The sequence below is a fragment of the Centropristis striata genome, chromosome 20, assembly GCF_030273125.1.
Source record: "Centropristis striata isolate RG_2023a ecotype Rhode Island chromosome 20, C.striata_1.0, whole genome shotgun sequence".
Lineage (NCBI taxonomy): Eukaryota > Metazoa > Chordata > Actinopteri > Perciformes > Serranidae > Centropristis > Centropristis striata.
In genome coordinates this window covers 29,982,308-30,054,396 of record NC_081536.1, presented here as the reverse complement: position 1 = coordinate 30,054,396, position 72,089 = coordinate 29,982,308, and the positions used below count along the sequence as shown (strand labels likewise).

The 72,089-nt window shown below is 37.1% G+C and overlaps 3 protein-coding genes and 1 pseudogene across 3 annotated transcripts; 1 reads left to right on the top strand and 3 right to left on the bottom strand.

The window, feature by feature from the left end:
* Positions 1-4,718: 4,718 nt before the first annotated feature.
* On the bottom strand, positions 4,719-10,456 carry LOC131993959 (protein NLRC3-like). Its single transcript, XM_059360036.1, has 9 exons — positions 10,368-10,456; positions 9,656-9,760; positions 9,253-9,331; positions 8,889-9,099; positions 7,075-8,854; positions 6,817-6,990; positions 6,490-6,663; positions 6,266-6,312; positions 4,719-5,260 (listed from the first exon to the last, which is right to left on the bottom strand). The coding sequence occupies exons 1-9, from the start codon at positions 10,454-10,456 to the stop codon at positions 4,719-4,721; spliced, it is 3,201 nt and encodes a 1,066-aa protein (XP_059216019.1).
* A 17,363-nt stretch (positions 10,457-27,819) lies between these two features.
* On the bottom strand, positions 27,820-33,838 carry LOC131993958 (protein NLRC3-like). Its single transcript, XM_059360034.1, has 9 exons — positions 33,774-33,838; positions 33,119-33,223; positions 32,547-32,622; positions 32,180-32,384; positions 30,166-31,942; positions 29,908-30,081; positions 29,561-29,734; positions 29,395-29,441; positions 27,820-28,488 (listed from the first exon to the last, which is right to left on the bottom strand). Exons 1-9 carry the CDS (start codon positions 33,836-33,838, stop codon positions 27,923-27,925), a joined length of 3,189 nt encoding a protein of 1,062 aa, XP_059216017.1. The 3' UTR covers positions 27,820-27,922.
* Positions 33,839-40,037: 6,199 nt separating this feature from the next.
* On the top strand, positions 40,038-58,582 carry LOC131993957 (prolyl 4-hydroxylase subunit alpha-1-like; annotated as a pseudogene).
* A 3,836-nt stretch (positions 58,583-62,418) lies between these two features.
* On the bottom strand, positions 62,419-68,721 carry LOC131993956 (major histocompatibility complex class I-related gene protein-like). The gene is made up of 7 exons (XM_059360033.1): positions 68,541-68,721; positions 66,876-67,142; positions 65,860-66,138; positions 63,785-64,114; positions 63,509-63,613; positions 62,758-62,775; positions 62,419-62,620 (listed from the first exon to the last, which is right to left on the bottom strand). Exons 1-7 carry the CDS (start codon positions 68,719-68,721, stop codon positions 62,580-62,582), a joined length of 1,221 nt encoding a protein of 406 aa, XP_059216016.1. The 3' UTR covers positions 62,419-62,579.
* Between the last annotated feature and the right edge of the window lie 3,368 nt (positions 68,722-72,089).

Genomic DNA, 72,089 nt, shown 5'->3' with positions numbered 1-72,089 from the left:
TAGAGGCGATAGATGCCAGTGATTCCTTAGTACTGTAACTGAGTTTGAATAGGAGTTAATTATCAACTTGGAATTAAATTTCATACATCTAAAATTAACATTTCCACTTCCACTTCCTCCACCAATCAAATGAATAATGTTGCCTTGGAATTCAAACTAGTGAAAAAGCAATTTTTGATTCTAAAATTATTATTACCATGACTGAATAACGTTAAAGGAGCTTGTTCAGGTATGATTTCCCATGAAAAGCAATGCAATGGAATTCCCATGTCACATTTAGTAGGATATCATATGAATTGCACAGGAAGACTTCACAATTATCAATAAAACCATTTTTAATCTACAAATTAAAAGTGAAATCAGAGACAATAGAATAAAAACAAGTTCTACTTACGGGGTTGAGGGTGATTGGCTGAAATTAAAAAGGAGGAAAAAATAAATAAAAAATTCAACTGAGGTTCACCAGAGAGAAATTATTCAATTCCGGAGACATTTTCAGTAAAAAAATAAAGATTTAAAAAAATGTATAACATTTTCTAGACAGATTTTGACAAGTTCAAGATTTTTGTATGTAATGACTCAAACAATGAAATGATTACTATTAGTTTTATATGGAATGACTATTCAGCATTCACTAGTTAATTTTGACTGACATGACATAAGCAAATGATAATCTTATAAAACAGCAGAGAGTTGTATGAGAGTGATTGATGACTGTCCGAAAGCATTTGTAATTTGCTTTTGGACGTTACTTACCAGAAAAATCTAACAGCCAACTCCTGTCTGTTAGAACAACCAAACACTGAACAAGATAATTTTAAATGACCAAAATGTTCAAATAATGGATAAAGTGTCATGGATACACATTGTTTTGCTTCCCTTCTATCCTGAAACAATGATGTTCTAACATGAACATGTGCAGACCTGATGACTCAGTGTAAAATGACACTCTTGACTCTTTTATTGAGCGATTTACTGTCACTTTCTATAAGTCAAAGGCCTTTTTCACAGCACATATCTGACTTGTCCCAGCAGGAAAAGCAAAAGTTGAACTGATAACATCAACGGCTGTGTTGTGTTCAAGTGTCCCAACAAGGATCTTGTTTCAAACCATTAATGAAGTCATTAGTTATAACTGTAAAGCCTCTGCCTGCTCAGACAGCAGCACCATAGTTTATCTGTTGTCTCACTCTGAAACATGTTCAGGTTCATCTGCATCACTTTACCATCTGAAGGAGCACTAAAGATATTAAGTATTTAAATAAAAAGAGAGAGAGAAAAGACAGACAGTGTTAACTGTTTACAGTCCTGATGTTGTGTGTGTCTGATTATCATCCTGGAGGAATTTCTCTCCTCCATCAGGTTGATTGAATGAGTGAAAGAGAAGCCTGTTAGCTGACTGTCTCTGAGCTGCAGCACTGACTGCTGTGACTGCTGCTCACTGCTGCTCTCCTCCAGCAGGAGGCGCTGCAGGACAAACAAACAGCTGCTTTCTGAAGGTTTTCATGGCAACAAGAAAAAGCAGAAGCAGTGCTGAAGCTGCTGTAACATGTAAACACATTGTTGTTGAGCGTGTGTGTTTGTTGAAGAGTGTTTGAGTGTAAAAAGACTGGGTCCTGCTGTATTACTCAGGCTGCACTACAGCGTCTATTACAGTGGTTTATTCTGCATGATACGCCAGTAGGCTATACACTCTATATACTCAATCGATTTTTTTCCATATATCCACTTAATTCGCGAGCATAAGTAACAACATCATTATGTGACAGTTTTCACATGTTGATTAATTCATTAAATCAACCCAGTCTGTGTTCACATGATTTTTAGACCTCTGAGGCTTCCGTTGATGAAAACAGCAACAGATACATTTCGCGGGCATTCTCGGCACAAAGGAGAAAATCAGCGAGTGAATTACAACGAGATGAAACATAAACAACGCCAGACACTTTTTCAGTGTTTTCCGAAGCTGCCACTGAACCCACAGACGCTTCAGGTGACACTGCAGCTTCAGCAGAAGAGGTCGGAGAAAAAAACAAACAGCCAGATGAAGATGAAGCTTCTCAGAAGGAGCCCGACGGACCAGAACGCCAACCGGCAAGTGAAATTAGCATAGCAGGTGATTGTTGGTCTATTTAAATATATTGTACCGTTCCTCAGTACATTCACTACCATCAGCTGGTTTCACGGTGCTTTATTGGTGAACTATCAGGCTACTGTGGGCCGTAGCCAACACCAAAACAAGCTAACGAACTTCTGTCTTTGTCATGAACTGACCAACTTTTAGCTCTCAGGACATCCCCAGGTCCCGCCCACCTCCAAACAACCCGTTGTCATGGGAACGACAATGACTGACAGGCTTCTCAGCCCCTTAGTGTATGTCGCGTTCATGAACATCAGGGAAATCACAGAACTATGAACGGTTGTGTGTCCAACCAATCACAGAGCCAGCTTTCCTAACTGATATGTCCAGTCTCATTGCATCCTTGTGTCTGATGTTGCATCCTAACATGTTGATAACACACCCAGTCTGTCAGAATGCTCTCAAGATGTAAACTGGAGGCTATGCATTAGTGAATGTGATTCAGATTCAGATGTTTTTTATTCTTGAACTAAAACACATCTGAATCTGAATCACATTCACTATTGCATAGCCTACACAGTATACATCTTGTTGAGAGCGAGCAGAGTTGAAGTCTGACACTGATGGAAAGTGTAACATCTGCATCAGTTTGTAAAAGACAGCTACAGTCCTCTCTGATGTCTCCTGCTTCATAGCCTATTTCTCTTTATTATGGAAACAGTTTATTCTTCAAAGCTCTCAGTGACAAAACATTTTCACATTTTATAGAAGTTAGACCTGTTGTTCAGTAAATAAGACACTATTTGAAACATATTTCACTGGATTTATACGAAAATATGGTTAAATCTCGACCTGAAAAGTAACTAAAGCTGCCATCTAATATGTAATAAAGTAAAAGTACAATATTTGCCTTTAAAATGTAATGGAGTAGAAGTATAAAGTTTAATGTGTGGATATACTCAAGTACACTACAAGTACCATAAAAGTCTAGTTAAATACAGTACTTGTACTTCCACACAAGTAAAAGAACTGCAGTCAAAACTTACTGAAGCAAAATTATCAGTATTTATTGTCAGTTGCATGTTACAAAGTAAAGAACAAACATTTATTATAAGATGACTGAATTTACATACATAAACAATACAATATCTAGAAAAGTTGAAAAACTAAAATGAAAGTTGTGTCTGCTAACGGGTTGGAATACATTTATAAAAGACATTAAAAAAAATAAAAGACAAAGTAATTTTAATGTTTTTGTCAATTTACAAAATGAGTTTTAGGATTCCATTGATATCAAAATACTAATTAATATTTTGCTGGTATATCAATTAAGTTACTTATAGAAGTTTCATTATTTGTAAAATTCAGTGGTGGAAACAGTATTCAGATCTCTTACTAAAATAAAAGTACCAATACCACACTGTGAAATTACTCCACTACAGGTCATGTTATATCTCGACCTGAAAAGTAACTAAAGCTGTCAGCTAAATGTAGTGGAGTAAAAAGTAAAATATCTCAAAATGTTACTTAAGGACATTACATGAGTAAACATACTTAGTTACATTCTACCACTGTATATATAGTTAAAAAAAAAGTCAAATTTCAAAATATCAAAATTCAAATGGAAACTTTTTTTTTCTTCCTTTTTCTGCAAACTCGAGAAAAACTTGATCTTATAGGGTTGGGATGTATTCACAGATGTTCAAAGTATTTTTCATCACAGCCACCAGAGTGTTTTATTATTTCATTACAGTACGTCCCCCAGAGGTTTAAACATGGCTGAACAGTGGAAACGGCACTTCATTGCTAATATGAAGTTCATGTTCTTAATTGTTAAAGTTAAATCCGTGTTGACTGGGGAGTTGTTTGTGACGTGGCTAAACTAACGTGTGGCGAGACCGAGAACATGGGATAGCGCTTGTCTGGTCTGCTAACAGCAGGTTGTTCTGCTTGTTTCTGTCATTTTAACACCACTTTGTTGTTCATAATGTGTTGTTCTTCATGGGAAAATGAGTTGTATGCCTGGGACGCATGGACAGAGAGTTTACTGCCTCCTTTGCATATGTTAATGCATTAATGACGCAGGATGCATACCGAGAAAAATCTCTGCATGAGAGTCTGGAACATCGACAAGGTCTCATATGAACCTGCAGACACTCAGAGCCTCCTCACAGAAAGAAACTCAGAGGCTAATGCACATATCATACTTCATGCTTCATGCATGGGCTTACTTTAGTGTCTTTATTATGCACCCAAACAGAACGGATTTGATAGCAAAACCCTCAACACCGAAATTAAAATGTTTAGTTAAAAGTAAAATACATTTATGATCACGATGTATTAATATTTTCATTCGGATACAAATTAGTTTGCAAATCCAAAACTTTGGTTTGTTTTGGAGTCCAAAAGTTTAAACAAAAAGCACAAATTTTAGATTTACAAATTAAACTTTTAGATTTGATCACACTGCGATCACAGATAGATAGTTTAGCTCTTAAAATCTGTTTCATGATTCAAGTGTGGAACGTTTTGCAATCAAACCTATAATCATCATAATAATGATAAAGACGCAAAAGTAACCCCATGTTAGTGTATTCTGGCAGCTGATCTTCTGAGTTTCTGTCCACAGGAGAGACTCTCAGACCTGCAGAGGACACAGAGACACTGAGGAATCATGTGTACCGAACCCAAACCCAGGATAAAGAGGTTCAGTGAATGTGGTGTTGAAGGTGTGGAGGTGGGTCAATGTGTCAGAGGAGACTCTGTAGAAGGACAGAGTGCCAGCAGGACAGTCCACATACACTGCTACTCTACCAGAGGAGGAGGAGGAGGAGGAGGAGGAGAGGAATGTTTTTTCATCGTGGTAGACAATGTAGCCATCATCATAGCACCTCAGACTCCAGGACTGATCATTCCATCCAAACCAACAGTCATAACTGTTTCCTTTCCTCCCTATTCCTCTGTAACTCACTGATATATGAACGTTTCCTCTCCACTCGACCTCCCAGTAACAGCGACCAGTCAGACCAGTTCTACACAGCAGCTGAGGCCAGCAGTCAAATCTGTCTGGATGATCAGGATATGACTGATACTCTCTCACATGTGACACCTTCCTGTTGTTGTCAGACAGTTTGAGGTATCTGTTTACTGTGTTTGTGTCCAGTTCCAGTTCACAGACATCTGAAGGAGAGAACAAGACACAAAACAGCTGCAGGTTATCATCTGCTGATTTATTAACAACTTTATTGAAAGGAAATCATTCAAACTTTCACAGTTTAACAGTAAATTAACATGAGAGTTAACATGTCAGTAATATTGTGTTCTACCTCATGTGAACTCGAGGATGACAGCTGATGGAGACCCACATCAAAACACGTACTGAATAAAATCTCACTAATAAAAGTGACACATCATCTTCCACTGCAGCACAAAGCAGCTCTGAACCATCTGCTTTATTAAACTGTTATTAGCACATTCAGCACAAAACTCAGACCTTTGACCATCAAATGTCAAACGGTCCACTACTACAGAAAACCTTCACCACAGTCTGGATTTTTAAATTAATATTACAGGGCTGTGGGTCCATTTCAATGACCAGGGGCAAGATGCAAAAAACTCAACACACAAATATGCAAACACATTGTTTTCTTGTTCATATGTGTCGTACATCTGGTCCCAGTCAGGGAGGAATTGGAAGGTAAATCCACCTAAACTCACTTCATTCACCTTTTAACATATTTTCACATAATAATGTCCTGTTTTGTTTGTAACTTGTAGGTTTTTGAACACTGATTTGTTAAAAACATCCAGAGAAGAAACGTGAAGTGAAACTTTTATCTTTCAAACTTGTGAAGTTTACAAACCACCTGAAGGCAACAAAACTATTGTATAAAATCAGTGATAGTCAAGAGAAGAAGCAACAAAGTAAGCTCTCTGTTGGCTCCACTCTTAATGGAATGTATTTATTTTAGTTTTGTTGGATCACTGTGTTCACTTTCTTTCTGTTTGTGAGTTTAAAATGGATTGATTGAATTCTAACATCTTTCTAACCACACTGACTCAAAACAGAAGCTAAATCCTGATTGAAACTTTGGAGAAATTCATCCTCCTTCAGTCAAGAAAATGTCTAAATGTGCTGTAAAATGTGCAGCTGAGTTCTGATGAATTAAGATGAAAAACACCCACATTTCCTCACACCAGGTCTCAGTCTATGCAGTCCACCATAGTCCACCCTGCAGGAAGAGACACAGTCACAATCAATTTCATATCACTATCAAACATGAACCAGAGACTCAGTTAGAGGCAGAGACACAGTGAGAGCTGCTGTCTGTCCACCTGTCCCTCCATACCTGAGAGTGTCCACCTGTCTGTCTGTCCATATCTGAGTGAGTCCACCTGTCTGTCCATACCTGAGAGTCTCCAGTCTCCAGCGTGGATCTTTCAGTCCAGCAGACAGAAGCTTCTCTCCTGAGTCTCCTGGATGATTGTTGCTCAGGTCCAGCTCTCTCAGATGGGAGGGGTTGGAGCTCAGAGCTGATGCCAGAGAAGCACAGCCGTCCTCTGAGATCATACAGTATGACAGACTGAACACACACACACACACACACACACACACACACACACACACACACGCTAGATGTTCACATTTGTACCTTTATAAAATTTTGCTTTAGATGCTCAAAAGCAAACAGCTGTACACATAGTGGGTTTACTCCTAAAAATAGTTTAATTCTGACCTGAGAGTTTCCAGTCTGCAGTGTGGACTCTTCAGTCCAGAAGAAAAACGCTTCACTCCTGAATCCTGCAGCTCGTTGTTACTCAGGTCCAGGTGTCTCAGACTAGAGGACTGGGAGCTGAGGACTGAGGACAGAACTTCACAGCTTCTCTCTGTGAGGTTACAGCCACTCAGACTGGAGAGGAATCAGCAAAACATGAGAGAACAAATACAAACAATGGAAACTATATTTAATCTGGATAATGATGTGAGCACCTACAGAGCTTTGTTGGAGGCTTTGACCACTGGCAGCAGCCTCAGAAGAGCCTCCTCTGAAGCAGAGTATTTCTTCAGGTCAAACACGTCCAGATCTGTTTCTGATGACAGTAAGATGAAGACCAGAGCCGACCACTGAGCAGGAGACAGTTTATCTGTGGAGAAACGTCCTGATCTCAGGGACTGTTGGATCTCCTCCACTAGAGAACGATCATTCAGTTCATTCAGACAGTGGAACAGGTTGATGCTTCTCTCTGGAGACAGATCCTCACTGATCTTCTTCTTGATGTATTGGACTGTTTCCTGATTGGTCTCTGAGGTACTTCCTGTCTGTGTCAGCAGACCTCTGAGGAGAGTCTGATTGGTCTGCAGAGAAAGACCCAGGAGGAAGCGGAGGAACAAGTCCAGGTGTCCATTTGGACTCTGTAAGGCCTTGTCCACAGCACTCTGGTAGAGACGTGTTGGTTCAGGTTTGTTCCTCTGTCTGGTTGTTCGCTGGGCGGTTGGTTCTTCCATCAGATTGACTCCAGACTTGATGAAGGTCAGATGGACATGAAGAGCAGCTAGAAACTCCTGAACACTCAGATGGACGAAGCAGAACACCCTGTGCTGGTACAGTCTTTTCTCCTCTCTAAAGTTCTGTGTGAACACTCCTGAGCACACTGAGGCTGCTTTGATATCGATGCCACACTCTCTCAGGTCTGAGTCATAGAAGACCAGGTTTCCTTCCTGCAGATGATCAAAAGCCAGTTTTCCCAGAGACTCAATCATCTTCCTGCTCTCTGGACTCCAGTGTGGATCTGTCTCAGCTCCTCCATCATACTTCATGTTCTTCACTTTGGACTGAACCACCAGGAAGTGGATGTACATCTCAGTCAGGGTCTTGGGCAGCTCTCCTCCCTCTCTGGTTTTCAACAGATCCAGAACTGTAGCAGAGATCCAGCAGAAGACTGGGATGTGGCACATGATGTGGAGGCTTCGGGATGTTTTGATGTGGGAGATGATTCTGCCGGCCTGCTCCTCATCTCTGAATCTCTTCTTGAAGTACTCCTCTTTCTGTTGGTCAGTGAACCCTCTGACCTCTGTCACCATGTCAACACAGTCAGCAGGGATCTGATTGGCTGCTGCAGGTCTTGTGGTTATCCAGAGGCGAGCAGAGGGCAGCAGTTTCCCCCTGATGAGGTTTGTCAGCAGCACATCCACTGAGGTGGACTCTGTGACATCAGTCAGGATCTCATTGTTATGGAAGTCCAGAGGAAGTCGACACTCGTCCAGACCGTCTAAGATGAACACAACGTGGAGCTTCTCAAACTTAAAGATTCCTGCTTCTTTGGTTTCAGTGAAGAAGTGATGAACAAGTTCCATTAAGCTGAGCTTTTTGTCTTTTAGCATATTCAGCTCTCTGAAAGTGAATGGAAATGTGAACATTATGTCCTTGTTGGTTTTGTCTTCAGCCCAGTCCAGAGTGAACTTCTGTGTTAAGACTGTTTTCCCAATGCCAGCCACTCCCTTTGTCAGCACTGTTTTAATTGGTTCATCTCTTCCAGGTGAGGCTTTAAAGATGTCTTCTTGTCTGATTGTTGTTTCTGGTCTGTCTAGTTTCCTGCATGCTGTTTCAATCTGTCTGACCTCATGTTCATCATTGACCTCTGCAGTCCCTCCCTCTGTGATGTAGAGCTCTGTGTAGATCTGATTCAGAGAGATTGGGTTTCCTGCTTTAGAGATCCCCTCAAACACACGCTGGAACTTCTTCTTCAGGTTAGACTTAAGTTTACGTTGGCACACTACAGCACGAGTTCCTGAATGAAATCCACTTACTGCTCTGCAGACGGTCAGCCAGCTCCTCCTGCTTCATTCTTTTCAGAAAGTGAAGTGTGATGTTCAGAAACTCCTTGTTGCTTCTCGTCCTCTGCTCCTCATCCTCACCCTCCCACTGGTCCTCTAAGCATTCTGGGTCATCTGAACTCAGAACCTTCTGGATCTTCTTCAGCTCGTTCTTCACAAAAGTGATGATGTTCTCCTCCAGCAGCTGGAACAGAATATTATATGAATGAAACAATCAAACTAAAATCACAGAAGCAAACATCAGCTCCATGTTGGACAGACTAACAGTCCACTGGTCTAAACAGTGCAGTATGGAGATGATTGTGAACAGAATAGATGTAAAAGTAGCTGTACAGACCACAAATATGGAGTCCAGGTGTGTTTGATGCTGCTGGGCAGAGTGACCACCGGGAACCTCTGAGCTCTCCTGGTTCACTCTGTGGAAGAATCATGAACAATCAGCTCACATTATGTCTGTCCACACAGAGACACACACAACGTAAAGATCCATGAGGAGATGTTTGGAGGTGAACAGTCAGTCAGATGCCTCTCTGCAGTGACTAAGGTTTACTCGTCCTGCTGATCCCACTGAGAATCAAGAACCTCAGTCTGCAGCTTTTTGTAGCTTTCAGCTCACTGTTTTCTTCACCAGTCAGTTTGGTTTAGTCCCAACAGCTCTCACCAACCCCCCATATAACTCTCCCTCCCTCGCTGTACACTGCTGAAGTGCCCTGTTTTCATTATCAGTTTGAAGTCCTCACCTTTGATCAACAGAGTGGCGTCCATATTTGAACAATATAGGATGATTCATAGACCGGTCACTCTTCATGGATGCACAGCTGGGTTCAGGTTCTTCCAGCTTCCTCCTGATAGAAAATAAGATGCATTCTGCACTGAACCCACAACAAACATCATGCTTAGCTTGATTCATGATCAATATTCTATTTAGAAATGTTTCAGTCTTTATTTTAACACTTTTGGTGGGCTGTCTGAAGTTTTTGTCGACTACTTCCTCTTAGAGGTTGTAGTGGGCTCAGTTTTGAAGCTACTCATCCTGCTGATCCCACTGAGAATCAACAGCTCAGTCTGCAGCTTTTTGTAGCTTTCAGCTTACTGTAACTCACTGTACACAAAGTGTCCGTCGCTTTTTTGTAAACAAACTGACATGGCTTACTGTACACATACTGCTGCAGCACATACATACTATACAGTGTCACTGTGCAACACCGCCGCTGCTCTGTTACACTCCACTACCTTCTCCTCCCACTTTGTTCTGCAATGTAAATGGAAGCCAATATTCGTGGAAATTTGTATGAATGTCCTAATACAAGAAGCTTTTCATAGTACTATAGGGTGAATTTTACGGAAACGCAGTCTGAAAGGAGCTGGTGAGTGTGAATAATGATGGTGTGATTGGATTGCTGAGCTCTGACATGGAGAAGAGTCCTGGACAGTTAGAGATCCTCATCTTACCTCTTAGCTTTGGTCTGGCCGTCATGTTCCTCACACAGAGTGGTTTCAGAGGGAGGGTCTCCCTCCTCTCTCTCCTCACACTGATCCATAGCAGAGTCCACACCTTCAGCGAGAGATTCACTCTGTCACTTCAACAACACAACAGGTGAAGACACATGAACCTGTCTGCATCAAAGAAGCTCAGGTGAAACAGGTGACCAGTTCTTCTTTTCTGTTCAACTCTCTGATATTTAGAATCTTGAACACAAACTCAACATTAAAGTGTGAGTTCATTCTTCAAGACTGAAGCAGCAGCGACTGTTTCCTTTCTGATTTCTTGTCTACTTTACATTTTATTTATTCATACTGTAACTGGTGCAGAGTATTTGAGTTCCAAATATCAAATATTATTGTTAATAACATTATTGTGGGTCATAAGAACACAACTATAGCCTGGGTATACCCAGACTGCCTTGCGCGCTCGAATTTAATTTCGAACCTCCAGACGGTCTGGCAACCAAGCCAGTTTCGTAGCCCTGTTTTAGGGATCCAATCACAGACCGGGGAGGGACGGTGAGACGATGACGCGTACTACTCGGCACTTGGAAGCTTTCCGGATCCAACATGGCTGTTGCAGACGCGAAACTCTCTATAGCTGCAGATGGTGTTTTAAATAGTTTAGAGCGAAAGTTGAAAGGCGAAAGGTCTCTCGGCGGCTCCGCTGAGATCACCGGCATTATGGTAGCGGGGCTATTAGCGTCGCTAGCGGCTATTAGCTATTAGCAGCTAATAGCTATTAGCGTCGCTAGCGGCTAATAGCCCCGCTACCGCGGACAGCCGAGCTGCCGAGAGGCCCGCAGCAGCTTGTTTATTGCCCATAAAATCAGTGGATGTGTGTGGCAGAATGACATGAAGGGGAATAAAGCGTGAAAATAAATAATCTTGCAGGAAGCGAGAAGTGGAGAAGCAAAGCGGCAAACAACACTCTCTCACAGACACACACACAACAAACATCCATCTCTGTTGCTCTACTACGTCATCTGGTATAACTGATCTGATTGGCTAAGAGCTACCTACAGACGCTTTGATAGACATTCTAAGCGCCCAATAAACGGCTCTGGAGGATCGTAAACCACACCTCCTCTACGGAGAAATAAACGGCAGGTGTCCAGACCTAATCTCCAATGAGATTTGGTCTGGTGTTAGCCAGGCTAGCACAACTAGGTTACAGGTAGCTCAACCTGCTTCAACCAGATAAGAAGCTGCTAACTAGATTATATCTCATTACATCATAACAAGCTAAAATATGGCTGAATAGCCTACAACTAGCTTAAAAATAACTCAACTAGATTATAACTAGCTTAAAACGGCTGAACTAGCATACAACTGTCTTACAACTAACTTAACTAGAATATAACTAGCTAAAAACTGGCTGAACCAATATTTCAACTACATAATAACTAGCTAAAAACCGACTGAACTAGCCTACAACTAGCTACAACTCACTCATGTATATTATAATTAGCTAAAAAAAAATGTCTAAACTAGCCTACAACTAGCTCAACTAGATTATAACTAGCGAAAAACTGGCTCAACTAGATTACATGATCTTTCGTGGAAAAAATACGTAAAAAGAACTGTTGTTTTGTAGTCAGTACAATATTATGGTTTATTCTAATTAACTGAACATTCATTATTATTTTTATTTAATTAAACTTTATTACAGTTTAATGTAAATATTGTTAATAACCAGACATAATCATGATTAACTGAACATTGTTATTACTAATAACAGAATATTATTATTGTTCATAACTGAACATTATTGTTGTTAACAAATTAACCTTATAATTTAAATAATTTAACGTGAAATTAAATTAACAAAATTGTTGAGAATGATGAGTTATTATTTTATACTGAACTTTAAATTATTTTATGCTGAAGTAAATGTTAATTTTTTTTTAAACAAACATTATTATGAATGGCTGAGCATTATTATTTGTAATAACTGAACCTTAGTAGTAATAACTGAATATTATTACTGTTGAAAACCTAATGATATTGTTATTTACCTAGGTTGCCAATTATTGTTAACAATAGCATATTATTATTGTAAATGGCTCAACATTATCAATCTTAATTTTTGAAATCCTGCAGATTTTTCAATTTGCTGGCTTGAAACCCTATTAAACAATCAAACAATCAAAATAGTAATTTTGACCCAAATTTAACGTGTAATATATTTTATATTTTGAAATATGTATCCTAAAACATTTCATACACTTTTGTTTTTTATTGATAATTAAATATATTTTACTTGAAATGACGTACACACGACAACCATAATTTTACATGTTGTCTATTTATCAGATAATAAAATTATATTTCCATTATAATTTTACTTTAGATTTACTGTTATTACTGAAACATTTTATTTATAGGTCTTATAGGTAGATGGCATCATATTACTCCTGCGTAATTAGTCTGCATGCTGAAACACCTCAATTTGTTCTCTGATCAATAAAGTTTTATTAAATGTCATAAAGAGAGAATTTACTGCAGCACTTTGAACTGATAAACTGATAAATTATTAATCTTTCATCTTAAATACATGAATTAACAAATTACAACAAAAAATAACCTGCCCAACATCAACTGTTGTGTTAAGAGCACCACCCAAGTACAACATTTTATTACAGTTTCAAAGTTTGTTGTACTTTGAGTATTTCCACCTTGTGTTCCTCTACTTTTACTGCACTACATTTATCTGACTGTTACAGTTACTAGTTTCCAACAAACTCACACAAACAACTAGCACAACTGATTTATTACAACCTAAAACTAGCACAAAAAACTGAGAAATAGCTTAAAAGTCCCTTACAACTAACTAAAACAACTTACAACTAACTCAACTAGCTTCACTAGCTGACTGTGTGTTGCATCAGTACATTTGCTTGATTGTTTTCTTTAGTAAACAAATGCTGAAATGGAGTTGACGTTTAGAATTAGCTTACAACAGACAGAACTAGCTTACAGCTAGCTTGACTATTTTACAACTATTGTAAACTAACTTACACCTAGCTTAATTTACCACAAGCTTAACTAACTCACATGTAGCATACAAGTGCACAACTACTTTAAACAAGCGCGCCTAAAACTAACTAAATTAACTTGGAAGTAGCTTAAAACTACCTTACAACTAACTCAACTAGCTTAAAATTAGCCCAATTAACCTCCAACTAGGTCAATTATAATTAGTTTAACAAGGTTAATAGCGTATTATTGTTTTTTGAATCAGGGCTGTTTATTAGCATTGTACCTGCAGGATAGTACTTAACCAAACTGGACCTACAACATTACTATTAATGTAAATAATAGGCAGAAAAAACGGCACTTGTTGAAAGTTGCAGTAATAAAAAAAGTCACATGTTTTTATGTTACATTTACTGCAAGTAAGACACTTTTTTTTTTTACAGCCAGGTTAGAAGAAAAGTCAGCAATTTTATGAGACTATCAAGCAATATGGAATATAAAAACAATGCAAAATCAGGAATAACATGATTGTAGTATGTTCTTAATTTCAAGAAAAATAAATTAAATTATCTTTAAAATACTGTTTGTGAAATGTATCAAAAGGAAACATATTTCAAAATGGAAAATATATGGCACATTATATTTGGGTTGTTATTATTTAAATGCTTTTATTAATTAGCTTTCAAGCAAGCAACTCGAAAATCAGTAAGTTTAGAAAAATAAAATGAACAATGTCGAGCCATTAACGATAATGTTCTATCATTAACAATAATGCTAACTGGAGATTAACAACAATAACGTTCAGTTAGCAATATTTATCAATAATAATTGTTGGGTTTTATTCTGCCTCAAACCTGAGCACCACCTATGTGGGTCACACGGTTAAACGTGTGTCAAAATGGCTATCGGAAGTTATTAATAATTACCAACATTTATTATTAATAATATAAAATAATATGACTTGATTTATTCAAAGTCACCTCTGGAGGGAGCACCAATCTGTAAAACAGATAAAAGACAAACCAATCCAACTAAATCACTATCATGCATGAGATCTTTCTACTATAATTACATTTTCCTCTAGATAAACTATTGTATTGATGTATTATAGTAGATGGTATCATATTAGTCTTCCTTCCGTCTTTGTGCTGCTGCAACACCTGAATTTGTTCTTTGGGGATCAATAAAGTTTTATTTAATGTCATGAAGGGAATATTTACTGCGGCACTTTGAACTGCATGGACCTCATAAACTGATAAATGATTCATTTTATAATATAAATTAATAAATAGCGAAATAACACGTAGCCTACATGAAGCATTTCAGTAGTTTCACAGTTTCTTGTACTTTGAGTATTTCCATCTTGTGTTCCTTTCTCCTTTTACTGCACTACATTTATCTGACTGTTACAGTTTCTCTACAGATGAAGATTTTACAGACAAAACAAAGAGTTTATTAAAACTGATGTTGTTGAAGTTCAAGCTACTGTATATAAAGTCACAAACAAGCATCTACTTTGGTAAGTTTTGATAAGTGTTTAAACTTTGAAACACTGTTGAACAGAAATCATTGTGCTTCTGTTGTTGGAGCAGCTGGTGATCCTGAACATGGAGGCTAACTGTTAGCACAGAGCTGAGCTCTTCTTATTACAAACTGCAGCTTTACACACACAAACACCTGAATTTCTGATTTTCACAGTTTGATTAAACTAACATGAGATCAGAGATCAGCTGAGAATCATTCAACAAGTGTCACTTACCAAAAGTTTAACACGGAGGAAGCATCTGCATCACAACGAGGGACAGAGTGAAGGAACCAGAGAGACTTTGACTTTTAATCTCCCTTATCAAAACATGTCTATGGAGCCAGTTACAGCACTTTATGACACACTAATAAAAAAAGAGACCAACCTAACACATATAAAACATCACATTAAAAATCATTTTCACAGGTAGTGAACCAGTTTAGTCCCCTATAACTACAAACAGCTCCATCGACACAAATCTTCTGAAACATATCAAGGTCGTTCACAAAAACATACATTCCGTTTCTGTACTTCCTTCTGTTTTTGTGCTGCTGCAACACCTGAATTTGTTCTTTGGAGATCAATGAAATGTATTTAATGTAATAAAGGGATGATTTATTGCAGGACTGCTGGATCAGACTGCAGCACTTTGAACTCCATGGACCTCATAAACTGATAAATTATTAATCTTTCATCTTAAATACATGAATTAACAAATTACAATAAAAAATAACCAGTCCAACATCAACTGTTGTGTTAAGAGCACATCCAAGTACAACATTTTATTAAAGTTTCAAAGTTTGTTGTACTTTGAGTATTTCCATCTTGTGTTTCTTTCTACTTTTACTGCACTACATTTATCTGACTGTTACAGTTACTAGTTTCCAACAAACTCACACATAAACAACTAGCACAACTGGTTTATTACAACCTAAAACTAGCACAAAAAACTGAGAAATAGCTTAAAAGTCCCTTACAACTAACTAAAATAACTTACAACTAACTCAGCTAGCTTCACTAGCTGACTGTCTGTTCCATCAGTACATTTGCTTGATTGTTTTCTTTGGTAAACAAATGCTGAAAAGGAGTTAACGTTTACAATTAGCTTACAACCAACTCAACTAGTTAACTGTTTTACAACTATCGTAAACTAACTTACACTTAGCTTAATTTACTACAAGCTTAACTAACTCACATGTAGCATGCAACTGCACAACTACTTTAAACAAGCATAAAACTAATTAAATTAACTTGGAAGTAGCTTAAAACTACCTTACAACTAACTCAACTAGCTTAAAATTAGCCCAATTACCTTCCAACGAGCTCAATTTGCTTATAATTAGCTTAACTGGCGTACTACTATATTATTGTTTTTTGAATCAGGGTTGTTATCATCATTGTACCTGCAGGATAGTACTTAACCAAACTGGACCTACAACATTACTATTAATGTAAAAATAAAAATAGGCAGAAAAAACGGCACTGAAAGTTGCAGTAATAAACTAAGAGTCATGTTTCTATGTTACATTTACTGCAAGTAGGACACTTTTTTACAGCCAGTTTAGAAGAAAAGTCAGCAATTTGATGAGACTATCAAACAATATGGAATATAAAAACAATGCAAAATCAGGAATAACATGATTGTAGTATGTTCTCGATCATTTCAAGAAAAATAAATGAAATTATCTTTAAAATACTGTTTGTGAAATGTATTAAAGGAAACATATTTCAAAGTGGAAAATATATTGCACATTATATTTGGGTCGTTATTATTTAAATGCTTTTATTAATTAGCTTTCAAATAATCACCTCAAAAATCAGTAAGTTTAGAAAAATAAAATGAATAATGTCGAGCCATTAACGATAATGTCCTATTATTAACAATAATGCTAACTGGTGATTAACAACAATAACGTTCAGTTAGCAATAATAACCATGTTTTAACAAGAATTGTTGGCTTTTATTCTGCCTCAAACCTGAGCACCACTTATGTGGATCTCACAGTTAAACATGTGTCAAAATGGCTATCAGAAGTTATTAATAATTACCAACATTTATTATTAATATTATAAAATCATATGACTTGATTTCCTCAAAGTCACCACTTGATGGAGCACCAATCTGTAAAACAGATTTTGACAAGCCACACGGAAATGGCATTATAGTGTTTGAGGTCTTATAAAAAAAATAAACTTTAAGGAGTAAGTTGTTTGTTTGGCAAATGTTTTTTTTTTTTTATACAGTAGCCTGCTTTGTTTTTTCCATCTCAACTTAATTTGATTTTACACTAATGGATTTAACATGATAATGGATTAATTGGTTGTTGAAAGGAGTCAAAAGTAATTAGAATCTACTTTAAACTGCCTTTGTTTTCTTTTCAACCTTCAAGATAAAAGACATGAGTAAATCTAATATTCTACTTACTTTCCTGAATTTGAATTCTGCAAACGGTCTACATCCATGTACATAAAGTTGGACTAATTTTGTTTTCAGACACAATCCTCTGTTAATTGTGGTTTCAATTTTATTGTGATATGTTTTGAAGAGATTGATTAATAAAGTTTTGAGAAGATCTACACTTTATCTGCCAATAATAAATCACATTGTCACAATCATTTCATGGAAAGAGGTAAAAAATATTTTATTCCAACTTTATGGGCAGCCGTGTAGTTGTTAAACATTAACTTTATAGCTTTATAACAGACACTGTCTTCACTATCCCGCCTACTCTGAGATCAAAGGTCGTCTCAGGCGAGTTTGTGGTGAGATAGCAATTGTCATCGAAAAAATGAAAAACTAAATTAAAGAATTCCTCATTTCAAATCTTGTGCACCTCTAGGATAATTCCAGGATAATTGATTAATAAGATTTTTTGTCAAATAGATAAAAAAGGCCTTTTGACAACAAATAAATTATTCACATTTTCCAAGTTCATAATATAAATACAATCACATAAGTGTGGCCGAAAACATTTTATATTTCTGAGACAAAAAAAGTTCATGTCCAGCTGTATGTGAAAACCTTTACTGTTTATAAAAAATGAAATCATATTCAGGAATAATCAAGTTTGAAGCTGAGTTTGCTTTAAAAAAACATGATATCTTAACAATCGTGTCATAAATTGGTGACATGTTAACTTCAACTGTTATGCCAGGCAGCAGCTCTAGTGTTGATCTTGATAAAAAGTTAATGTTTTACCGATGGTGGTAAATGTTGCTGCAGTGATGTGTGCAATGGGTGCCTTGTTCATGTTTATTTCGGACTTCAGACTCTCTTATCCATATATAAAATAATAAAAGGCATCAATAAATGTCTTATCAGTCAACAACAGACACTGTTGGCTAACTTTGCAGCATTGGGACTGATCTTTCTAGAATTCACCAAACCTTTAAAACAATGTATTTAAACATTTCATTGCATATCATGACTTACCGGAGGTGGCTGATGCTGTTATCTGGAACTGAACAGTCGTTCTCCCATTATGGAGCACTGGAAGTTTAGTTCAAGGAAGAATATTCACTGAGTAGTCAACATTCACCTGGGGATTAGTAACAAATACTTTTTACTCATAAATCCAAGAATGTTCTTACACATTTGTTAGTGTGGATTTATATATTTCAGTTGTGTCTACTCACCAGGAGAGATCCTCTTTGCTTCCATCCATGAAATTATTCTCTCCGTACTGATGCTAAACTCACCTGAGACAACCTTTACAGTCAGAGTGGGCGGGACAGTGAAGACAAATGAAATCTGTTCAAAAGCTAAGTTAATGTTTAACAACTATTATGGTTATGAACCAGGACTTGGAGAGCTTTACAAGTAGCGATACACCACTCCTGAACACCCCCTAACCCAAAAATAACACTAAGCAACAATTAAAGGACAGGGTAAACATTTTCCCAAGCTCTTCTTGATACAGTGCTCACATTCATCCATTGAGAGATTTGTCTCTTCAACTCATTCTTCTTCTTCATAGTGGATGTGATGTAATATCTGCTTAAATCCAAGTACGCTGTCAGATCCACAATCTGCAATGATGCAAAATAAAGTGGGTTTCTCTTTTTAGTACTACTACACAAAACAGCATCATAGAAAAACTATTGACTGCTTTCATAACAAACAGAAGTCATCTTCATGAGATGTGATGAGTAATGAAAAAAAAGTTTCATGTTACTGCTGCATTATATAAAATTACTATCTCTTGCCTTTTAGCTCAATAAGGGCACTTGTGTGTTTTTCTCATTCACTTTTATAATTTCAGAAACATTACATTAATATATTAACATATTCTGGAATTTTTTCTCTCCATTCGAATAAATGGGGAATGTGACAAAAATTAAACGCCTCCAGCATTCCCACCAATGACATGATGAGATACAGTAAAATAAGTAAAGAGGATTAGGTGTATACAGTACATACTACAGTACTTATTATGTGTCAAGACAAAAATAGAATATAAACACTGTCATCCAATAGCACCTATGAATCAATTAGAAAGGTTACTGTATTCCTCTCTTGGCTTAACGGCACATTTCCCAACAAAAATGCATAAAATAATAATCAACAGTAGAATAAAGCCTTTTCAAAAGATGTTCCCTACTAACTCCATTAAACAAGTCAACAAACACTTAAATATACAGATTATAACTAAACTAAACTAGCTTCTACTTTGTACTCCTACATTTTGTCTTCATTGCCACAGGTTAGATTTACTAGCAAAGATGGGTGAGCTTGCATTACATAGATGGATGTATTAATATTTTAGATACGTATGTTCACATTTTACATGTTAATTAGGGTATTATTCTTAAATCTTATGACAGAAATCTTCCTTTAATATAACTGCATCAACTGGCTCACAGATTTGACAAAAAAGGGGAGAACACACAGCAGAGTTGAGATCAAACATGAAACTATTTAAAAGTACAAAAGTATAAAAGAAAATGTCTTTGAACAATCCCAGTACATGTTGGCTGACTGCATCTGCAAGAAAACTGTAAAGTGCATCTGTGGCCACCAGGTGGCGCCAAAACACCGAAGAGTTCACTTAATCAGGAGGTGAAAGGTCAGACAGCAGAGGTCCTGAATTGTAAACCTGCATCCTTTATCAGCCTCGCAAGCTGTAAAACTCTTCATAGTTCTTTTGATTTTGTTCCCTAAGTTGGGGATATATAGGATAAGAGAAATGATAAAATCAACAGCAGCACAACAAAGAAATATGTCCATTATCTTCTCTTATAATTGTACTCGTCTTGGAGCTTTCTGTGGCTCACTTTTTCCTCCTCCAGACTGATTATTCTGCTTATTTTTTGTTCCCAGGAGTGAATTTCGCCGACACAAAAAATACATTTTCCGTGCAACACAAATTGATCTCGTTGAGTGTCCATGTAAAGTTAATACTTCATCTCCTCTCTGCAGGTAAGATTATAAGTAAGTTTATACTGCAAAGTGAGAAAGAATGACAGTAAAGTGTTTATCCTTCATGTCAGCTCGCTCTGAGCAGTCTCAATGAATTTACCATAAATATCACAATACGGGCGCACTACATATGGGCGACTGGTTTGACTATGGAGAAGCGAATGAAGGCAGGAACCAATCAGGAGGAGGATCAGTGTCCAATATGTACCTACCCTTTCCATTTTGATTAATTGCAGGTGTGTTATGTGAATTGCTGGTGTGGTTTGCACTTCAGGGCCACCGTAAATTACAGAGCTGAGCTTTGTCCGTTGTGCTTCTTCCTCATAGAGAGAGGGCATCTTTGATCTGATCTGAGATGATTTGGGCGGAGGGTGCAGAAGCAACGGAAACCTCCGTGTCTGAGCAGTGAAACAAACCAGGAAGAGCCTTCAGCTGCATTGTACCGACATTCCTAACAGGGGGCGCTGACGGCGGCTGCAGAAAAATTTGGGTCCTTTCATTTCAATATAAAAATAAGAAAACTTCTCACTTCATTTATTACCTCAGAATTTTTTTTAGGACAACACTTTGGTCTCAATCACTAGTGAAAAATCTTTTTCAAGACAATTTGATGTCAATAGTGTAAATAATGGCCCCATTGAGAATAAAATGGAAGATAAAGAATTGTTTGATTTGGGGCGTGGCTACCTTTGATTGACAGGTCACTAACAAGGCGAGCCGTCATCAGGAGAGAAGAAAAGCAATGCGTATCTACGGCAACGTGTCAATAAAGTAAAAAAACAAACAAACGTTTACCCTCTCACTGTATTTTCATTTAATGACAGTTGTTTTGTTTTTTCACATTTTGTTCATTAAAAATGTCTTGTTCATAGACACTCCAAGGAATCGCAATTATATACAGTCTATAGTTGCTGTTAATTTTTCTTAGGTACGTTTTCTCAGTCGCTTTGGTGCATTTCTCACATCACTATTAACATTTGCACAACAGTTAATGCATTTCTCAAAACAATTAGTACAAACTGCAAAACCTAGTTGATAACCTGCAAAAGCGTGTCACTTGCTCAAAATGGATCATAGCTCATTCCTCAAAAGCAGTATTCATGTCAATGAAAGTTTCAGTGTCATCAAGATGAAAAGTCCTGACACCATGTTTATGAACAAGAGAGTCAAATGTCTCTGTCATGTTTTCATTATGACAGTTTACTCTGTAAATGTTTTCCAATGCAAAAAAGTCAGATCTTGGTGACGCTACCTGAAAATGCTCTAGACAGACTATATACTATTTGCACAGCCATATAAAAACTACAGTAAAGTTACAAATTACTGTATTTAGTGAGGTAACTGAGTACAACACACTGAATATGTATGTTTCACATTTTTTGTTGCATATGCTCTTTTTAGTTCTAATGTGTTTGCAGCATTGTGCAAAAGAAAAAAAAACACCCTTATTTAGAACAAACATAAAGTCCCTTTGGGTAGAGCTGTGACAGTGTCACAGTGTTGTAGAAATGGTCCAAACTATGTCCTGATTGGTTCATATATGTTGTAAAGTGTTTATGGGTTTATGGATTCAGCTCTGAGTGATTAAGTGGCTTATCATTGGTTCAACTAAAGCTTCACACAGCCCTTCTCATCAGTGGAAGCTGAGGTTCACCTGAGAGAAATTATTTAATTCCGGAGACATTTTCAGTAAAAAAATAAAGATTTAAAAAAAATGTATAACATTTTCTAGACAGATTTTGACAACTAGTTCAACATTTTGGTATGTAACGACTCAAACAATGAAATGATTACTATTAGTTGTATATGGAATGACTATTCAGCATTCACTAGTGTAGTTAAGTTTGACTGACATGACATAAGCAATGATAATGTTATAAAACAGCAGAGAGCTGTATGAGAGTGATTGATGACTGTCCCAAAGCATTTGTAATTTGCTTTTGGACGTTACATACCAGAAAAATCTGACAGCCAACTCCTGTCTGTTAGTACAACCAAACACTGAACAAGATAATTTTAAATGACCAAAATGTTCAAATAAACACACGATGAAAAGGTCAAAGTTCTGAGACGAAACACAAACAAACAAATTCAAGGTTATTTAGATGAACCCAGTGTCATGGATACACATTGTTTTGCTTCCCTTCTATCCTGAAACAATGATGTTCTAACATGAACATGTGCAGACCTGATGACTCAGTGTAAAATGACACTCTTGACTCTTTTATTGAGTGATTTACTGTCACTTTCTATAAGTCAAAGGCCTTTTTCACAGCACATAACGTACTTGTCTCAGCAGGAAAAGCAAAAGTTGAACTGATAACATTAACAGCTATGTTGTGTTCAAGTGTCCCAACAAGGATCTTGTTACAAACCATTAATGAAGTCATTAGTTATAACTGTAAAACCTCTGCCTGGTCAGACAGCAGCACCATAGTTTATCTGTTGTCTCACTCTGAAACATGTTCAGGTTCATCTGCATCACTTTACCATCTGAAGGAGCACTAAAGATATTAAATATTTAAATAAAGAGAGAGAGAGAGAGAAAAGACAGACAGTGTTAACTGTTTACAGTCCTGATGTTGTGTGTGTCTGATTATCATCCTGGAGGAATTTCTCTCCTCCATCAGGTTGATTGAATGAGTGAAAGAGAAGCCTGTTAGCTGACTGTCTCTGAGCTGCAGCACTGACTGCTGTGACTGCTGCTCACTGCTGCTCTCCTCCAGCAGGAGGCGCTGCAGGACAAACAAACAGCTGCTTTCTGAAGGTTTTCATGGCAACAAGAAAAAGGAGAAGCAGTGCTGAAGCTGCTGTAACATGTAAACACATTGTTGTTGAGCGTGTGTTTGTTGAAGAGTGTTTGAGTGTAAAAAGACTGGGTCCCGCTGTATTACTCAGGCTGCACTACAGCGTCTATTCCAGTGGTTTATTCTACATGATACGCCAGTAGGCTATACACTCTATATACTCACTAGATCCCCCCTGATGCTGCATCCTAACATGTTGATAACACACCCAGTCTGTCAGAATGCTCTCAAGATGTATACTGGAGGATATGCATTAGTGAATGTGATTCAGATTCAGATGTTTTTTATTCTTGAACTAAAATACATCTTGTTGAGAGCGAGCAGAGTTGAAGTCTGACACTGATGGAAAACTGTAACATCTGCATCAGTTTGTAAAATACAGCTACAGTCCTCTCTGATGTAGCCTGCTTCATATTTCTCTTTATTATGGAATCAGTTTATTAGTAAGCCTCCATTCCACCAATAATTTAAAGTACTAATACCACACAATTACTCCACTATAAGTAAAAGAACTGCAGTCAAAACTTACTGAAGCAAAAGTATCAGTATTTATTGTCAGTTCCATGTTACAAAGTAAAGAACTAACATTTATTATAAGATGACCGAATTTACATACATACATAAACAATACAATATCTAGAAAAAATAAAAAAAATAAAATAAAATAAAAGTTGGGTCTGCTAAGTGGTTGGAATAAATTTGAAAAGACAAAGTAATCTTAAAGTTTTTTGTCAATTTACAATTATTGAGCTTTAGGATTCCAGTGATATTTTAATACATTTTTAGATCAGTATTTTGAAGGAAGGCAATTTTTTTAGGCAAATAATTTTATGGATTTAATATTTTGCTGGTATATTAACTAAGTTACTTATAGAAGTTTCATTATTTGTGAAATTCAGTGGTGGAAACATTATTCAGATCTCTTACTTAAGTGAAAGTACTAATACCACACTGTGAAATTACTCCACTACAGGTCATGTTACATCTCGCCCTGAAAAGTAACTAAAGCTGTCAGCTAAATGTAGTGGAGTAAAAAGTAAAATCTTTGCCTCAAAATGTAGTGAGGTAGAAGTATAAAGTTACATAAAATAGAAATATTCAAGAACAAGTACCTTAAATTTGTACATTAAACGAGTAAATATGTTTAGTTATATTCCACCACTGCATGTATAGTAAAACATAAAAAGAAAGCTACCAAAATTCAAATGGAACCTTTTTTTTTTTTTCACTTTTTCTACATACTCGAGAAAAACATGATCTTGTGGGGATCGGGATGTATGCACAGACGTCCAAAGTATTTTTTATCACAGCTACCAGAGTGTGTTTTATTATTTCATTACAGTGCGTCCCCTAGAGGTTTAAACATGGCTGAACAGTGGAAACGGCACTTAATTGCTACTATGAAGTTCATGTTCTTAATTGTTGAAATTAAATGTTGACTGGTGAGTTGTTGGTGACGTGGCTAAACTAACATGTGGCGAGACCAAGAACACAGGATAGCGCTTGTCTGGTCTGCTGACAGCAGGTTTTTCTGCCTGTTTCTGTCATTTTAACACCACTTTGTTGTTCATAATGTGTCGTTCTTCATGGGAAAATGAGGCATATCCCTGGGACGCATGGACAGACAGTTTACTGTGTGGATGCAAAATCTCTGCATGAGAGTCTGGAACATCTACAATGTCTCATCTGAACCTGCAGACACTCAGAGCCTCCTCACAGAAAGAAACTCAGAGACTAATGCACATATCATACTTCATGCTTCAGGCTTACTTTAGTGTCTTTATTATGCAGCCAAACAGAACGACTTTGATTGCAACACTCTCAACACCGAAATTGAAATGTACTTGTATTTGTGTTTACGATGTATTAATATTTTCATTCAAAATCAAATTAGTTTGCAAATCCAAAAGTTTGGTATGTTTTGGAGTCCAAAAGTTTAAACCAAAAGCACAAACTTTAGATTTACAAACACAAATTTTAGATTTGCTCACACTTTGATCACAGATAGATAGTTTAGCTCTTAAAATCTTTTTCATGATTTAAGTGCGGAACGTTTGGCAATCAAACGTATAATCATTATAATAATGATAATAATAAAGACACAAAAAGTTTTTTTTTATCTTGGTAAGAACCAAATAATTTGCAGTGCACTCTGCTCTGGCCAGTTCATCACTGCTTGCTGCTTTTAATTTATCAATTTTGTCTTTTTTTGGTCATTTTGTGACCAAAAGAAGATGTGAAAAGACCAAAAAAAGACACAAAAAGGACAAAAAAGCCCCCAAAAAACACAAAAAACAAGCCTATAGCTATTGCTCTACCTATCTGCTTGTTGTTGTTTATTTATGAAAGCCCATGGTTAAAATTATTCTTGAGTATGCAGGAACATAACCACAACTCTGAGGTTTATGACAAACCAAACCGTTTGAAAATGGGTTTAAAATGAATCAATCTGCGGTTATTTAATGCTACATGAACCTGCGTGAGCCATCTAGTGTTTATATATATATATATCGATGGGTAAACTTTCACTTTATCTTCAACATTTAGTCTGTTATGTGTTGTTTAATTTAGCATTTGTGTTACTAAAAGTGTAAGATTACTTTTTTAGTGGTATTTGCACTCCCACTCTGTTAATTAAAGAGTTTGTGTGAGCGTAGAAAAAGCACAGTAAAAAGTGTAAAAAATATTAGTTTTTCTCTTTCTCTCTCTCTCTCTCTCTCTCTCTCAGGTAGCTGATGTACTTCCCCAGAATAATTTTTAAATGCTCGAAAGACATCCAAACAAACATCAACTTGCTGTGGCCCGCCACGTTTTCTGAGGTTGAGCAATGAAACGCATTTACCTCGGAAATCGGAATTTCCAACTCAGATTTTTCCCGGAGTCATTTAGAACCCAGATGTATCATCGACTGTATGTAATACTCTTTATATAAACAAATACTGCATGTATAACTCTTTATATAGAGTCTCTCTATATATGTTATATATGCAGTCTGAGAGATGTATACAGATATTTTAGACAGTTTAGAAGTGAGACAGTTCACTGGCATTGATCCCTGGTTTGGTTTTACACATCTGCATCACTTTTTGGTTTCATATATGAATATACCAGCTACTATTTTGTGTTAAAGTTTAAGTCCGTCCCATTTTCTGCAAAAATGTCCTTGACCTCTGAAGATGCTGTTGTATTTCCCATTCAAGTCAGTTCAACATGCACAAATGAACATAATTCATCTGTGGCTTGAATGTGGATCCCAACAAAAGTAAAGAACAAACATTTACTATAAGATGACATAATTTACATACATGAACAATACAATTACTGGATTGTTATTTTTGATGCATTTCTGTAGCATTTTATTGTCCAGGTAGGGCTGATTTTAAATACTTAATATACTTTTATCAGGTTTCATTTATAAAAAAAAATGTCTAATAACTTTAAAATTATCATGTTTTTATGTAAAATTTCGACATGAAATGTAACTAAAGCTGTCAGCTAAATGTAGTGGAGTAAAAAGTACAATATTTGGAAAATATATAATATCAGTATAAAGTTGCATGTCTGGACATACTCAAGTCAATACAAGTACCACAAAAGTGCAGTTAAGTACAGTACTTGAGTTAGTGTACTTAGTAAGCCTCCATTCCACCAATAATTTAAAGTACTAATACCACACAATTATTCCACTACAAAGAAAAGTACTGCAGTCAAAAGTTACTGAAGCAAAAGTATCAGTATTTATTGTCAGTTGCATGTTACAAAGTAAAGAATAAACATTTATTATAAGATGACTCAATTTACATACATAAACAATACAATATCAAGAAAAAAATAAAAAATAAAATAAAAGTTGGGTCTGATAAGGGGTTGGAATAAATTTGAAAAGACAAAGTCATCTTAATGTTTTTGTCAATTTACAACTATTGAGCTTTAGGATTTGAGTGATATTTAAATGCATTTTTTTAGATCAGTATTTGAAAGGAGGCAAATAATTTTATGGATTTAATATTTTGCTGGTGTATTAACTAAGTTACTAATAGAACTTTCATTATTTGTGAAATTCAGCGGTGGAAACGGTATTCAGATCGCTTACTTAAGTAAAAGTACTAATACCACACTGTGAAATTACTCCACTACAGGTCATGTTATATCTCAATGTGAAAAGCAACTAAAGCTGTCAGCTAAATGTAATGGAGTAAAAAGTACAGTATATGCCTCAAAATGCAGTGAAGTAGAAGTATAAAGTTATATTCCACCACTGCATGTATCGTAAAACATAAAGAGAAAGCTACCAAAATTCGAATGGAAACTTTTTTTTTTTCACTTTTACTGCATAAAAACTTGATCTTGTGGAGATCGGGATGTATGTGCAGACTTTCAAAGTTTTTTTTTTTATCACAACAGAACAGCTTTGATTGCAAAACTCTCAACACCGAATTGAAAATGTTTAATTCGAAGTAAAATACGTTTGTCATTATGATGTATTAATGTCATTCAAAAACAAATAATTTTGCAAATCCAAAAGTTTAGTTTGCTTTGGAGTCCAAAAGTTTAAACAAGCACAAATTTTAGATTTACAAACAAAAATTTTAGATTTGCTCACACTTCCATCACAGATAGTTTAGCTCTCAAAATCTGTTCCATGATTTAAGTGTTGAACGTTTTGCAGTCAAACCTTTAATAATAATAATAATAATAATAATAATAATAATAATAATAAAGACACAAAATTAACCCCATATTAATGTGTTCTGGCAGCTGATCTTTTGAGTTTCTGTCCACAGGAGAGACTCTCAGACCTGCAGAGGACACAGAGACACTGAGGAACCAGATATCCAGAACCCAAACCCAGGATAAAGAGGTTCAGTGAATGTGGTGTTGAAGGTGTGGAGGTGGATCAGTGTGTCAGAGGAGACTCTGTAGAAGGACAGAGTGCCAGCAGGACAGTCCACATACACTGCTACTCTACCAGAGGAGGAGGAGGAGGAGGAGGAGGAGGAGGAGGAGGAGGAGGAGGAGATGACTGTTCTACTGCTATTGTGGTAGACAATGTAACCATCATCAGAGCAGCTCAGACTCCAGGACTGATCATTCCATCCAAAACAACAGTCATAACTGTTTCCTCTCCTCCTGATTCCTCTGTAACTCACTGATAGATAAACGCTTCCTCTCCACTTGATCTCCCAGTAACAGCGACCAGTCAGACCAGTTCCACACAGCAGCTGAGACCAGAAGTCAAATCTGTCTGGATGATCAGGATATGACTGATCCTCTCTCACACATGTCACCTTCCTGTTGTTGTCAGACAGTTTGAGTCTTCTGTTTACTGTGTTTGTGTCCAGTTCCAGTTCACAGACATCTGATGGAGAGAACAAGACACAAAACAGCTGCAGGTTATCATCTGCTGATTTATTAACAACTTTACTGACAGTTACTAAAAGAAAATCATTCAAACTCTCACATTTTAACAGTAAATTAACATGAGAGTAAACATGTCAGTAATATTGTGTTTTTCCTCGTGTGAACTCGAGGATGACAGCTGATGGAGATCCACATCGATAAACACATGTACTGAATAAAGTCTCACTAATAACAGTGACACATCATCGTCCACTGCAGCACAAAGCAGCTCTGAACCATCTGCTTTATTAAACTGTTATTGGCAGATTCAGCACAAAGTTCAGACCTTTGACCATCAAATGTCAAACTGTCCACTGCTACAGAAAACTCTCACCACAGTCTGGATTTTTAAATGAATATCAGAGGGATGTGGGTCCATTTCATTGACCAGGGGCCAGAAGCAAAAAAACTCAACATACAAATATGCAAAGACATTATTTTCTTGTACATATGTGTCGTACTTCTGGTCCCAGTCAGGGAGAACTGGAAGTTAAATCCACCTAAATTCACTTCATTCAACTTCTCAACATCTTTTCACATTTATTATGCTGTTTTGTTTATGACTTGTAGGTTTTTGAACACTGATTTATTAAAAACATCCAGAGAAGAAACATGAAGGAACACAACAACTTTTATCTGTCAAACTTGTGAAGTTTACGAGCAACACCTGAAGGCAGCAAAACGCTTGTATAAAATCAGTGAGAGTCAAAAGAAGAAGAAGCAAAGTCAGCTTTCTGTTGGCTCCACTCTTAATGAAATGTATTTATTTTAGTTTTGTTGTCATCCAACTTCAGTCAAGAAAAAGTCTAAATGTGCTGTAACATGTGCAGCTGAGTTCTGATGATTGAAGCTGAAAAACACTCACACTTCCTCAGACCAGGTCTCAACCACTGCAGTCCACCATGGTCCATCCTGCAGGAAGAGACACAGTCACAATCAACTTCATATCACCATTAAACATCAACCAGAGACACTCGGTTAGAGACAGAGACACAGTGAGACCTGCTGTCTAAAAACAGTTTAATTCTGACCTGAGAGTTTCCAGTCTGCAGTTTGGACTCTTCAGTCCAGCAGAAAGACGCTTCACTCCTGAATCCTGCAGGTCGTTGTTACTCAGGTCCAGGTGTCTCAGACTAGAGGACTGGGAGCTGAGGACTGAGGACAGAGCTTCACAGCCTTCCTCTGAGATCACACAGCCTGACAGACTACACACAAACAGACACACACACACACACACACACACACACACACACACACACACACACACACACACGCTAGATGTTTACACTTGTACCCTTGTAAAACTTTTCTATAGATGCTCATAAGAAAACAGCTGTACAAATAGTGGGTTTACTTCTAAAAACAGTTTAATTCTGACCTGAGAGTTTCCAGTCTGCAGTGTGGACTCTTCAGTCCAGCAGAAAAACTCTTCATTCCTGAATCCTGCAGCTTGTTGTTACTCAGGTCCAGGTGTCTCAGACTAGAGGACTGGGAGCTGAGGACTGAGGACAGAGCTTCACAGCTTCTCTCTGAGAGGTTACAGCCACTCAGCCTGGAGAGGAATCAGCAAAACATGAGAGAACAAATATGAACAATGGAAACTACATTTAATCTGGATAGTGATGTGAGCACCTACAGAGCTTTGTTGGAGGCTTTGACCACTGGCAGCAGCCTCAGAAGAGCCTCCTCTGAAGCAGAGTATTTCTTCAGGTCAAACACTTCCAGATCTGTTTCTGATGACAGTAAGATGAAGACCAGAGCCGACCACTGAGCAGGAGACAGTTCATCTGTGGAGAGACTTCCTGATCTCAGGGACTGTTGGATCTCCTCCACTAGAGAGCGATCATTCAGTTCATTCAGACAGTGGAACAGGTTGATGCTTCTCTCTGGAGACAGATCCTCACTGAACTTCTTCTTGATGTATTGGGCTGTTTTCTGATTGGTCTCTGAGCTACTTCCTGTCTGTGTCAGCAGACCTCTGAGGAGAGTCTGATTGGTCTCCAGAGAAAGACCCAGGAGGAAGCGGAGGAACAAGTCCAGGTGTCCATTTGGACTCTGTAAGGCCTTGTCCACAGCACTCTGGTAGAGATGTGTTGGCTCAGGTTTGGAGGTTGATTGTTCTTCTTCCATCAGATTGACTCCAGACTTGATGAAGGTCAGATGGACATGAAGAGCAGCCAGAAACTCCTGAACACTCAGATGGACGAAGCAGAACACCTTGTCCTGGTACAGTCCTCTCTCCTCTCTAAAGACCTGTGTGAACACTCCTGAGTACACTGAGGCTGCTCTGATATCGATGCCACACTCTGTCAGATCTGAGTCATAGAAGATCAGGTTTCCTTTCTGCAGCTGATCAAAAGCCAGTTTTCCCAGAGACTCAATCATCTTCCTGTTCTCTGGACTCCAGTGTGGATCTGTCTCAGCTCCTCCATCATACTTGATGTTCTTCACTTTGGACTGAACCACCAGGAAGTGGATGTACATCTCAGTCAGGGTCTTGGGCAGCTCTCCTCCCTCTCTGGTTTTCAACAGATCCAGAACTGTAGCAGAGATCCAGCAGAAGACTGGGATGTGGCACATGATGTGGAGGCTTCGAGATGTCTTGATGTGGGAGATGATTCTGTTTGCCTGCTCCTCATCCCTGAATCTCTTCCTGAAGTACTCCTCCTTCTGTGGATCAGTGAACCCTCTGACCTCTGTCACCATGTCAACACAGTCAGCAGGGATCTGATTGGCTGCTGCAGGTCTTGTGGTTATCCAGAGGCGAGCAGAGGGAAGCAGTTTCCCCCTGATAAGGTTAGTCAGCAGCACATCCACTGAGGTGGACTCTGTGACATCAGTCAGGATCTCAGTGTTGTGGAAGTCCAGAGGAAGTCGACACTCGTCCAGACCGTCAAAGATGAACACAACGTGGAACTCTTCAAACTTGAAGATTCCTGCTTCTTTGGTTTCAGTAAAGAAGTGATGAACAAGTTCCATTAAGCTGAACTTTTTCTCTTTCAGCACATTCAGCTCCCTGAAAGTGAATGGAAATGTGAACATTATGTCCTGGTTGGTTTTGTCTTCAGCCCAGTCCAGAGTGAACTTCTGTGTTAAGACTGTTTTCCCAATGCCAGCCACTCCCTTTGTCAGCACTGTTCTGATTGGTTTACCTCTTCCAGGTGAGGCTTTAAAGATGTCTTCTTGTCTGATTTTTGTTTCTGGTCTGTCTGGTTTCCTGGATGCTGTTTCAATCTGTCTGACCTCATGTTCACCATTGACCCCTGCAGTCCCTCCCTCTGTGATGTAGAGCTCTGTGTAGATCTGATTCAGAAGGGTCTGGTTTCCTGCTCTAGAGATTCCCTCAAACACACACTGGAACTTCTTCTTCAAGTTGCATTTAAGTTTACGTTGGCACAATGCAGCACAAGTTCCTAAATGAACAAACAAGTGAAATCAGTGAGTTTGTTCTTTAATGCAACATGTAAGTGTAACTGTAGAGTTTCTGCTCCTCCATCAGTTTTATTTAGCTCATCAGTTAAGGACAAACAGCTTCTGATCTGATGCAGATGTGTGCAGCATATTTACAGCAGAGATTGGAAATGTAAACTTTGCCAATGTTGCCTCAATTTCATCTTTCATCAGGTTAAATTGTAGTGAAATCCACTTACTGCTCTGCAGACAGTCAGCCAACTCCTCCTGCTTCATTCTTCTCAGGAAATCGAGTGTGATGTTCAGAAACTCGTCTCTGCTTCTCCTCCTCTGCTCCTCATCCTCCCATTGGTCCTCTAAGCATTCTAGGTAATCTGGACTCAGAACCTTCTGGATCTTCTTCAGCTCGTTCTTCACAAAAGTGATGATGTTCTCCTCCAGCAGCTGGAACAGAATATTATATGAATGAAACAATCAAACTAAAATTACAGAAGCAAACATCAGCTCCATGTTGGACAGACTAACAGTCCACTGGTCTAAACAGTGCACCATGGAGATGATTGTGAACAGAATAGATGTAAAAGTAGCTGTTGTACATGTACAGACCACAAATATGGAGTCCAGTGTTTGATACTGCTGGGCAGAGTGACCACCAGGAACCTCTGAGCTCTCCTCGTCCACTCTGTGGAGGAATCATGAACAATCAGCTCACATTATGTCTGTCCACACAGAAACACACACAAGGTAAAGATCCATGAGGAGATATTTGGAGGTGAAGCTAGGTTCAGGTTTTTCCAGCTTCCTTCTGGTAGAAAAAGAGATAAATTCTCCACTGAACCCATAACAATCATCATGCTTAGCTTGCTTCATGATCAATATTCTATTTAGACATGTTTCAGTGTTTATTTTAAACCCTTTGGTGGGCTGTCTGAACTTTTTGCCGACTACTTCCTCTTAGAGGTTGTCGTGCGACTCAGTTTTTAAGTTACTCTTGCTGCTGATTCAACTGAGAATTAACAGCTCAGTCTGCAGCTTTTTGTAGCTTTCAGCTCACTGTTTTCTTCACCAGTCAGTTTGGTTTAGTCCCAACAGCTCTCACCAACCCTCCATATAACTCTCCCTCCCTCACTGTACACTGCTGAAGTGCCCTGTTTTCATTATCAGTTTGAGATCCTCACCTTTGATCAACAGAGTGGCGTTCATCTTTGAAGACTATAGGATGTTCCATAGACCGGTCACTCTTCATGGATACACAGCTGGGTTCAGGTTTTTCCAGATTCCACCTGATAGAAACACAAGATAAATTCTGCACTGAACCCACAAGACATTTGTAACATTTTCTATGATTCATGATAATCATTTAATTGTGACACTCTTCAGTGTATAGTTTAAAACTCTATTCAATGCAGTGTGCCGTAGGAATTTATTCTGTGGGGTGATCACAATGGTTGATAGTAATGTGGTCCAATAAGGAGATGTATACGTATCAATATACATTCAGTAGTTCGTGTCAGAGGTGTGATTGGGGGGATTAAGTGATCCAGCTCTGGAGCACCGTCGGAGGTGGTAACAGAATCATTAAATTGTCAAGACTGCTCAAGGCCGGATCAATGTGAACCAGCGGAGCCAGTAAGATGTAAAATATGTAACATATCATCAGAAACACAGCCCTCACTTGATTCCAATATTCGTGGAATCTGAATGAATATCCTAAGATGAAAAGCCAGCACAGCTTTTATACAGTAATATAGAGTGAATTTAGCGGAAACACAGTCTGAAAGGAGCTGGTGAGTGTGAATAATGATGATGGTGATTGGATTGCTGAACTCTGACATGGAGAAGAGTCCTGGACAGTTAAAGATCCTCATCTCACCTCCTAGCTTTGGTCTGGCTGTCATGTTCCTCACACAGAGTGGTTTCAGAGGGAGGGTCTCCCTCCTCTCTGTCCTCACACTGATCCATAGCAGAGTCCACACCTGCAGGGAGAGATTCACTCTGTCACTGCAACAACACGAGAGGTGAAGACACATGAGCCTGTCTGCATCAAAGACGCTCAGGTGAAACAGGTGACCAGCTCTTCTTTTCTGTTAAACTCTCTGATATTTAGTATCCTGAACACAAACTCAACATTAAAGTGTGAGTTCATTCTTCAAGACTTTAACAGCAGCGACTGTTTCCTTTCTGATTTCTTGTCTACTTCACATTTTATTTATTCCTGCTGTAACTGGTGCAGAGTATTTGAGTTCCAAATATCAAATATTATTGTTAATAACATTATTCTGGGTCATAAGTGCAAAACTAAGTCACAGGTAGCTCAACCTGCTTCAACCAGATAAGAAGTTGCTAACAGCTATCTCAACTAGCCAACAACCAGTTTATAACTAGTTCAACTAGATCATAACTATCTTAATTATCCTACAAATAGCTTAATTAGATTATAACTAGCTAGCTATATCTTAGAGAAAGCTCATAACCTACAACTAATTTATAATAAGCTTAACTTGCTTACAACTAGCTCACAATTGGCCTACAGCAAGATAAACTTGATTATAACGAGCTGGCTGAACAAGTCAACAACTAGCTCAACTATGATAACTAGCTAAAACTGGCTGAACTAGCTTACATGATCTATCGTGGAAAAAATACTAAAAAAAACTGTTGTTTTGTAGTCAGTACAATATTATGGTTTATTGTAATTAACTAAGCATTCATTATTATTAATAACCAACATTATTATTTTCATTTAATTAGACTGCATTACAATTTAATGTAAATATTGTTGATAACCAGACATAATCATGATTAACTGAACATTGTTATTATTATTATTATAATATATAATACTTATATAATAATATATACTTATTATTCATAAGTGAATATTATTGTTGAACAATGAATGTTATTATTTTATGCTGAACTAAATGTTAATGTTTTTTTGTTTTTGTTTTTTTTAAAGATGATTTTTTGGGCATTTTTGCTTTTTTATTGAAAGTGATAGATAGAAAGGGGGAGACAGAGGGGAGGACATGCGGCAAAGGGACCTCAGGCCGGATTCGAACCCGGGTCCGCCGCAGGAAGGACTCAGCCTTAATGGTACGCCCCCTGTTAATATTGTTATTAACCAAACATTTTATTATTATGAATGGCTAAACATTATTATTGTTGATAACCTAATGTTATTGTTATTTAACCAAGTTATCAATTATTGTTAATAATAGCACATTAATATTGTTAATGGCTCAACATTATTTTTTTAAACAAATTTTTCAATTTGCTGGTTTGAAACCTTATAGATAAAAATAATAATCTTGACCCAAATATAACGTGTAATATATTTTATAATTTAAAATATGTATCCTATTTAAACATTTCATACACTTGTTTTTTATTGATAATTAAATATATTTTACTTGAAATGACGTCCATACGACAACCATAATGTTATATGTTAACGCTTTATCAGATAATAAACATCTTTCTATTGTAATTTTACATTAAACTTATTGTTATTAGTGAATCATTTTATTTAGGCTATAGGTTTCATCTTAAATACGTGAATTAATAATTGACAGTACAAAATAACACATAGCCTACATGAAGCATTTCAGTAGTTTCACAGTTTCTTGTACTTTGAGTATTTCCATCTCGTGTTCCTTTCTCCTTTTACTGCACTACATTTATCTGACTGTTACAGTTTCTCTACAGATGAAGATTTTACAGACAAAACAAAGATTTTATAAAAGCTGATGTGTTGTTGAAGTTCAAGCTGCCGTATATATAAAGTTACAAACAAGCGACTGCTTTAATAGGTTTTGATAAGTGTTTAAACTTTGAAACAATGTTGAACACTTAACAGTAATAAGGCGCCTGACTTACTGTGGAGGCTCCAGCTGAGGGAAGGGCTGCCGGCCGGGGAACGGAGGAGACCGAAGCCCAAAGGGAATCACTGGAGCAACAGCGAGGAAACTTTCTGGACACTACAGGAGTTACAAGCGACTGCGACCATATCCAAGTTTGCTACACATTATCCAGTAAGAACTAAACTACACCGCCGGCGACAGTCCTCCGCTTTACAAACCGAAATAAAAAACAAGCACCTTGCTGAAACAAGGAAGGAAACTCAGGCCCCGTTTACACGACGACGCTTCGGGTAAAAACGACAATATATTTTATCGGAAGTGCCTTTCGTTTAGACGGTGACGGCGTTTTGGGGGCTTCAAAACGCAAAAATCTGAAACCACCCTTCAAAGTGGAAAAGTTGAATTACATCACCTTATTTACTCTTTGTTCTTGTCTGTAAAGATAACCCTCTGGAGTCTCGAAAAGCACCAGAGCATGACTTCTTCATCACATCCAGACTAGAAAACAAAGCAGCGTGGAGCCCTACTGTAAATTTACCTCTAAAGTTCTGGCTGTAAACTCCATGAGGCCAGTTTCAGTTTGATGATGATATACCAAGTATAAAACTGGAGGCAAGGTCAAATATATTTAGTATAAAATGATAAAACTGGATGTAAGCCTCTTATATGTTATATTTGCAACATTTGTTCACATTTGCAACATTTAATATTTTTCATTGAGCATGATAGTGTTTTGAAAGTTAAAAAAAAGATTAAAAATAACATTTAATGTTGGACTAAAGGAATAAAAAAGACACAAAATGACCACAAAAAGACACAAAATGACTTTTAAAAAAGACACAAAATGAGTAAAAAAAGTCAAAATGAGTAAAAAAAAGACACAAAATGACCAATAAAGACACAAAATGACTAAAAAAAGACACAAAATGGCCATAAAAGACACAAAATGAGAAGACAGAATGACCAAAAAGAACAAACACAGAAGACGCAATATGACAAAAGACACAAAATAACTAAAAAAGACACAACAACAGACACAAAATGACCAAAAAAGACACAAAAAAGACACAAATGACCAAAAAAAGGCACAAAATGACTCACAAAGAAACAAAAAGACATGAAAAGGATTCAAAAATGGACAAAATAGCCCTATAAGACTCCATAGAGTTTAAATATTCTGGATGATGTTCTGACCAGTTTACCCACTGACCTGTCTCAACATCTGTTGGTGGGGTGAATTTAATGTTAAAGTTGCAGAAAACTAAACACTTTTGTCTTGGTTTTTGAAATTTTATTGGGTCTTTATAGCTGTCTAATTTTATTTATATTTTATATGGTTTTATCTTGTATATAGCTGTTTAAAATGTTGTTTTGTTTGCAATTGTCTTCTTTTTTTATATAGCTGTATTCTATTTATATTCTTGTAATTTTTTGCATGTAGGTGTCTTATTTTATTTGTATTTTTGTCTTATTTTTGTATATACTGTAGGTGCACAATTGTATTTATGTTTATCTTATTTTGTGTAGATAGGTATATTATTTTATGTGTACATTTGTCTTATTTTTTGTATATAGCTGTACACGATTTGTATTTTTGTTTTGTTTTTTTGTTTACAGGTGTCTTATTCTATTTGTATTTTTGTCTTATGTTTTGTCTTGTATATAGCTGTTTTATTTTATTTTTGTTACTTGTATTTTTGGCTTTTATCTTATCTGTCGTACATATAGCAGTTTTATTTTTAATTCGTCTTTTTATTGTTTTGTTTTTTAAATCTTGTATATAATGTGTATTGCAGTTTTATTTTAATTTTATTTTTGTTATTTGTATTTTAGTTTTTTTTATCATTTCTATAGGCTAAATCATTTTTATCAGATTTTTATCTTATCTTATTTTTATCACTCAGCTGCAGTTGTGGGATCAGTTAAGTTAAATCATCTTTTTATTTCTGTAAATGTGGCAGTGTTGGCCAAAAGGCCCTTTAGCTGTTTAAGCAACGTTAAAATACACAACATGTAAAATCAGAAACAGGAGAAAGTTAAACATGAAGCAGCACCACAGGATCAAAAGAGTACACTCAATATTTTTATTACGCTAAGTCAGTAATATAATTTGTTAAGTGAACTGTTGATTTAATAACTGGTTGAACCTCCGTTGGCAGCAATAACCTCAACCAAACACTTCTGATAGCTGCTGATCATTTTGGACCATTCTTTGTTACAGAACTGCTTCAGTTCAGACATATTCCTCTGAGTGCATTTTCCTGTGGAACTAACCTTGCTTCTGGATTCTGGTAACTGTATTTGCTTTAAATTGCTTTTCTGCTTGCTGAGGTTTTCTTCTTTAACATAAAGCACTCCTGTAGCGATGACAATTAGCTCTTAAAGTTATGTACTTACTTGATTCCTATGGTCTAAGTCTAGTACCATCAGGTTGAATGCACTTATTGTAAGTCGCTTTGGACAAAAGCGTCTGCTAAATGACATGTAATGTAATGTAATGTAATGTAATGTAATGTAATGTCTGGTGTGAACGGCTCTCTGGAGGTCATTCCACAGCATCTCTATTGGATTGAGGTCTGGGCTCTGACTGGGACACTCCAAAAGGTGGATTTTCTTTTTCTGAAGACATTCTGAAGTAGATTTACATTGATGTTTAAGGTCATTGTCCTGCTGCATCAGCCAACTTCTACTGATCTTCAGCTGGCAGACAGCCACCCTGACATTAACCTGTAGGATTCCTTGATTAAATTGGGTATTCATTTCCCCTTAATGATGTCAAGTGGTCCAGGCCGTGAGGCTGCTTTGCTGCCTCAAATCATGATGCTCCCTCCATCATACTTCAGTGTTGGGATAATGTTGTCATGTCGGTATGCGGTGTCCTTTTTACATCATACATAGTGCTGCGTGTTCTTCATGAACAATTCAGCCTTTGTTTCAACAGTCCACAAAACATTTCCCCAGTAGTGTTTTGTCAAGATTTGGCAAACTTCAAAGCATGCAGTGATGTTATCTTCGGAAAGCAGCGGCTTCCGCCTCGGTGTCCTGCCATGGACAACACACCTGTTCAACCTTGTGTGTGTGGTAGACTCATGACTAGGGTTGTTACCTCACTGAGCTTTCTGCGTTGGGCATTTGGAGTGAACTTGGCTGGGCACCACTTCTAGGGAGAGTAGCCACTGTACTAAATCATCTCCATTTGTGGACCATTTGTCTAATTGTCGACTGGTGAATACCTAAAGTCTTTGAGGTTAATTTGTAACCCCTTACAGTCTGATGCAAATCAACAATTCTTGATCGCAGGTCTTCAGGGAGATATCTATTTTGTGAGGCATGGTTCAAATGAGCAGATGCTTCTTGTGAATAGCAAGCAGTTTGAGTGTTTTTTTTACAGGTCAAAGTATCTCTACACCTCACTGAAATCTCATGTCATTGAACTGCTAATTCATTACTCCAATTAGCTGTTAATAAAGTCATTAGCCAAAGGGTTCACTTTTTTCTACCAGCATTATTAAATTTTCATTGATATGTTCAATAAAGACATGAAATATTATAATTGTTTGTGTGGTATTAGGTTAAGCACAGTGTGTTTGTCTATATTCAGGACTTAGATGCAGATTAGATCACATTTTTTGACAAATTAATGCAGAAAGCCAGGTTATTTCAAAAGGTTCACATCATTTTTCTTACAACTGTAGCTGTTTTATTTTTTTCTATTGTTTTTTGTATCCATGTGTATTATTTTATTCATATTTTTGTCTTATGTTTTGTCTCTAGTTGTAATATTTTTTGTATTTATATTAATGTATTTTTTTTAAACGAAACAGAGAAGAAGAGAAAGTTTCAGATCAATTTTCTGTTTATCGACTAACTGATTCGTTTTTTGTTGAAATGTTTTTCTTTTATCTCTAAACATTGCAACTTTTTTTCTCACACAACTTAAAAATATTTCAGTTTTATTCTTAACATATCGTAACTTTATCCTTGAAACATTGATACTTTTTTATTTTATTTTACTGAAAATACAAATGTATTCTCAAAAAACAACAATTTTCTCAAAATATTAAAACTTTTTCTCAAAATCCATCTTTTATTTTTCTAAATTCCAGAAGTTACATGAACACAAATAGTCGTATTTACCTTTTTAAAATAACATCAATATGATTTAGATTTAAATCAGGAACTGCTGATGATGATTTCTGTGTGTCTCCGTCTGGTTTCTGTCTCTGCAGACTGGATGGCTCTCTGTTGGTTTCTGATCCATGTCCTCCTCTTCACCTCCTCCTCCTCCTCCTCCGCGGCTAACACTGAGTTCTTCACCTCCATCGGTGAGTAAAACCAGTTTCCTTTGACTCGTCTGCTTCACTCTGCGGAGGTAAACTGAGCATTGCTTTCATTGTGTTGTTTTCATTGCAGTAAAAACAGGTTTCATAAGTATTTCTTCTGGAAAGAACCACATACAAAAATACCATCAAAGTTAATTTCTAAACTGAGGAACTTTAAACTGCAGAGGATAAATATGTAAGATTAAGATTTGTATTAATATTTTATGATAAATTAGTTATTGAATATAACTGTATGGGCTTTCATTGATAAGGAAGCCAAAAAGTTAAATAAATTCATACGTAATTAAGTTTTACTAATTTCAGAGAAGGGGTGGGATTAAATTACAAATGAATTAATCTTCCTTTTTTTTTTTTCTTGCTTGCATATATATTCCATGTCTATGCAATTGTATGACAATTTTGCTTTTTTTATTTATAAATTAACAACTTTTTGAAAAGTAAAGATTAGTGTCAATATATTAGAATAAGTCTAAGTAAATAAATAACTGTATATTATTGTATAGTCTTGCATTGATAAGGAAGCTAAATAATTAAATACATAGTTAACTATTACTAATTACGTAGAAGGCGTGGGATTGAATACCAAATTAATTAATCTTTCTTTTTGCTTGAATATGTTTTATTTGTCTGTATGCAATTGTACGACAATTTTGCTTTTTATTTAACATGAAACAATCGTTCACCTACTTATTTAGCTGAAATCTTTAAAAAAAAAAGGGAAAAAAAGTTGATCAGATGTGTTTTCAGGTCACATGACCGACCTGCTGTTCACAGAGAAGGACCTGGTCACCTCCTTAAAGGATTACATCACAGCAGAAGACAGGAGACTGAAGGAAATCAAGAAGTAAGAGACAGACAGAGACACGTTTTTATATAATATATTAGTTTATATTAAATTATAATTATTGTTTAATTCTCACTTTTTGTTTATGAAAAGCACCTTGGCAATATAGCAAATCATCTGATGTCAAAGTCATGTCAAAGAAGAGATGAGAAGTTTTGTTTTGAAACTAAATTTTGAACTGAGCCATGTTGGTTTTGAAAAAGCTGACTCTTCAGAATGAAACAGATCATTTTTCATATATATATATATATATATATATATATATATATATATATATATACGTTTATATATATATAACGTTTAAATTATATACTATTTAATTGAAAACTTAAATAATTAAATAATCTTCATTACTTAAACATTACATGCCCCCTGAAAGACCTCTTGTCCCACCAAAAGACTTCCTGCTCCCCTTAACAACCCATGTCCTCCTAAAGACCACCTGTCCCTCTAAACATCCCCTGTCATCCTAAACAAAAGTTTTTGAATCCAAATCCCAGCATGGATTTTTCTCTGGTGTTCCTCAAGGTGTCCTGCTAAACACCCCTTTTCCCCTGAAGACCGTCTGTCCCCCTAAACTTCCCCTGTCCCCCTAACTAAAACACAATAAACAGGAGGAATGGAGTGGAAGAGGTTAATCTTCAGCCACATTTGGAGGACAGATGAGACAATAGACAGAGAAACTGGGTGTGTCCTCAGTTACTGAGTTTCAGGAAACTTTTTTTTGTTGGTAATGAATCAGCAAATTTTACCTCCGCCCTGTTATACACACTGTTTAAGCAACGTTAAAACACACAACATGTAAAATGAGAAACAGGAGAAAGTTAAACATGAAGCAGCTCCATAGGATTAAAAGAGTACACTCAATATTTTTATGACGCTAAGTCAATAATATAGTTTGTTAAGTGAACTGTTGATTTAATAACTGGTTGAGCCTCCGTTGGCAGCAATAACCTCAACCAAACACTTCTGATAGCTGCTGATCAGACCTGCACAACGTTCAGGAGGCATTTCGGACCATTCTTTGTTACAGAACTGCTTCAGCTCAGATATATTCTTCATCCAGTGGACCTCGTGCGTAAATGCGCACAGCCTCTTCCTCAGTTTGGCGCCTGACCAATGGTCCAGTCCTGATACACTGTTATAGACGTACACGCATGTCACTATTGCCTATGGCAATGGCCTTAACGTTTGCATGTGTATACTGAAATAGCCTAAACTGTCTCATCAGTCTCTCTTTGTAATACATGGACTGCTCGAATTGTGAAGGGAAGCAGCTGTTAAACTAAAAATTTGTCATCATGAAGTAAATAATTATTTGTACATTGAGACGAGCGTGTGCACAGGCGTCTGCTATGTTCGCACGTGGCACGACACTTTTCACCCGTCACCCCTTTATTATCTGGTGTACTCGCAATAGGCGTGTCTGTACGCACGCCGATTTATCAGTCTTCATGCAGGCGCAGACGATGTGGTTAAGGCGTTTTAGTATAGTTCACTGGCATAAAATGCCCCCATACGGCACGAATTACCCCTTGCTGTTTGATTTCCACAAACACTACACAGCGTGTACCTGTATGGTCATGAATGGTAGAATATTACTTAACAGTCGCGTGGTCTTCATGTCACGTATTTGAGGCGTAGTTTTTAGTAGTGTGTGTGTGTGTGTGTGTGTGTGACAAATACATTTCTGTATTTTGGGCGACTATATGGCGTGAACTTTTGTTGTGTTTCCTGCTGAGAAACCTCCTTATTGCCAGTATACTGTAGAAAGCCATCCGTCCTCTGAATGCTCTAGGTCTCTAGTTTGTGGTTGTAAAATTTCATGAGGTCACAGCAGCTCATTTTATACACTGAGCTCAAGTTTCACTGACTAACATCATCACACCTGAATAAAATTGGTCTCATTGAATCCACAAGAGTCTCAGCTTTCCAGTCATACCCGATTCATGCAACTCACAGACTGTGTAATGACCCCAGTCTGCAGAATATTCACATACAATAGGACAGAACAACACATTTGTACTGTGTGTCTTCAGATGGGCGGACAAACTGGACGTCCTCTCTGCAGCGGCCACCCAGGACCCCGAGGGCTTCCTTGGGAACCCGGTGAACGCCTTCAAACTGATGAAGAGACTCAACACAGAGTGGGCGGAGCTGGAGAGCCTGGTGCTGACTGACATGTCGGACGGTAACACACACACACACACACACACACACAGTCGCGGCAATTTTAACAACTGCACTAAGTTAATGGGTGAGCTGGCCAAACACAAAGCACTCAATACTCTGTTCAAAGTTTTATTAGCACATTCGTATTCCATACACCGCACAATTCCGAATGGCTATTTTACAGTACAACAAAGTCCCATACACCGCTCGACTTATATCTGTTGTATTTCCGAACATTGATTCTTCAGCAAGTTTCAATGTGGTCCTATCTTCCTGCCCTATACATCACACCAGGACAGAGCCCACTGGTCTACATGTTCCCCTCAATCATGGTGCTATCAGAGTTAAGTTCACAGAGTGAGTTCCCACAATGCCTTGCGTCTTGAATATCAAGTAGGTCGCCACCTACTTCATGTCCCACCATGCAGGAAACACCAAATTTCCTTGACAACACACACACACACACACACACACACCTCTCACTCTCTGCTTAGAGGAAAGAGGATGTAAATGAATAACTGTCAGGTCCTGATGGTGATGCCAAAAGGCCCTTTAGCTGTTTAAGCAACGTTAAAACACACAACATGTAAAATAAGAAACCGGAGAAAGTTAAACATGAAGCAGCTCCATAGGATTAAAAGAGTACACTCAAGATTTTTATTACACTAAGTCAATAATATAGTTTGTTAAGTGAACTGTTGATTTAATAACTGGTTGAGCCTCCGTTGGCAGCAATAACCTCAACCAAACACTTCTGATAGCTGCTGATCAGACCTGCACAACGTTCAGGAGGCATTTTGGACCATTCTTTGTTACAGAACTGCTTCAGCTCAGACATATTCTTCATCCAGTGGACCTCGTGCGTAAATGCGCACAGCCTCTTCCTCAGTTTGGCGCCTGACCAATGGTCCAGTCCTGATACACTGTTATAGACGTACACGCGTGTCACTATTGTACTAAAGCCAACGCTTCAGAGGCCTTAACGTTTGCGTGTGATCCATCTTATTTAATTACCTACTGCCAGAGACGCTGACTGTTCCTCCTCTCCTTCGTTTTCTTCAGTGTTCATCTCTAACCTCACCATCCAGAGGCAGCACTTCCCCAACAGCGACGACCAGACCGGTGCCGCCAAAGCTCTGATGCGGCTGCAGGACACGTACCAGCTGGACACACACACCATCGCCACCGGAGCGCTGCCCGGTCAGCAGAAACATTATTATACACACCTGCTATGATAATTAGATAATTAGAGACGGTTTACAATACTATTGGGAGAAATTTACAAGAAAGAAAGTCTTAATATGATCATAAAGCCATAATATAAAATGTAATATTTCAAGAATTAAGTTCAAAGTATATTTTTCTTATCTGCAAACCTTCTGTTAGGCAGGCATAAAAATTGAAAATATTAAAGAAATCAAACTACTTTTTAAAGTGCGTTCTTATATAGTACATCTCAGAAATGTAAAATAGTATTTGTTCTTTTTAATTGAAGTGATTTGTTAGACAAAAGTCAATCTTCCGTCCAAACGTGATACAAAACATATTATTATTTATTAGAATTAATATGTATTAAAGCATTTATTTATGTACAATGAATAATTTAAATTATTTATTATTATTTTAAAAAAAATGTATTCTAATACTGCAGGTATTAAGACAATTCTGACATAACAATGAATATTTTACCCACTTCAGACCTCTAATACAGATTAAAAATATATATTTTAATATTATCTTATATTTTAAAAAATCTGATGTAATCATGGATATTTTTTACCTCTTCAAACCACTAGTGAATTATTAAAAATGGGTTATATTTGGTGGATCTAGAGGAACTGGAGTGGAGGAATAAAGATAAATATTTACTGAGAATATTACTGGTGGCCTGTAAGAAATCAATAACGAAGAAATGGCTGAAGAGGGAGGCACTAGTGCAGATGAATGGATTGATATTGTGTACAGCATCTTTGTAATGGAAAAAATGACTTTCAATTTAAGAACACAAAAAGATTACATATGGATTACATATGGATATAAAACTGGATTTCAGGAAATCTCAGATTGGACTATCAGAATACTTTCATTTCTTTGTACCTTTCTTATCCCCTTTTGTACGCTTTTACTTTTCCCTTGATATTTTCTGTATTTGTCTATAGGTCTTCATGTTGATTGTTTGTTTGTTCATTTCCATGTAAAATCAAAAACCAATAAAAAGTAAATGACAAAATATACATATATATATATATATAATATTTATATATATAATATATATATATAAATATATATATATATATATATATATATATATATATATATTAATATATATATTATATGATAATAAAAAAAAAAAACTTAAACTGAAAACTTTAACCATGATTATTTTTTATTTTATTTATTTAACCTTTATTTAACCAGGGAATATCCCATTGAACCTCTTTTTCAAGGGAGCCCTGGCCAAGAGGCAGCAAACACAAAATAGAGTTACATATTTACATAAGATACAGACCTTAAACGCGTCATGAGAAACAAGTATTGTGGAATTGGCCTCAATAACTCTTAGTTTGGATTTAAAAGTGCTCAAAGAAACAAAGTCATTTAGTTTCCAGTCTTTCTGGAGCATATTCCAGCATAAGGTGCAGAGTAAACAAATGCCCTTTTACTCAACTCCGTACGAGCAGAAGGGACAGAAAGCAACAATTGATCTTGTGAACGAAGAGAATAAGATCCTGCATTTCTCACAGTAATTAAGGTGCAAAAGTACGAAGGCAGCAGTCCCAATATTGCCTTATAAATGAAAGTACACCAATGACTAGCCCTTCGAGTGGCCAGAGCAGGCCATCCTACCTGAGAGTATAATTCACAATGGTTTAAAAATCCACCGAGGGAGTATTTAATTTTTGCGCTACCTTTGCACATCAGACAAGCCTCCTCACTGTCCATTCTTAAAAGTCATCTTAAAACCTATTTTTATTCCTTGGCTTTTAACCACGCATGAGACTCTGCTCTTGTTTTTAGTGTTTTATGGTTTGCTTTTATTTGTTGTTTTTTAAATTGTCTTTTAAAAAGCAATGAATCTATTTATTATAGTGTTTATTTCCTGTTTTATTTATTTCATTGTCTCTTGTTCTGTTTGTTTATGTACAGCACTTTGTTGCGGCTGTGGTTGTTTTAAAGTGCTTTACAAATAAAGTTGAGTTGAGTTGAGTCCCTGTCTCTCTCTCTCGCCGTCTCAGGCTCGTCCTCCGCCACCTCTCCCCACAGCTCTCTGACTGTGGACGACTGCTACGACCTCGGGAAGGTGGCGTACTCGGAGGCGGACTACTACCACACAGAGCTGTGGATGGTTCAGGCCCTGAAGCAACTGGACGAGGGCGAGGCGTCCGGCACCGTGGACGCTGTCACCATCCTGGACTACCTGAGCTACTCTGTCTACCAGCAGGGGGAGCTGGAGACAGCGCTGGCCTTCACCCGCAGGCTGCTGCAGCTCGGTCAGTCCACCCCTGTTTATTTTGGCTTTTAAGCCCGCAAGACATAAAATTAGATGTTTACCGTTTGGTGATTTAGGATTTATAAAAATGAAGAACCTCATTCGACAGCATCTTTTTCTAGTTTTACAATAAAAATCAGAATTTTGAGGTGTTTTTTTTTAAGGCGGTGAAAATCAATAAATGTACATGCCATTAAACATACCAAAAATAATATTAAACATTAATTTTAACCAATTAGCCATTAATTAATTGACAATAATAAGACAATATTAAAGAAATAAGTTTGGGAAAAAATGCAAAGGAGAAATAATGCTTAAATGAATACATATAACAATGCAAATTATAAAATAAATGTATCTATAAAGAAATTAAATTAATTTAAAAAAGAAAGTTAAAAATAGAGAAGTTAATTCAACGGTGTATAAATAAAGAAGCAGATGACAACAGAAATATCAATTCATGTCACATTTGTGAATTTATTAATGCCCATATTTAATTTTAATATTATTGCTGGTACATTTAATGGCACATTTGTTTAATTATCCAGTTGTTGTTTTTTGTGGTAACACACATTTTAACATAATTTGTCCAGTTTTGAATACATTTTTTTAGATTCATGTTCTCAACATCTATTTATTAAATAATTCTGTTTAGACTGGAAAATTTGAATTTAAAAAAGCATTTCACAATTTTGTCTTTAAGATTTTCAGTGTGAATCAAAATTTAAAGTGTGTTTTTTTGTTTTAGTCTTGAAGTAGACTGTCTAATGAACAAGAAAAACAAAATGTATATATTAATTAACCTATAAAACATTGAGGACAACAGAATTGACATCCATGTTGACCTTCACTGACGTCTGACTGAACTCTTTGTGATTCTGTCCGCTCAGACCCGAATCACCAGCAAGCCAACGGGAACCTGAAGTACTTTGAGTATCAGTTGGCCAAGCAGCAGAAGGTGGAGGAGAGCGAGGAGGAGAGCAAGGAGGACGCGCGGTTGAGGAGGGAGACCCGGGGTCAACCCGCCGACTACCTGCCAGTGAAGAAGAAGTATGAACAGCTGTGTCGCGGCGAGGGCCTCGGGATGGTAAGGAAACAAACTTTACTGTTCAAGTACAGAATATGAGATAAGGAGGCAGTCATTTTGCACTAGAAAAGGAGTATTTATTGAAAAAAAATGATTGCACTTAAAATTCTATAAATGTTTTACTTAAAACATATAACTATATAAATATAGTTATTTTACTCAAATAAAAATAGTGATTGCACTAGAATAAAAATGAGTTCACTTGAATTTAAATAATTATTGCACTAGTATGATTTTTATTTTTCACTAGAAAAAGAATATTTGTTTCACAAGAATTAATATAATTATTTAATTTGAATAAAAATAATAATTGGAGTAGAATATGGGTATTTGTTGCACAGGAATAAATTGTATTATTGCATCAGAATTAATAAATTATTTCTCTCGAATAAATATAATTATTGCACTGCAAAAAGTATTTGTTGCACAAAGATGAATGTAAATTATTGCACTAGTAGGAGTGTGATTTTGCACTAGAAAAATAATATCTATTGCACAAAAACAAAATGATATCATTGCAATATTAATATAACTTTCACTAATAATTGCACTAGAATAAGGGTATTTATTACACAGAAACAAATATAAATGATTGCACTGGAATAAGAATATGTACTACATAGAATTTAATTTAATTATTTCACTGGAATTAATATAATAATTCCACAAGAATAAAATTATTCATTGCACAAAAATAAATGTAAATTATTGCACTATAATTAGAATATTTATTGCACCAGAATACATTTAATTATTCCGATTTAATTTATCCTTCTGCCTTTGAAACACATAAATGCTCTCATCTGTTCACTTGCTTGTCTTTTCTGTCAGTCTGCTCGCAGGCAGAGCCGCCTCTTCTGCCGTTACTACGACAACAACCGGCACCCGAAATATGTGATCGGTCCGGTGAAGCAGGAGGACGAGTGGGACGGCCCCCGCATCGTCCGATACCACAACATCGCGTCGGACGCAGAGCTCGAGAAGATTAAAGAGCTCGCCAAACCTCGGGTGAGTCCACATGTCACCTCACAATCTATAAACAAACAAACAAACAGTTTACCTGTGGAGGTTCTCACCAAAAAGTAAATAAAAATGTATATGGAGGACAGAAGCTGCCAAAATGAAAATTAAATAAAGGACTTGATAAATAAATGAATACACTATTCAATATTTTTAATTATTAATATTTATTTTTTTAAATGTATTTACATAAATTAATTGATTAAAAAAAATAATAAATACATGTAAAAATACATTTAAAATACATTCAAAATAATAAATGAATACATTTAAGAATGAATAAAAAGTAGATAAAATGCCATAACTTTGAAATACATATAATGGCATATAAATTAATTTATTGAGCTATTTTTTGTTTTTTATAAATAAATAAATACATAAATGTAAAAATACAAAAAAAAACTTTCAAAAATGTATGTATATGTATATATATATATATATATATATATATATATATATATATATATATATACATATATATATATATATATATACATTAGGGCCAGGACTATAATGCGTTAATTAAGATTAATTAATTACACAAAAATGAACGCGTTAAAAAGATTGACGCATTTTAATCGTACCTATTTTTGCACCGTGGAGCGTTTCTCACTGGATGAGTTTCAGGCGGACCGATTATACTGGAGCACCAACTAGCGTTGATGAGTTCAGACAACAACAAACCACAGTGAACATGAAGGAAGAAGCTGATGAGACCTTTGGTTGGCCCCGTGGATGATGGGACATTTAGTTACTAAAAACCAACGGATGGAAGCGTCGATAAGAGCATGGTTGTGTTGCTATGCAACAAGGAATTCACATATCACCGCAGCACATCGAGCCTCAAGTATCACCTCAATGCTAAACATATAGCAGCTAGCGGCTAGTGTGGTAGCTAGCGTGGATTGTGTTTTTCTTAAAAAACCAAAGTATTCTAGTTTACAGAAGGTCTACCTACCTATAGGCTACCTGGATTTATGAAATGTACTATATTTCTAAATATGCTATTGCTACACTTAATGGCAAAAATTGCACTGGTCTGTTGGACTTGAACAAAAATAAACAATATTTTTGTTGCTTAAGCTTATGTATTCAGTCATTATTCAATGGTATACTAAAAATCCATGTGAAAAAAATTACTTCTCACTGTTCTCAGGTCAAATATTTATATGCGATTAAAATGCGATTAATTTCGATTAATTAATTACAAAGCCTCTAATTGATTAGATTATTTTTTTTAATCGAGTCCCGGCCCTAATATATATATATATATATATATATATATATATATATATATATATATATATATATATATATATATTAGCAATTAAAACCATTTGTCACATCAATCAATATTGGTTCATACATTATTTTAAGAATATTTTTTGTTACATTTAATGGCATATTTATTTATTTATCAAGTCAATTTTTGCAGTTTGCGTGATATACAGTCATAAAGTTGGTCCATGTGTCTGTGTAAATGAGTGTGTGTGGGTCAGGGAGTGTGTGTCTCCCTGTAACTGTCGGCCGATTGGCTCCACAGCTGCGTCGGGCCACCATCTCCAACCCTCACTGGTACCATGGAGACGGCCCACTACCAGTAAGATAAGTAAGGTACCACTATCAGTAAGAGGTAAGAGCTGTTGGAGCTGGAAGGACGTCCACAGGGAGACAGCCGCCGTCTCACCCCCACTGTGTCCCCCAAGATGTCCCCCCCTCTGGGTCAGCTGCTCTGCTGACACACAATTAAACAGCCATGTAATGTAAATAATGATAATTTATTAGTTATGTTAATGTTAATTTATTAATAGTAATGTTGAGGTTTGGTGTCACTTTGGGCTCAATTTCTCACAATTCTTTACATAAAAAAAAAAAAAAAAGAAACATATGTAAAAAGAAAATACATTTCTAATAAATAAATAAAAATGCAAAAATGAATAAATTAATTTAAGGAATTCTCAAAAATAATTAAATAAAAGGGAGAATGAAATAGAAAAGTTAATTTAATACGATTCATTTGATTTATTCCTACATTTATTTTCACTGTTATTTTTGGTGCATTTAATGGCATATTAATTAATTAATTGATTAAACCATTTATTTATTTTTATCAATTAAAAAGTGTATAAATTGTCACACCACTTCACACTATTTTTACAAACCAAACCAAAGAATCAATCAATCGATTAACATTTTTAATTCTTTAAATACTTTTTTTTACTGCAGTAAATTACCTCAGTCCTCCCTCCGCCTCTGTCAGAGTCTGTATTTATTAAACTCTTGACCTGTGAGCAGGAAACAGAGCTGATGTTTAAACTCTCTGTCCAGAAACTCTCGTTGCTTCCCTGAATGCAGCGTCTCTGTGTCAGCTAGTGACCTGTCTCTCTCTCTGTCTCTCTCTCTGTCTCTCTCTCTGTCTCTGTCACATTAATGTGAGCTAGCTCAGACGTGCTATGGTGCATCACTCTCATACAGGCAAAGCGACCACGGCCGATTACAGAATCTCCAAGAGGTAAGAAGAGCTGGACGTCACACAGAAGGCTCACCAAAATCACTAATATTATATAATGTAAATAAAATTTGACTTAATCATGGATATGTTTACCTCTTCAGGCCTCTAATAAAGTATGAAATAATATATTCAAATATTATATAATAACAAAAAATAGTCGTGGATATTTTTTATTCTTCCTGCCTCTCGTAAATGATTTCTAAAATGACCTCCCATAGAGAAACAGTGTGGATCTCCAGTGGAGGGTGGTGCGTCGGGCCCTGGCTACAAACAGACGGTCGAGCAGGAAGTCACTTTTTGTTTTTGTCAGACTGAGGAAACATTACAACACCTGTGGCTTGGCTGTCCCAGACTGGCTTCACTTTTCTCTGTGCTGCAGCAGTGGCTTGAACAAACTTAAAAAGACAGACTGTTTATTTTTAGTCCAAGATATTCTGCAGCACAGCGTAGGAGCATTTGTCTGGTTAACTTTCTGATAGCGAAGATAGCGATGTGGCTCAACAAGATGAATGAGACGGGCTCTTTTGTGTAGGGTAGATCACGGGGACAAAAGGGGAGAAGGTTGTATGTTTTTGGTTTAAATATAATTTCTTGATGTGTTGTATTGTAAATGATAAATTGGTCTCCTCCTCTCCTCTCCTCTCCTCTCCTCTCCTCTCCTCTCCTCTCCTCTCCTCTCCTCTCCTCTCCTCCCCTCCCCTCTCCTCTCCTCTCCTCTCCTCTCCTCTCCTCTCCTCTCCTCTCCTCTCAGTGCGGGGCTCGGAGCGTTTGAGCACCCAGTTGTGGACCGAATCAACCAGAGGATCGAGGACCTCACCGGCCTGGACGTGACCACAGCAGAACAGCTGCAGGTAACGCTCAATAAAATCATTAAAATTATTCCTCACCCTTAATGGTGTGTTGCCAGACGTTTATTTAATCGTAATGTTTAGTTTAGATTGTTGATAACTTCTGTCTCTGCAGGTGGCGAACTACGGAGTGGGAGGACAGTACGAGCCACACTTTGACTTTGGACGGGTAAATAAAAGATTTCCTGAACTGTTTGTGTCTTTGTTTACATATACAGTTGAAACCAGAAGTTTACATACACTGTATAAAAAGACACATATGCTTTAACAGTTTTGTCAGACCACAGGACATGTCTCCAAAAACTTTTCTCCAAATTACTTTGAAGAAAGTAATAAAAAATTGTCTAAAAAAAATCCTTCTCTCATTATTCTGGCATTTAGCAAATAGAAATAATTTTGGTAATCCTAATGGACCTAAAACAGGAAAAGTGATTCTCTTATTTCACAGTGACAGTGAGAAAAAAGCATATGTGTCTTTTTATATAGTGTATGTAAACTTCTGGTTTCAACTGTAGTTCATCTTTAAAAACTCTGAACCACATGTTGAGAACCTCTGGCTTGTGTGTTCTCCATCGTTACTGTTTGTCATGTTTTCTTCAGAAAGATGAACCAGATGCTTTCGAAGATTTGGGGACAGGAAACAGAATCGCTACCTGGCTGCTTTACGTCAGTAATATTTATTATTACATGATTATGAGATGATTATTTAATTATAATTAATAATGTCCTGCTGCAGCTGATGAATAATAAATAAATTATTTTAATGATTATGATTTATTATGTGCTGCAGCTGATGGATAATAAATAAATGTTAAATGATTATTAATGATGATTATTTAATTATTATTTATAATGTAATGCTGCAGCTGATGGTTAAAAAATAAATGAATTCAATTACCATCAATGATTTAACGCAGCTGATAGATAATAAATAAATGTATTAAATTATTATTAACGATAATTATTATTATTATGTATTATGTGCTACTGCAGCTGATGGATAATAAATAAATGAAAATAATTACCATTAATGATGAATAAATGCAGCTGATAGATAATAAATAAATGTATTAAACGATTATTAATGATGATGAAAGACAATAAATAAATGTCTCCTCCTGCAGATGAGCGACGTACAGGCAGGGGGCGCCACAGTCTTCACTGACATCGGAGCTGCTGTTTGGCCCAAAAAGGTAAAAAATAATTTATTATCAACGAAGACAAAAAAAAAGACGAAAACAGAAAATAAGTTAAAACCAGTTAATTAATCTAGAATTGTTGCTTCAAAAATACAAAAGTTTTGGAAAATAATAAAATAAATTATAATTATAACAATAAAATTATAATACAAATAAATAAATAAATACCACCAACTCTGCTTGAGATGTGTCGTGAGTCTTTAGTTAGCGGATCCCTTCCTCCTTCTCTAAATACAGCAGTAATTACTTTGTTTTTCAAGCCAGGGAAGACACCCACTCTCTGTGGATCTTACAGACCAATTCACTGCTTAATAATGATCTCAGAATTGTTTGTAAAGTATTAGCTGGACGGCTTGAACTGAGTTTGCTGGAAATAATTCACCCTGACCAGAATGACTTTGTGCAGGGAAGGCAGGGCTTTCACAATATCCGTAGAGTACTTAATATAGTGTTTTTAGTAAGTCTGGCTGTACAGACACTGCCATTCTGTCATTGGATGCCGAGAAGGCCTTTGACAGGGTGGAGTGGCTGTATTTATTTGAGACTCTGCAAAGGTTTGGTATAGGGGGGACATTTCTTGGCTGGATTCGACTTCTTTATGCTGCTCCACAGGCTGTAGTTTTAACAAATGGGTTATTTTCAACACCTTTTGAACTGCAGCGGGGGACAAGACAGGGTTGTCCCCTGTCCCCCCTGTTATTTACCCTTGCTATCGAGCCACTTGCTATGGCGATTTGAAAAAACACCGACCTGAATGGAATAAAGATAGGAGATATCGAACATCGCATAGCTTTATATGCAGATGATGTAATTCTGTTCTGCTCTAACTTGAAACAGACTCTAACTACTTTGCTTTCTCTCACAAACACTTTTGGGGTCTTTGCAGGCTACAAAATAAATAGCACCAAATCAGTAATATTATTTATGAACGAAATTTGAGAGACTCAACCCTCCAATTCATACTTACTTTATGGTTTCATTGAAAGGCTTTGTGTATTTGGGTGTGATGATCCCTCCTACCATTGACAAAATTGTCCCAGTGAACTACAATCCCTAACAGATAGAGTTACAGAGCTCATAAACAGGTGGACAAGATTACCTATGTCTATGATCGGGCGCATCAATGTTTTGAAAATGTCGATTTTACCCAAGTATTTGTATCTTTTCCAATCTATTCCACTTGCTCCCCCGCTTTCTTTTTCCCGGTCACTTGAAAAGCTCTTCTCCTCCTTCATTTGGAACAACAGGCGTCCCAGGCTTAGGCTCACATTGTTATATCTACCATATGATAGAGGTGGATTACAGCTACCAAATCTTATGTGGTATTAATGGGCAACTCAAATCATCTTGTGAAGGACCATCTCCCAGCCTGGGTTTCAAATGAATCTCAGGCCCCGTTTACACGAGGACGCTTGCGGGTAAAAACGACAAAATATTTTATCAGAAGTGCCTTTCGTTTAGACAGTGACGGCGTTTTTGGGGCTTAAAAACGCAAAAATCTGAAACCACCTTCCAAAGTGGAAAAGTTGAATCCGCTCCGCCGTAGCGTGTCGTCTACACTGCCAAGACGCAAAACTCTGCTCAGATCTGCTCACGTCACGTATGTGTTTACGTCACATACATGCTCCAGTACAGGGAAATAAACAAACATGTGGGATTATTTCCATACGTCGGACCTTCAAGCTGCTTTTGCAGCTCTAATAAACTTACAGGAGTCTTTCCACCAAATGTACAGGATATGTACAGATAGTATTAGTGAACAGAGAAGGATCTGGAATTACCTCCATCACATTTTGGATGCACCGATTGGTGGGAGGCGAGCCAGACGGCTTTGGACCTGGGAGATCTAGTGGATGGTGGAGAACTTTGTGGAAGGAGTAGCTGATGAAAATACGTGGCGTAAAAACTTCCACATGCCCAAAGATGCTCTTATGGCTTTAAGTGATGCCGCCTGGCTGCATACAATCCAATTCACACACTTTTGCGTCACCGTATGCAGCAGATTTCCTCCCTAAAACGCTCGTCTAAACGCCAAATAAAAAGTGAAGACGTGACGCCACTTTTGCGTCTTCTGTTCAGACCGTCATCATGTAAACGTAGCCTCACTCAATTAATATTCCTTTGAATTTGTATTTATATTCAGCCAACAAAAACAAATTAATCAAACAGACCAAAATCCCCTTCCTCAAAAATACAGTAATGATTTCGCACAGTGCTTTTTTCAGCCTGGAAGAGCAGACAGCGGGTTTAAAATCTGGTCATCTCGAGGTGTAGCTAAAATAGCTGACCTCTTTAAAGACAATCATACTTTCATGTCTTTCGAGGAACTTAAGGCCACGTATTAAATACATTGAAAACACTTCTTTAAATATCTTCAATTGAGAAGTTTCATACTGTCCGGGCAATGTAATAGGTTGAAACTTCCCCAACTATCTACTCTTGAAGACTTTTTGATGAGGTTTTCAGACTCCAAGGGGTAGGTATCCTTTCTTTATAATTTATTTGTAAGTAAATCCAAAGAGTCATCACAAAACATATTACAATCATGGAGATCCGATGTGCAAGAAAATCTAACAGAGGAAGAATGGGCTGGAGCTTGTTTAACAGCTCAAACTCAAACTGTGAATACAAACTCTAAATTACTACAATACAAATGGATAAGCAGACAGTATATAACCCAGAGTAAGCTGCGCCTTTTTAACCCAAATACTGGCATTAAATGTAAGCAACAAAAAGGTTCTTTATTCCATTGCATGTGGGAATGCCCTCTTATACTCTCATTTTGGGAAAAAGTGTTGAACCTGGCCAGTCGAATTATTGAAAAAGAAGTACCTCTCAAACCAAAGTTATGCTTACTGAATATTTACCCGGACAACTTTGTGACCTCCAAAAATGAAAAATCCTTACTCAATATTTGTTTTCTGGAAGCTAAAATATTTATAGCCTGCTCATGGAAAAGGGATAAACCTTGTACTACTTGTACTACTACTTTCTACTTGGCTTCAGAAAAGATAAGCTACACCACGAAAAAACAAGCTTGACAAGTTTTGGAAAATCTGAAAGCTTTTCTATAATTTCCTTGTGTGTGTGTGTGTGTGTGTGTGTGTGTGTGCATTTTTTTCATCATCACTATTGCTATCATTATTGTTGTTGTTTTCTTTTATGTGCCTTCTTGTTCTATGTTGTTCACCGTTTGTAAATTAACGAAATGTGCAATAAACATGTTTAAAAATAAATAAATACCATGTCTCAGTGTGACATTTGATTAATGGATCCACACATTTTTTAATAAATTAAAAAAATTAAAACAGCAAGGTGTCACTGTGTTGCCTTCAGGGGACGGCGGTGTTCTGGTACAATCTGTTCCCCAGTGGAGAAGGAGACTATCGGACCCGACACGCCGCCTGTCCCGTTCTGCTCGGCAACAAGTGGGGTAAGCTCAACAATTCAGATGTGATGATGAAAAGCTTTTGAGAGTCTGGAAATATTTGGTTTGGGTGCCTTAAAAGTGCTTGAATTTAACTTCTTAGAAACTTGTACGAAATCTTATTTTTACATGTGGTTCCTGAACTCATCGTCTGTCCGTTCACAGTGTCCAATAAATGGATCCATGAACGAGGGCAGGAGTTCAGGAGGCGCTGTGGCCTCCGCCAGACTGACTGACCTCCTTCTCTCTCCTCCTCCTCCTCCTCCTCCTCCTCCTCCTCCTTTCTCCAAACTGCTGATTCTGTGGCTGCACATGTGATCTGATTCACTTTTCCCTGAACAGTGAGTGTGAGGGGTGAATTTTCAAAGAATGGATTGATTTGCAATGAGGCTCATTTGCATAGGAAAGGGCCGATTTTGCACCAAATGTATGCACATTTACCTCATTTAAATATGTGCAAATAAATCTGGAGCAACGAGACGCAATATGCTTGGCAGTGCAGCTAGGGGTGCAATTCACTCTTTGAGAGTACTTTGACAATTACACGTTTTTTTCCCTTGTTTGCACATATTTTGCAGCCGCAAAAGCCTCTCAACCCCTTTGTTAATTCAGTTGTGTGTGTGTGTGTGTGTGTGGTCAAACAGCAGATATGACTCCGTCACTCACATGTGTTAGATCACAAAAAGCTTTTTATTTTTTATGTTTATTCACACTGTGAATACCTTCAGTCTGATATATTAACCCTCTGAACCCCAAGCAATTTCAGATCACATTTTCCTTGTTTTTTACTTCAAAATATATAAAATATATATAAACTCTGTAAGTCCTGCAGCAATATGGAATCAGCACAAACATGGCTGGAAGTGGGAACGACTCAAACATGTCTGTTGTGCAGAATAACACAGTTATAATGACGTAAATCATAATTTAAGGAAAAAGTTTAATTTTTAAAAATTGCAAAAGGAAAATATTTAAAAATAAATGCATCAGTAATGTGAATAAATTAATTAATGGAAAACTAAATAAATACATTTACAAATAGCTAGAAAAAAAATCTATAAATAATATGATATAGGAATAGTGTTAAATATTAAATTAATAAAAAATAAAATAATATATGGAAAAATTTATTTTACATTTTATATAAAAAAAATTAAATACATTAATAAATGGAAAATTAAATTGGAGTAAATAAATAAAGGTTTTTTTGTTTTTTGCTCATAAGTGATGACATGTATGATAAAATTATTTTGTTTTGTGGGAAAATGTTAATAAGCAGTTATTATTTTTTTTTAATCCTTGTTATATTACACATTAAACCAACAAAATCAGACAGTCAAATTAATGTTGAATTAAGTAGAAAAGTAAAAATTTTTAGTAAAAATACAGAATAAAGAGATTTTGATGAAATGATCAGGAAAAATAACCAAATTGTATCTAAAAATATATTTCAAGCTCAGGTTTAATTCTTTATTTCTGACAGAAGAGTTGGTCACACACAAGGGCCATCAGTAATTTGAGAATCCGGCGATAATTTTATCATTCTTTTTAAAGTTTGATAGATGTCATTTTGATGATTTCTTTTTTTAATCTAATTTTATGTTGGTGGGTTTGTGGGGTTCAGAGGATTAAAGAAGGTGTTTGAAGTTACTTTCCACAAAAACCACTCCGTCACACGTTGTTTCATAATAATATAAAGTACCACAGTGTAGAAATACTCTGTCTCAAGTAAAAGTACACATTTGATACTGATTGTGTCACTCCGTCCTCCCATCATGACCTCCTCCTCCCACTCTGAATGCTGACACCCCTCTTCTCCACCAATACAATCTCTGTGTGTGTGTGTGTGTGTGTGTGTGTGTGTGTGTGTGTGTGTGTGTGTGTGTGTGTGTGTGTGTGTTTGTACTTCCTACATAGTGAGGACCGGAAAACACATTTTTAACCAACGGAGTGAGGACATTTTTGCAACATTGCGACATTTCGGCCGGTCCTCACTTCTTTAGAAGCCTTTTTTGAGATTTCAGACTTTGGTTTAAGGTTACATGATAATGATAATAACTGAAACTTTATTGTATGGTTACAAAACTAACTAAAATTATAGTGAAAGTGTGTGAAGTGTGTGAAGTGTGTGAAGTGTGTGTGTGTGTGTGTGTGTGTGCGTGTGTGTGTGTGCGTGCGTGCGTGTGTGTGTGTGTGTGTGTGTGTGTGCGTGCGTGTGTGTGTCTGAGGCTATTTCAGCCTGGAGGTCGTTCACTGACAAACACTGGCTGATGACATTTAAAGGAGGCGTGCTCTGTGACTGTTGTCCTCTTGCTTCTCCTTGTCATGTTGAGGGTCGTTTCCCCCTTTAATCCTAATTATAACAGTCGTCACATGAACGCATCACGAGTGCAGATATTTTTAAATCATGTTTGTTGATCTCTTTAAAAAAAGTTGCTCTGATTTCTTCACATGACATCAATCCTGAAGTCACATATGTTCATATGTTCTCAATCATATTTTGTTTTGATTCTTTTTCTGATTTTCCTGGACATGTGTTGCCTTTCAGCGCCCTCAGGTGGTGGAAAAATCCTACAACATCCTGACATTAATGCAGCTTTTCAGTGTTTGGGCCATAATTGTTAAAGACTAAAATGCCATTAATACAACGAAAAACTTGAACAGAATTTCAACTTTTAAATACTGAGGGGGCATGTTAATGTACCTGTGACCAAGGTAAAGCTCCATCAGGTACAGAGCACACAGCAGACTGTACAAAGTCATTCTGTTATTTGCCTTCACACACACAAACACAACTGTATTCCTGGGTTGACACTATCTGTCTCAGGGTTTTTTAGGTGCCATTATCATTATATTCATGAGATTAAACATGACTTCCATTAGGGGGGAAATAGAAACTGAAATAATCGAACTTGTAAAACTAGATTTTAATAAAGGACTCTAAAAGTCTATGATTTCTCTTTGTGCAACACTAAAATCCCTGTCTGTACCATAGACTGTATAAATAAGATCTGTACATAATGGTGGATTTATCTGTGTATCTGTGAGACATCTACAGCTTTACATTTGTCCACTTATAGTACAAGAATTATTAGGACACTGTAGCCATAACATATTTTCTAAAGACAAGAGAGGTTACATTCAGTATATGGAAGTGGTGAATATGAGTGTTGTGTGATCTCTGCAGCTGCAGAAATGAAGTCTGATCAGCATGTTATCATTTCTCTAAAACTCCCTCACTTTTAGTAAATAAATACAGCTAATGCTGAGTTATAAGGTTTGAAATATTTACAAATGTGTCACTTTTAGACAGCCTTACTTTCTTTACTAAAGGACAGTATGTAGTAGCATCAAACTGCCTTTGAACTCAGTGAGTTTTCTTAAATATGTAATGGAATTAAATGTGCAATATGTAAATATGTTGTGAAATAAGCAGGAATACTTTGGTGACAACATCAGTTAACATATAGTCTTCGTTGTGATTTTACATGTATTAGTGTTTGTCATGTGTTTGGCCTCATATTGTGACATGAACATTTGATATAAATACAGAGGTGATGTGCTAAAGAAAATGCTAATGCTATTAAGACAGACACAAGGACAGTGTGAGACAGCTGCTTGAGCATGTCAGACAATTCATAACATTGAATCAAGGAGGATAAATCTGTCTATTTAATGTAGCCTCATTAACTTCAACCTTTATTATGAATTAATTTGAGTGTCTTGAGTTGCTTTAGAGAGTAGTATTTATTGAACTCTACATTTTGTACAAGTATGTTTAGACCAGAGCCCTTTTCCAGATCACATTCAGTTTGTTAGATCTATATAATACAGTTAGATCCATATGTTGAGTTATAAAATGTGAGTACATGAAACACAGTAATTGGCCCCCTAAAAAAATCCTTGCAGCTTCATAACTTGCCACCAACTGAATAATCAGTATTATTACATAAAAAAAACGTTTTTACTCCTGTGACGATTTCAACCACTTGGATCCTTTTGTTTGGAGCCCAGAGAGTGTAAACACACTGCAGCTGACCAGCAAATAAAGACAAAAGATTAAACTCTTTGACATCTCATCAGAAACACACAGGCTTCTTCATCATGTCAGGAGGGGGCCAACCGGCTTAAAGGACCTATACATTTTATTTATATTTTATAGTTTTAAGCAGAAAAGGCAGAATTAAGGCCTCTATTCAGGTGATGCTAATTGCAACTCAAATATCAGATGCAGAGAATAAAGTGGACAAACTTGAAAACCAAACATGACATTTCCTACTAAAACATAGTTGACACCTCTCCATTCATTTAATCAAATACACAATAGAAAAATAAAAAAATCTGTACAAAATTAATAAAAAGGAAGTGCAGATGAATCAGAAAACAGTCACTTAACAACAAATCTATATAAAACCAGTATCCCTGGTCATAGGAAACACTCATATACTGTAATATGTTCTTTACAGCAGGGCTGGACTGGGACCAAAAATCAGCCCTGGCATTTTTGCCTTGACCGGCCCACCACAACAAATGCAAGATAATAGGCCTGCAGGGAAAAAATGAAAGAACACACAGTACTGTAAAAGTACAGTGGAAACTCCATGCTCACTTTAAAATGGTGTTCTATTAATGCTCAAGAAACAAATGTTTACATATCTAAAAAGAACCCTTTGGGTGAGCAAATTAGCCTGCAGATACAGAAATCTCCTACTAGCAAATTTAACACTGTCACACTAAAATCATAACCTTCATGTCCAACTGCTCGTCTGTTTATCACCTCCAGATCAATCAACAACTGATCAAGCTAGCACAGACAACAGCAAATCAGCTTCAAACACTGACAGAACTGACCAACATGAAATTATGACAACAAGGCACTAGAATGTTAAACTGGTAACAACAGCTAGCCTAGCATGTCAATGAAGTTTCAACCAATTAAGTCATTAAGTTAAAGTCCATAACTGTTAAACTTCATTAAAAGTTCAGACGTGCCAAACATAGTGGAGGCAGCAGAAACTTCCCTCTCTTCCTGCTCTTGCCCTCTGGCTGCGTGCGCACCTGTTACTGACACCGTCTATACACGAAACATTGATGATGTAGCAAACAAACTACACTGTGTTCAAAAAGTTAGCAAGCTAACAAAATAAAGTTATTAACCTGACTTCATGATATTTGAGCCAGGCAGAGAAATATTTATCGCTTTTACCGCATGTTGCCGGGTGCTGCCATCTTTCCACCTCTCTCTCATAGACTCCTACAGGTTAATTCCTCCATCATCACCTGACGGCGCTGTGCTGAGTCAGCTCCAGCTGCCGCAGCACCAAACATTTCAGATAGTTTAGCGCATTTTTCAGCATCTGCCTGAAGGGCTTGTTGTTTGTTTTCTCTTAATATCTCCACTACTTCTATGCGTTTCTTTTACATTTTTATTTTCTGGCTGTGCCTGATTGACTGATTGATTGATTGACAGCCGATGGGCCCAAGGAGGCGGGCTCTCGGCCCTCCCTCTACCTGATTTTATTGACCATTGGCCAATGAGACACATAACTGGCTGATTGACAGCAGAGGGGGCCTTTGCCTTCGGCCCTCCCTCTACCTGTTTTATTTGCCATTGGGCAATCAGTCAACCAAAAAATAAATTAAAAAAAATATATTTTTTTTTGTTTTTTTGTTTTTTCAAGTCGTTCGGCCCAAAAGTCTTGCCGGACCACCGGGCATTTCTCTGCTGTTAGATTCTTGCAGCTTGTTGAACTGGAGGTGTCAGTACTTCTCTCAACATTTTCTCTTCTGTTGACCCACATGACATCACAGTGTGCAGGGCGATGTGTCTGCCATCATGTTTCTGGATTCAGTTTCTCAGCGAGCTCGACAGGAGCTGTAAGGTCAGAAACAGACTGCTAGTCATGGCAAGACCTTTTAATTAGTAGAGCTGACTAGTAGTGACTCAGTCACTCAGGAAATGGTTATTTAAGATATTTTGACATACTACAAATAAAAACAAGTTCTACTTACGGGGTTGAGGGCGATTGGCTGAAAGGAAAAATCAAATAATAAATTCACTTTTCACAGTTAACATGCCAAAAGATCTTTTGTTCTCATTCTTTCATATAAAGTGATAATTAAATCCCATTTCCTTTTAACATCCCTGTAGTGTGTGTATTATTCTGTAGATATGTTTTACTGTTACTGGTGGCTGCTTCAGATGTTGGTGAACTAATAAATGTCCATATTTTTAAGAACAAACTTAAGACTTATCTTTTTAATCTGGCTTTTACTTGAACCATTTTTAAATGTTTTTCTGCTCATCTATTAGTATATATCTTTTTTTATCATGCTTTATGTTTTAATTGTTTTTTTTATTTTTTATCTAGCTTATTTACTTTTTATTATTGTTATTATTATTATTATTATTATTATTATTATTATTATTTGCTTTTGTTTTTATTTTATCTTACCTTATCTTACTTTATTTTTATTTATTTTATATAATTAATTTCCAACCTTCCTCCAGTGTTTCCTCACTGCTCCACGTTGAGATGGAGCTTCCTCAGTTTGTGCTTTGTTTATAACAGGATGGGTGGATGGTGGGTGTTTGCTTGTTTCTATGTTTTATTATTATTATTTAGTTTTATTATTTATGTGAAGCACTTTGTGTTACATTTCTCTTGAATGAAAAGTGCTATACAAATAAAGTCTGATTGACTGATTGATTGAAATGTTGCTTCAGATAACAGCATCAGCTCAGCTCCTCTGAGTCTCTCACCTTTCTTCTTTTTGTAAACCACAAATCCAACAGCAGCAACGACGACGGCAGCAACAACAACAACCACTGCAGCAGTAATGTGGGGGGTCCTGTTACTGGGCTCCTCTGCTCAGAAAAACAAAAACATGAAATATCACGATTGTGCTGTTTCCATAGAGGTACAGGATTTTTATTTATCAGTGAAAAGTGAGTAAAATGTTACATGAGCACAAACTGAGAGCGGGTTAAACAAGGTGGCAAAAGAATATGCAACATTAAACAAAAAAATCAACTCACCATTGCCAGTTCTAAATACAGTTTCAACCCAGTTGGTCCTGATCACTGCTTTGTCCAGTCTGGTGACACTGTCCTCCTTCACACCAGAGAACTGAAACACACACTCGTACCTGGTCCAGTCTTCAGGTGTGACTGATGAAAGGTTCAGGTCAACAGTCATCTGGAAGGATCCATCAGGGTTGGGGAGGATCTCTCCGAGGTCCACGTCCTCATGAAGCTCCTCTCCATCTTTCCTCCAGAACATCATGGCTCTGCCAGGGTAGAAACCTGTAGTGTGGCAGCTGACCGGAGAGGAGGGAGTCTTCTGGAGGAGAGACACTGAGGGAAGGTCTGCAGAGGAGAGAGAGTTTATTGCTATATATATTAATAGGCTGGTATGTTTGGTGTTTAAAAGCAAGCATTTAGTCAGGCTAAGTGCACTGCACGGTGTGCCGGCGCTCTTTTTCCGTAGCCCATAGGGGACTGACAGACCTGAAACAACATGCTTCCAGTACTGCGGTTACGCCATCTGCACTTTAAATTTTAGTGCGCAATTACATTGCACTTTACGGTAGCCCGTCTGTGAGCTGCATCACTCCATTCCGCCATTCAATTGTATTCATGCTGCTCCAATAAAACAAGTACATCAAATTGTTAACAGCAAACTCCAGTGCATTCTTGAAGACCAGGTCCCCATGTGTTCATGACATGAATTTCATGCCTTTTTACTGAACCAATTTGGAATTATGGAATGCCATAATCTTCCAAAATGGCCATTTAATTGCATACATGCTGCATTTTAAAAGCCAACAAAAAGAGTAAATCATAATTTGATTTAATTCGACAATTTGATTTTGATTTGATTTATCAGAAAACTCCACTACATCTTTGAAGAACCTAATTGTTATTTTGTATTAAAGTGAATAATTTGTTTCCCATGTATTCATGTCATGCAATAATATGCATCTAATTTAATTCAGGTTTGAGTCAAATCATTAAAAAATTATTTCACTCACAAAAATGGGGCTAAAAAATTTCACCACGCCAGGATGGGTGAAGGCAATCGGGTTGGCCGGCCCTGCCAATGAGGTCTCCCTAATTTATTTTTCAGGGAGTTGGCAACCCTAGTCTCCGCCCTCTCTACAAGTCCTATAATAACAACTGCAGACTACATGTCTGTGCTGCTCATCTTGATCACTATGGACGGCCGCCCAATACATTCTTTTTAACACTGAACATAAGATGTTAATGTTGGACATTGTTGTCGCTAGCTCGCCTGTATCAATCACACTGCAACTAAAAAAATGAAATAAAAGAATGATACACGTTTTAGTTGGTCGCTCTCAACTGCACAGAAATTGGTTTTGGTCTTGCTAGCCCGCTAACGTTAGCACGCTATCAATCACTCGCTAACGTTAGCGTGCTAGCTTTCCCATATCAATCACATTGCTGTTAAACAAATCAAATAAATGAATGATATGTGTTTCAGTTGATCTCTTAGCGATTCAAGACCAGCAAAGAGTTGGTGCCGCTGTGGAACCAGTTTTCAAGGCCGGGAGCCGGTTCTTTGGCTGTGGAACAGCAAAGAACCGTTTGCAATTGGGCACTGGCCGGGAACCGGCTCTGTTCGAAAAGGGGGTTAAATGGTCACAACATTACTTAATGGAGAGGAAATATAAAAAATAAAGATGTGTGACCTAAATCTGTATTCATTATTATCACTGCTTTATAAATATTGGACCCAAGTAGATACAGCTGTGTTGTAATAAGCTTTAAACATATGTATTTCATGTATATGGTAAATGGTAAATGGAGTGCACTTATATAGTGCTTTTATCCAAAGCGCTTTACACTACACACTGCGCTCATTCACACGTTCACACACACATTCATACTGGTGGCAGAGGCTACCAGGGCACACTGATGCCACCTGCCACCATTGGGAATTCATTTATTAATTTTTCTTACTTTTACACTCCAAAGCAAGCTTAATGGGTTAATAATCTCATTTAAGTGAAAGGGAAAGTAAAAGAGATGAAGAAAGGTGTGAGAAAAAGTATGTTTACTATAAAGTTACACAGAAGAGATGTATTTACCTGTTCTCTTGAGATCACTCTGTCCATACTTTAAATATTTCTTCAGCCACATTGGACAAATATTGTCAAGATAGTTCTTCCAACGGACGTTGTTATCTTTATTTTTGTCCCATTCCTCTTTAATGATTTGAGCCCGTGGGTTTAGAGCGATCCATGTCTCTGTCTCCATGTCAAATGATATAAAGTCCTCTCCGTTATAAGCGTGCAGGTTATAACCATCTACCTTTTCAGTCTCATCATCCCATTCACAGCCCGCAATCTGCTGGTTGATGTGAACACCTGAGAGAGAGAGAGAGAGAGAGAGAGAGAGACTGCAGTCAGGTCCCAGCATAGTCAGCTGATTCTACAACTTTAACAGAGATAGACTGATAATCAGACTAAATTAGTCCTGGTTATTACTGAATGACACATTCAGTTTTTACAAGATCTCCAACTTAAACTTAAATGAATAATTCCTTGGTCAATACCACCCAAAACAACCCAGATGAGCATTTCTCTGTTCACAGAACAGAGTGGAGCATTCTAAAAATAGCACACATCAGACATATATGGTTCAGGGTTTGAAAAAAAAAAAGATGCAGTTTCTGCGAATTGAAGCTACAAAATTAAACAAACAAAAAAAAAAACTACAGTAGAAGGAAACTCACGCCATGCCCTACCTCACAATGTGACAAAAGTGAAAAACAATTCATGTATCCGCCCCGTAATTAGAAACTGCTCCCAAAACATTTCTTGGCCCAGAGGCCTACTACACCCTCTCACCAAGTTTCATTACATCAGATGCTGACACAGATACACAAACAAACAACCGAACTGAAACTTACCCTTGTTGGAGGTAATTAATTATTAATAAGTCATCTGCTTTAGAATACCATGAGTTTAAACTGTAACAGAATACATTTACTTATATTTTATATTTATAATATGTCACTTGCATTCCACGAGGTACTCCCCCACCCTGGTCATCATTAGGTTTCTTTAAAAGCAAATAAGTAAAAACACATTTATCAACTTACCTCCACTTTCATTTGAGTGCAGCTTGAAAGGGTCAGTTTCAGCTTTGAAGAGCTGGTGATAGTCCATGGCCTGTAGAATCCTGCTGTTCCAGTACTCTGGGTCATCTTTGATTAATTTTCTTACCCAAGCTTGTCTATGTTCATATGTTTTCATATTGCTGTCATGGTAGGCAACAATCACCTTATCAACGTTTGTGCTGACCACATAATCTGGGAAGTCTGGGACTCCCGAAGATAGCATGAAGTAATACACCAGGGAATGTTTTGCTGTAGAACAAACAGGAGTTAGGAAATGTTAAATGTAAATCTATTTATTTTTTTCAGTCACCATAGGCCTATTAGACAGAACATAATAGCAATATTCCTATTTCTTTTATAGAATGTGTTCCTAGGAATGAATATGATGTTGTGCAGATGCAGTTAAAAAGAACTCCAGGAGTGTTTTCCTGCATAACAAACAAGGTTTGGATTCCCATATTCAATATTGTCACACTCATTATAAATATGATGTAAGATGCAGTGAAACTTATCTCTTACCAAGTTGAGGTAAAAGTAAAAGTAAATCATGGGTGTGTTCTTAAAATAAAATGCAGAGCTCAGTATGAAGTGAGGTAAAGATTTAAAATGTGATCTTACCAGGAGATGAAACTTGACAGAAGAAAAGCAAAAAAAGTAACTTTCTCATCTTGTTGTGATAAAGACGTGTTGGTAAAGTGCTGAGCTGGTTCAGCTGCTTCGTCTTTCATTCTTCTTACTCTTAGAGGGAGGTGTCTCTGATCTAAGGGGAGTTGGGCGGATGGTGCAGAAGTTGAGAAACTTGTTTCACTCCTGTGAATATCAATGTATCTATTTAATCCTTCCTGACTGCCAGAGGCGGTGCATGAGCACTGAATGACTTCGTCTCGCGCATGCGCAGGTTGAGTACTTAGTACCCTGATGACCCTGGACAGGCAATATCTTCCGTGTGGTCAGAGGATTTGTTCCTTTTTTCTTCTCGCTGTTGCAGGTATTCTACAGTCATAGTATTGACTCAGTAAGAGTAGTAAGCTATGACTGTGGCAGGCTGTCCTTGGGGACATGTGTCACCAGCAGTGGTCTGCTCCATGTGAGCGTGTTAGAGCTAGAGACTGTACAGCTAGCACTCAGGCACTTTCTCCCATACTTGATAGGGAGGCATGTGCTTGTTGGGATGGACAACATCTCAACTGTCTCCCACAGAAACCACTAAGGGGACACCAGGTCCGCATGGTTGCTTCAGGGGACCTGGGACCTTCTAATCTAGCAGCTCTCCGCCTAGCCAACCTGAGTGAATGTATCTTCCATGGAGGCAGAATGAAGTAGCGGACTCTCTTTGCAGATGCAGCCGATGGCTGGCTCCCCTCTGAAGGTGTGCATAACCACCATTTCGTCTAGCCACGTCTTTGACTCCCGTTGTGCCGCTGGTGCAGGCAGAGCTGAAATGGTTGGCAGCAGAGACAGCCCTCCTCCTCGCCATCACTTCAGTGAAGCATGTTGGGGGGGCTTCATGCCTTATCAGTCACTAGTTCATGTCTGAGGTGGAACTTTGATGGTTCAGGGGTAACCTTATGGCCCAATACCTGCATAAGGGTTCTGTTCTGAGCTCGCAACTTAATCGGCCTATGTAGCTGGTGCGGTTTGACCCACCTGACGGCGAAGGGGACGATGCATTGTGGCTGTTGTGTCCTGTGCGGAGTCTGAGGGCGTACGTGGATGGTACCACGAGCATATAGCAGCCAGTCGGACCAGCTTTTTGTATGTCATGGTGGTCTGAAGAAAGGTCACGCACTCGCCAAACAGCGTTTGTCTCACTGGATCTCTGACGCATCTACTACGCATATAAGCCATTGGTCAGCCCCTGCCATGTCTCCTGGGTGAGATGCCCCTGTGTCCCGCCCTGAGAGAGTTTCCCTTGGAGGCCATATATATGTACTGCAGCTTCATGGGCGTCGCCAAACACCTATGCCAAATTTTATCAAGTAATTATTGCTGCTCCTCACCCACTGGGCGTGATCCTCCTACCAAATTCTTCTGCACTTAATGAGGTATGCACTTGGGATTCCCCATGACTCTGTTGATATGGGTCATCCAGTGCTTATGCGTTGAGTACATTGCTTTAAATGAGGAATACAATGTAACTTTAGCAGCTGAAGCTTCAAATGTTGCTGAAAATGAAAAAGGATAAAAATGTGTAATTCAATTATGAAAATTCTGCAGTTAAACTCAAAGAGGAGAATAATATGCTGACATTGGGTTTAAACTACAACAATAAATTACGTTAATATTTGTTCCTGCAAAATAAATATTTAAAATGTAGGCTTATTATTAAACACATTTATTCATTATTTTTACTGTAACATTTTGCACAATGATCTACATTATATGTCAGCATGTATATACAGAAAGTATTGCATATCTATCTATAAAAAGCAAGAAGCATCTGTGTGTGTGTGTGTGTGTGTGTGTGTGTGTGTGTGTGTGTGTGTGTGTCTAGGGCATATCTCACTGGCCGTTAGTCAGACTGACCTGAGATTTCGTATGTGGCTTGCGCATGGAACGAAGGTGTGCATCCTCGATTTTGTTTGTTTTGTTTTGAGTTGCAGAAGTTGTAGTTTGGCATGTAATGTACGAATACGTACTTCCCACTGGCACTGCACTAGTTTAATAATAACACACTGCACCCATGAGATAAAAACAATAAAATCAGAGAGGTGTGGTTGAGTTTTGGTTTCCATCTTGAAAGGAATTTCCCAAACCAATTAGTTGATTTTGTTGGGCCAGGTGTGTTGGAAACGTTAAACAGGTTTTATTACACTGTTGGCAATGACATCAGTTTTAAATCACATTTGAATTAACTGCAGTTTTGGTTTCTGTTCTGATGCTGACTAATACAAATAATTACAGGGTAGAAAGTAAGAAATAATTTCTAATGGAGGATATATGATAAGTTACGATAGGAAAGACCAAGGGATCATGCAGGCTTATTAATGAATCATTAAATAATAATTGGTTCATCTGTGAATTGATTACATTTTCTGAGTCATATGAGTTTATGAGTCATTCTTGATTATAAACAAGCCTCCACCTCACTGACCTCCTACACCTATATACCCCAAACTGCAGCCTCAGATACAACGCTGACCTGCAAACCCCCCTCACCCAGTCCAAGCACTGGACCTGTCCCTCCAGGTCCTTCTCCATTTTTCTTTTTTCTCTGATTTCTCAGAGTGACCAACGGTATGCTGAGCTCTGGCTGTTTCACTGCTCTATTACAGGTAAAAATGCTCAATTTTTTTTTTTATTGTGGTAAAGGCAGTCTGCAATGAATTCAAGTAATATGTTTTACTAACATGTTTACATCACTGACGTTCTCTATTTATGTTTTTGCTACTGCCTGTATAAAGTTGTTGAGTTCATTCCAGCATTCCTCAGGGTCCAGCTCCATAACAGCTATTGAGACATTTTCATTATGACTAAAAGTCCAATCAGGCATTTCCACTGAATAAATAATTTGTTTTCTATCCTGTCAACTTTATTATTACAATGTTAAGATGCAAGTATCACAGCAGAGACATGATTCGCATGAAAGCACACATCAATATTCACTGCTGGTCTCCTCCAGCAGGAGGCGCTGCAGGACAAAAAAACAGCTGCTTTCTGAAGGTTTTCATGGCAACAAGAAAAAGCAGAAGCAGTGCTGAAGCTGCTGTAACATGTAAACACATATTGTTGTTGATCCTGTGTGTTTGTTTGTCTTCATTCATACAGGGTTTGGCTTTTACACACGTGACGTCATCAGGGAGCATGAGACGCCGTGAGACATGAGACACCTGCAGCTGCAGAGTTGAAGTCTGAAAACAGATTTAACATCTGCATCAGTTTGTTAAAGACAGCTACAGTCCTGAATCCTCTCTGATGTCTCCTGCTTCATATTTCTCTTTATTAGGGAGATAAACACCAGTTTATTACACAAAGCTTTCAGTGAGAAAACATTTTCACATTTTATAAAAGCTAGATAATTAATTTCCATGTTCATTTCTTTGTAGATCATAAATATATAATAGTTTAGTAGATCAGTAAAATATTATTGTGTTCAGGTCACATACCGTATGTAAAAAGCTCCTGGTTCATAACCATAATAGTTTGTTAAACATTAACTTAGCTTTTTACCAAATGTCATTTGTCTTCACTGTCCCGCCCACTCTGACTGTAAAGGTTGTCTCAGGTGAGTTTAGCATCAGTACGGAGAGAGTAATTTCATGGATGGAAGCAAAGAGGATCTCTCCTGGTGAGTAGACACAACTGAAATACATCAATTCACATAAATAAATGTGTAAGAACATTCTTGGATTTATGAGTAAAAAGTATTTGTTACTAATCCACAGGTGGATGCTGACTACTCAGTGGATATTCTTCCTTGCACTAAACTTCCAGTGCTCCATGATGGGAGAACGACTGTTCAGTTCACGATAACAGCATCAGCCACCTCAGGTAAGTCATGATATGCAATGAAATGTTTAAATACATTGTTTTAAAGGTTTGGTGAATTCTAGAAAGATCAGTCCCAATGCTACAAAGTTAGCCAACGGTGTCTGATGTTGACTGATAAGACATTTATTGATGCCTTTTATTATTTTATATATGGATAAGAGAGTCTGAAGTCTGTAATAAACATGAACAAGGCACCCACTGCACACATCACTGCAGCTATAAAAACAACATTACTATTGCAACATTTACCACCACATAACACATTAACTTTTTAACTTTTTCATCAAGACTAACACTAGAGCTGCTGCCTGGAAATAACAGTTGACGTTAACATGTCACCATTTATGACAAGATTGTTAAGATCACATGTTTTTTAAAGCAAACTCAGCTTCGAACTTGATTATTCCTGAATATGATTTCTTTTTTTTATAAACAGTAAAGGTTTTCACATACAGCTGGACATGATCTTTTTTTTTGTTGTCTCAGAACTATAAAAGACACTTATGTGATTCATATTGTGAACTTGGAAAGTGTGAATAATGTATTTGTTGTCAAAAGTCTCTAAAGGCCTTTTTATCTATTTCTCAAAAAATATTGTACTTAAATATAATTAATTGTCCTGTAATTATCCTAGAGGTACACAAGAGTTCAAAATAGGAATTCTTTAATTTAGATTTACATTTTTTCTTTTTGGTTTTCAACATA

What these genes read in the sequence shown, in the direction of transcription:
- LOC131993958 (XM_059360034.1), bottom strand. Translation starts at nt 33,838, where the DNA reads ATGACAGCCAGACCAAAGCTAGGAGGTGAGATGAGGATCTTTAACTGT. An exon ending in CGCCACTCTGTTGATCAAAG is followed by an intron (nt 32,623 to 33,118) that starts GTGAGGATCTCA and finishes ATTCCTCCACAG; the next exon opens with AGTGGACGAGGAGAGCTCAG. An exon ending in GGCTGACTGTCTGCAGAGCA is followed by an intron (nt 31,943 to 32,179) that starts GTAAGTGGATTT and finishes TTGTTCATTTAG; the next exon opens with GAACTTGTGCTGCATTGTGC.
- LOC131993956 (XM_059360033.1), bottom strand. Translation starts at nt 68,721, where the DNA reads ATGCGTCAGAGATCCAGTGAGACAAACGCTGTTTGGCGAGTGCGTGAC. An exon ending in GAGTGATCTCAAGAGAACAG is followed by an intron (nt 64,115 to 65,859) that starts GTAAATACATCT and finishes TCTCCTCTGCAG; the next exon opens with ACCTTCCCTCAGTGTCTCTC. An exon ending in TGTATTTAGAACTGGCAATG is followed by an intron (nt 63,614 to 63,784) that starts GTGAGTTGATTT and finishes TTTTCTGAGCAG; the next exon opens with AGGAGCCCAGTAACAGGACC.
- LOC131993959 (XM_059360036.1), bottom strand. Translation starts at nt 10,456, where the DNA reads ATGGATCAGTGTGAGGAGAGAGAGGAGGGAGACCCTCCCTCTGAAACC. An exon ending in AAAGCCTCCAACAAAGCTCT is followed by an intron (nt 6,991 to 7,074) that starts GTAGGTGCTCAC and finishes ATTCCTCTCCAG; the next exon opens with TCTGAGTGGCTGTAACCTCA. An exon ending in TGGAGACTGGAGACTCTCAG is followed by an intron (nt 6,313 to 6,489) that starts GTATGGACAGAC and finishes CTCTTCCTGCAG; the next exon opens with GGTGGACTATGGTGGACTGC.